This window comes from Syngnathus typhle, linkage group LG16 (genome assembly GCF_033458585.1).
Source record: "Syngnathus typhle isolate RoL2023-S1 ecotype Sweden linkage group LG16, RoL_Styp_1.0, whole genome shotgun sequence".
Taxonomy (NCBI): Eukaryota; Metazoa; Chordata; class Actinopteri; order Syngnathiformes; family Syngnathidae; genus Syngnathus; species Syngnathus typhle.
In genome coordinates, this window is record NC_083753.1 from 6,535,381 (window position 1) to 6,598,103 (window position 62,723).

Genomic DNA, 62,723 nt, shown 5'->3' on the forward strand with positions numbered 1-62,723 from the left:
GGGGGTCATGAGTGATTAACAGGTTTCCCCTGTCAGTTTGCCGATTCACAAATGTCTGATATGAAGGTATAAAACATTTTCAGGAGAGGACATTGGATACCAAAATATATTACAGGTAGCGCTATCTCAGACTAGCTCACATTTGTTGGCGCTGTTGGAGAAGCTTTTGAAGGCCCACTCTGCATGCCGCTGGTAAAAAAATAAAAATATTCATTTTCGAATTCTATTATTTATTCATTTGTTTTGAATGGATTTCGGCCAGATAGTGATTCACACTCCTCTGGCTAAAAGAGACAATGAAAGGGAACATCATGTAATTTATGGATTTAATTGTTCGCTGGGTTTTGTCATTTTCACATGACAACACCCTCCGTCCAAAAAATGTTCTGACTCACAACGGTTTATATACCGTAATTTTCGGACTATAAGTCGCGTTTTTTTTCATAGTTTGGGTGGGGGGGGCGACTTATACTCAGGAGCGACTTATATACATGTTTTTTTTTTTCACTTTTTTGGGCATTTTATGGCTGGTGCGACTTATGCTCCGGTGCGACTTATAGTCGGAAAATTACGGTAATTCCCCCCCAAATGATGCTAAGAATCCAAACAGCTTTTTCCTTCTCCAACAATGTCCTCTGCAGCAGATAGACCCAATAGACCTGCCAAAGTGAATTTACCTAGTTAAGTGAATTACAGGGTGATAAACGATACTTTGGCAGCAAGGCAGTAAACTGCTGAGTGAAGCGAAATACTAATGTGATTTGTCAAGGAGTTTATAAGCTGTAAGTGCTGCGATGAAATGACCGGCTCCATTGGAAGATATAAACACCAGGAGAAAGTCTTTGTTTTGCAGCCTCATTGAACCATCACAGGCCAGTGGTGACGGATGGAGGGAGGAACCCAGTTTGCTTGTACACACAGACGTGCCACACTGTTTTCTTATTCTATGAGCGAGAATATTAACCGTGCTGAGGTATGGACTTCTCATGAATAAATATTTTCTGGGTCAACCTCTTCATTTCCATATGGGAGGTCTCTTATATTGGAGAAAAGTACATCCTAAAAATATCTCCCTGTGCATGAGCTCCAAACCAGACCTACAAGGACGGACACACAATCGTTTCAATGCGCGCACATGCAAACACACACACACACACACGCCCTATCGCTGTGGCTCCGCTGTGGAGGCTGAAGTGGCCTTTGTGGGCTGATCTGAATATCTGTGTCGATTCTGGCAGGGCCTCAGAGCGAGCGCCTGCTCCCGCCCGCCCGCCTTCCGCCTCGGCGTAGGGCGCAAGGCTGCCAGCCGGCCTGCCGACCAACCTCGCTGAACCTCTGCCAAGCTCCTGACGCCATCCTGGGTGGTCCCGCTTCATGCGGCTCTGGCACAGCTCGGCACCGTGCCCCCCCCCTCTACCACCCACCTACCCCAAGAGCTCCCGCAAACAACCTCACTGTGTTTCTTTCCCAATGTGGAGCCTCACTGAGAATCAGTCAATGTTGCAAGTTATATTTTTATCATAAGGGAGGATGTGGATGGACTGTATATTTGAGGCTTTTGGCAAAGTGAAGAAGAATGTCTGCACACAGGGGCATTTATATTTAGTCTCCATTTCAATTTGACTTCATACATTCAAAACTGAGTCAGGGTTTTACCCAAAAGATGTCCTCTGGTCTTGTTTATGTTAACCCCGGGTCAAAACTGCCACTTTTGGTATGGGTCTCTCTTTCACTTTAACAACATGCAGAGAGAGAAAACTTGGAATAATCAAAGGATTCATCTGCAAAGCTCGGGTTGGAATCTGCTTGTCAAATTTCAGATTTTCCTTCTGCAGATATCACATCACGCCAGCAACAAGTCAAGCATGCTTGAACGCAGGGCAGGGTAGGGCAGGGCAGGGCGCCACTCTTATTCTGCGTCTTTCCAGGCTTTGGAATCGGGAGTCATGTTCCCGTGGAGCTCTGGAGGTAATTGTTCCAGGATCATACACACCATATGACAACCCCTCTGTTTCTCCCCGAGATTCATGACTGCTGTGCATGATTGCGGACAATTAAAATCATTAGAGGTTGTTAGCGGGAGCCACTTACCGCTGAGCTCGCTGTGAAGCTTGGGTGGGATTGTGGAGAAAATGGAGTTAAGCGAGGGGGGCTGGGCAGTCCTGTTGCAGGAGTTTGTGGAGATGCTCGGGGCGTCAAAAGGGAGATGAGCACCACTCTCCTGTAATTGAATTGCCAATGCAATGGCAGTAGCCATCTACAACAAACAAACAATCTACCGCTGATGTCATCAGGAGGAAAAAAAAAAAAAAAAACTCTTCAAAGAAAAGTGCCAACATGTGTATTAGCGGTGTGTGTAATCATGGGGCCTTAGGGGACCCTAATGGATTAGTCCACTAACACCCTGTCAACTATGGGGCCCACAAAGTGACTAAGATTTTCAAATGACACAACCACTGCGTTGGAAAAGTCCTAATTGCCCCTTTTAGACATCACCAACAGAGGACTTAATAATTCTCAAATGACTCATTTCAAGGCCGACGTTTGTGGCCGTTGATTAGAGAAGGCAACAATACGAGCGCTGTATATACACAAGCCATCAACGGCGTGTACTTTTCCGTCAAGAGCGACTGGCTTGATGCGATTGTCGCCAAAATGGACTTGGTCATGTACACAACGAAATATTTCAATCGTTGGTTTAATGTGCCGATTATTTTGTCGATGAATCAATTCGTTGAGAAATTTATTTAAAAAAATAGGATACTATTTCAAATCGACAAACTAATATTATGATTCTGATTTTGTCAGTAGCATGGCAGAAAACGGGCAACACTGCTAATTAGGTTCCAAATGAAAAGCAAACATTTTATTTTGATTCAACACAAAGATCTAAACTATTAATCGGCTATCAAAAATAATATTGATAATAAATGACATTTCGATGAATCGTAGCACCCCCAAATGACTTCAAAGAAGAGACTTCCAATCTCACCATTGGACAGAATCTTGCTAGATCATTCAGACCTTCCAAATGAGGTCTGGCGTGAGGTTTTGAACTTGAATTAAGTTGAGATCATGTTCATAAAGTGGACAGCTGCTGTAGTCAATGTGTAATGTGTGTGAATCACCGGCTCGTACGGCAATGAATAATAGATGCTGTTTATGAGTGTATGTTTTCCATCTGACCCCTGGGTCTGCGAGGAAAACTATGGCGGGCCTCTTAAGGGGCTGCTGAAGGTGAATCGGGAGGGGACCAGACTGAGAGACAGATGCAGCTAGGCCTCAGAGGCGAAGCTTCGTTTGGCGCTTGGGGACCCACCGTCGGCCATCAGTGACATGTTCAATCAGGACGTACACTCGCACAAAATAAGTATTGATATAGGATGTGAAAATTGAAGAAATATGGAATTACATTACCAATCAAGACAGTTTCAAGTTGAAGGCTAAAAAAAACTGGGCATGCTCTCTGCCAAAATATTTTTTAGAGAGGCAGAAAAGTCACGTGGTCTTGAGGTGTGACTACTACTAGGAAGGCCTCCTCCCCACATTGAAGACGCGCCATAGCGTGACTGTCTCCACAGTTCCTGAAAAAGGCTGGAGAAGTGTTATGCTTGAAATAAAACAAATTCACCACATTCACAAGCTCCAACCGGTCTCATTTGGGATGCACGGTCTTGACATTTGAATTCACAAAGCACCCGTTGTGCATTGGGCTCCATGCGGGATATTTTTAAGGTTTCTCCTTCTTGACTGAAGCCTGGAGGCCTTAAGTTATTGCTCTAAATTGTGACTTTAGGGGGGGGGGGAACCCCAACCAATTCCGTACGGCTAATTCTGATATTGAGATAAAAATGTCAGTTATTGCAACTCGTGGTCGGTCTAAATAAGTAAAAGACACTTTGCTCAGGCCTCAGGTAAAATTCAAGCAGCCCAGACAAAGTTCCTCTTTTCAATTAGTAAAGGCAGCTCGGCTGCAGACCCCAAAGACTCGCGCAGCGTCGCTAACGATAAAGAAGTCGGTGCGCTTTACAAGAGCGGTTATGGTCTGTGGGTCTCGGTCGTATTTTCACATGTGCAGAGGTTTTGGTTTAAGGATCAAGAGTAGAGGAGGAAACAGAGGGTTAGATCACTCGGGCTGTAAACGTCAACGGAGCCAATCAGCCTACTGTAACGTTTGCTTTCATCTTGAAATTTGCACCGTCGCTTTGTCGCGCAGTTTAGGGAAAAGTAACTATAAGCGTAGTTCAGTCTAAGAAAGACCCGGCCTGGGCTGTGTGTAGTACCACTAGATGGCATGGTGTGACTAAACCAACTTGGAGCTATCAAAAAGTACACTCATTTGTGACTCATCAGTTTCCAACACAGTTTTGCTGAGTACTTTAAAAGAACATTTAGATCGTTCCAAAACTTTTGCACCATCATGTCACAGAATGTTCTGTCTAACCTTCTTCCATACATGCGATTGTGATTTCCACAGTCAGCAAGTGTCAGGAAAAACAATTTCTGCCGTACTCGCACGAAGAATGATGGATGAGAAAAATAGGCCGGCTAATGTCAACTTGTAACACGAGCGTGTTGTTTATCGGCGACACTGTGTGTCATATGTGAGCATATCCGTGTGATCACAGTTGTAGCCTTCTAAATAATTCAGTGTCGCCCCCAGTGTGAAGACAAAACGGAGGGGAGCCATTAAAGGAGCCAAGAGGAGGTCATTACGGACCTTCTCCTTTTGTAGCCGCCACTTTGCTTCCCCCGAGGCGACCTCGTCTATTGCTTTATCCTCTTGACGTTGGGCTCACGCTCCCACCCGTAGCAGCAAATGGGGTTGGTGGTGGGAGGGAGGGGGAGGAATAGGGGGGGGGGGGGTCAGAGGTTAGCCAAGCAAAAGCGTGACCTACAGCACTAATGCACTTGTAACACTTTAAAACACTTAAGTGAGAGTTAAACAGAACACACACTCAAGGAGGACCACACAGAGGAATGACTTTTTTTTTTTTTTCATCACCTCCTATTCACATGTCAGTCATTTTTTTTTGGCATGCTAAATTCATGCAAAAGTGATCATGTTCCCTCTATTTTCTTAATCCCCCCCCCCCCCCTCTTTCTTGAATTTTGCGGAGGCAGCACAATGCCCTGGCGGTTCGCACGTCGCCTTCAAGCGGAGAGCTCCTCGGTTTGAATTTCCACATTTTGTCTAATTCCTTCCATGGCGTTCTACTTTTTGGAGTCGTTTGCAGGAATATTACGATAAGATCTGTTGTGTGTTGTGGCTTATTACTATTCTCAATCCAGTCCACCAAGGTTATACGAACCAGATTGGCAAATCGGGCGTCTATCCTGCTCAACATGAAATCACATCAGAACCTTCTAAAGGGGGTCAGGCGGGGGTCATTCCCCCTGGGTCAGAAGGTCAAGCAGGCAGCAGAATGACAGCTGTCATCTCAGCGATGACCAGCTTCTCTCTTCCAACCAGGAAGTGGAGGTGTGTTTGCGCTGGAGGCTGCTGTGGAGTGTGTGGTTAAGCCGGCTGGTCAGTGGTGGGCCTAGAGTGGTCTGGCTCCAGCCACCAAGGAGCTCTCAGGCAACAGTGGCAGCCCAGAGCACTGACTGATAGCGGGCATTATCATTTGTTAAGTGCCCCCTTTGCCTCTGGTCAGGAACACTTAACACTGGCTGTGGTCAGTAAATGCTACACGACTGCCGGTAGCAAGGTAAAATATTCATTGTCGCGGAGTGGTGGTTTTCCTCTGCAGTAACCCTAAAAGCCTGGATTGGTTTCGGTTCTTTTAAACAGAGCCCTAAAACCAGGCTGGGCAAGAGTGGCCTTTTACTGGACAATATAATGGACCTCAATAGAATCTGCTTTCCTCACCACAAAATTAATAAGACTTTTTTTGTTGTTGTTAATGAGATGTTCAGTGCTCTCCTACATCTGTTTGAAATTCAGTAGCTAAACCGAATATTTTTCTTCGCAACTGTCCTTCAAACAAAACAGACCAAAATTCACCTTTCAGTGGACTAATACAAATCTGCAAGACAGTTAAAGAAAGATCTGATATTTTTAATGAATAAACTTCCATTGATGATGAATGGGATATATTTCGCAGAAGATTCACAAATAAAACTTTTCCCTGTATTTAGTGAATGAGGCAGATTCTTTTTAAATTTCTTTTAGCTGCACATTTACGAGTTTAGGGAAATAAATGACTTGTGAATATGCCATCTGTTAAGCCATTGTGCACGTGGCCTTGTTTGGACACGGACGTTTTAGACGGGAACACTCAAATATTAAGACAAAGATACATTATGGTATATACTTGTGGAATGAAAAACTCAATGGTGATATTTTCTTTTGTCATTCAACAATTTTGGTGGGTCTCCTAAGACAAATAAGAAAAATTTCCGAGACATCAGTGCTCTGAATGCATTTTATAGATTCCGTTGCCGCCATTGACACTTTTGCATCTTTGTCAGCGGGGAACTTCCCAGAAGACCCTGCATGCCCCCCCACGCAAGTTAAACCACAAGGCATTTACAAGTGTACCAACACACAGCAGAGTGTGGAGTTTAAAAATGGCTGCTCTGTGCCGTGGATCTTAAATCACAAAGTAGTTGAGCAGACCCTGGATTTTCTTTGCTTTTAATGGGGTCGACAGAGGAGCCCTCACCTGTGGTGAGTCTGGCATTTAGCAGCCTATAAAGCTCTTTCCCATTTTTCATTCACTTCGTAGCCAGACGTGCACACACGTATGCACGCGCACGCACACCCAGCTGTTAACAGGTGCTTGTTTCCACATGATCTCTTTCCAGTTTTGTCTTTTGTCCCCAGATGGTGCTGCTCTGTCTGACCACAGAATTCAGTTAGAAGTGCAAGTGGTTTCATCCCGAGTCGCCTCAGACCGATTTCCTCGTGTGCAGTCGTTCCCACCCTTCATCGAGCAAAAAAAATGAAATCATGAACATTTTCCGTTGCACACAAAAATAAATGTAATGTCAATAAATGTCACCAGCAAAGAAATTAGTATGCAAAAAATATTGTGGCATTGGATCATTTCTCACAGCACTCTTAATGATCCCCCCCCACCCCGCCGGGTTTGTGAATCATTTCTGGGGTTGTGGTGTTCTTGCTGACAGGACCCATGGGTGCTTGGTGACATGCTTGGTAAACCCAGGCACAGCTCAGAGTACTTTTGAGGCCGCGGCGTTGGCACGTGCGGCTTTGAGATATGGATCCACTCCGCCGCATGTATGGCCACATGCTGTAAGACGTGTTTTTCGACTATGCTCTGTTTCACTATTAAATTGGTATAATAAAACGATTTCTGCTGCAAGGTAAATTTACACTCATATTTAATAATACTAATGGTTTCTTTTTTCCCCCCCAAACGCAAAAACTGTAAAGCGAATCAAGCAGCAAGACTATAAAGGCATCGCCGTATTTTGTCCAAGTTCTGAAAAATGTTTGGATGGATAGTCAACAATGAGGACATTGATTTCATTTAGCGATTGCGACAACGTCACCAACAACTTTTTTCAATATACAGCAAATCTACTTTGGTTTATAAGACTGAAATCGAGTGGAAAAACATGGCCGCCATATCTTTTTGTGAAAAGGAGAACCTAAGAGTCGAGTATGAAATTTCAACTGTGTTGCAAGATTTTCTAACTTAGACCATGAGACAGACATGAGGACACACACACACACAGCAATGAGCCATACGAGTTGGCACTTCCCTCGTGAAAGTTGCGATTACGTCAATAAAAGTGTGAGACCTTCGTACAAGGTGAGAAAAAAAATTAATTGAGGCCAATCAGGGTAATTCAGTGGCAGTCCCAAAATGCTTAAAAGTGGCTGTGTGCAATAACAGAGGAATGTTAGTACAATGCCATCACTTCATTAGGCAGACATCAATTAACAAATGTGTTTGGATTAAAATTTTAGATTGTGTATCGTTGTACTTTCATGTTAAATCTGTAATCTACTTCGGTACAGAGGCCGAGTGCTTTTCACACCTCAGGAGTGACCTTTAGTAACAGCAATGGTGTCACGACTAGCATCATTATGACGATGACATTCCCACGCCGGCCTAGCTGTGTCTGAGGCGAGCTTTTTCTCATGAAACTACGGCGATGGCCATCAAAAAACCAATAACTTCCTCAGACTCGGCTCACTTCCGCCTTCTGTGTGTGGAGACCTGCCGTTGCTATGGTTCCCCGGCTGGCGTTTGCGTGCGAGCAACTTAGACAGCCGTCTGGGGTTTCGCGCACACACAACAGGAAGACGCTTGTCGCACTTTTCAACCGTTTCTCACTTCTGCCTTCTTGATTTAAGAGAGGCGGGCGGGGGGGGGCACATTGTGAAGATGTGTTCCCACATGAAAAGTCGTGACGTAAACACACCAATGTCAGAAAGGTGAAGTTTCACATCTTATTGTAGAATTACAACAAAAGACATTCAAGAAATATTTTGTCAATTTACATTATTGCTTTAAAAAGAAGTTAGATTAAACAGCTGATATTTTAATGCGCTCTCCTATTTGGTCAAAATAAACAAATACATAAATGAATAATAATAAAAAAATCATTCAAAAACCCTGACGATGTTTTTAAATGAAAACTGAGAATTATCATATTTTTACATTTTTTTTTTTTACATTGCTTTCCAAAAGACATGAATCACCTCACTCTCACTGCTGGACAACTATATTTAAAAAAAAAAAAAAAAAACTCATTGAATGAGCCTTTCAGTCCAAGAAATAAAAGTGCCCAGTGGGAAGCCATCTGTAAATGTAAGCCTACTTTAAATATCCTGAGCTTCTCAGTAGCTGTTGGGAAATGCACGTCATGTCCGTGCACGGTTACCTTTTTTCTCTGTGTATAGAGTTGTCAAGCCACAGAGAGGTAAACTACGCTGTCTGCCGGCCGGCCGACTGAGCAGTGCCAAGTCAAGGCTCCTCCACGCCAACGCGTGTCTTATTTCTCTCATCTGTAGCGAACATTTCGGTCTGCATGACGCTGTTAACAAACAAAGGTGAAATACAATCTAGCACACTCACACACACCTTTGCCTTTTAGAAAAAGCCAAGAGAACTTCTGGGGATTCAATTGGAGCCTCCAACAGTGTTCTAGGTTTCAGATTTTGTCACGAGCTGTACTTTGCCAGCAGTTTGGAAAGTACTTTCAGTTTTCTTAGATCAGCAAAAATTTGAATATACTCTACATAGCAGAACAAGCATTGGATAATAATGATAAAGTTAAGTTACATGGGAGTTGTTTGTGTTCTTATCTGCGAACGGAGAGTTCACCCTGTGAGGAAAGGATGCACCAACTGACGGGGAGGGCAGGAAAAGATAGCCGGTAGGGCAGACCGGGGGTAGAGCTCCTGATGTGTGGTCAGATTAGATTGGCTACTTCGGTAGAAAGCTTCAAATTGCGGGGTAACACTTATTTTAATTTTAATTGCAGGCCTGTTTTAGTGCCGCTTTTTGTCTCTGCCCCGCTCTTCTTTCTCCTGAACACTTTGAGTGTGCCTGCTCATCATAAAAAAAAAAATTAAAAAAATCACAACTAGTCGTTCTTTTAAAAAAAATGTAGCATTATTAAATATAGAATTATTGTTCATTATTATATACTTTTATATTTATTATTATTGATTTATTTTATATATATTTTATTTATTTATTTTATTTTTCAATTTATAATGATGAGAAACTGAAGTACTCGGGTCATCCTATATCTGTGTAGGATTGTAGTGAGGTTGGATTTCTTCATCCTTTCTATTCTACATAGTAACAAATATGGGGACAATCACGCTGATAAGTTGAAGGGTTCTGTGGGAAAGTGTGTGCGTTTGTGCAAACCACCTCTTTGACACGCAAATTACCAAGCAACTTTTTGTTGCGGTTACTTCTTTAGAATCTCAGGTTCTCAGTACCGAAGTGAAAAAGGTCAAAATAATGGAAGTGCCGCTTTGCGTAAGTCTTCTTTGTGACATAGGCAATACTTGCTTTGTGAGTGGGTGGGCGGCTTCTCCACATTTAGCAGAAGCTAACCAAAGATTCTGGGTAGTGAGCGGTAGTTAATCAGCCACTGTGGGAAATTATGCGGTAGCATGTTGTCTCTGCATGTATGCAGGTTCAACAATTTGTTTGTGAACGTATCATGACCAATATTAGACAACTGCATTCACAATTACGCCAAAATAGAAGCAAGTGCACAGGAAAAAAAAAAATCATTATTTATTGTTGATTTTTGGGGGTCTTTTTTGAGACACAATCATGTGAGAATAAAAAAATCAATACAAATGCACACACAGTCACAAATAGCAAAGAGAAATAAGGAATCAAAAGAAATGGTTCCTTCTCGGTTGTCTGCACGGCAAGCAAGACCACAACCACAAAGCCCCAGCATGTCTGCATGCACCTGGCTACAGTCGCTCCCCGTCCCAGTCAGCGTGCACACACATGAGCATTAAGTCATTTCTTCACGGAATTGCAAAATTACAAAATGTCATATTTAAAACAGTTTGTTAGTAATAAGTTATTATATGACACACCACAGAATTAATGATCTCAAGCGGCAGGTAAACAAGGTCTTGAGTAGAGGCACCTGTGGCTAAAGACAAAATGTGGCAGTGTTTACTTTCTAGACCTGCTTTTTACACACATTACACATTTCTAATGTATGTAAAAACAAATCAGGAAAAAAAAAAAGACTTAATAGGGTGTTGAAAGCACATTGCGTGTGTGCAAAAACTGCAAACTGCACGAAAAGGAGCAAATCTGCAACATTTGACACGTTGATGTAAGTAAAAAAAAAAAAAATGTTTTTAACAAGAACGTGCAAAAGTTTAAACGTTTGAAAATGATTAGCCACCTTTTCAATATCAATCCAAACGAATTCGTGCAAATGAACACAGGCCGGTTGAAAAATTGCATTTCAGCTACAATTATGAAGCAAATCATAAATGTCTCAGAAGTTCCTCATATCTATCAGAGGGTCATTAAGGAAACAATAAAGTTAGTGGGTTTGTGCAGTGTAATCTGGTTTTCATCCAGTGGATCTGGGATGCATTACAGGCTGGGGGAGAGACCGCCCGCCCGCCCGCCCGACCGCCCGCCCTGAGTCGCCTTCATTAGGAACGGCAAACGCCCCCGACCCTTTAGATGAGGCATGCAGTGGCACACGCACACACACCACCACATGGAATAGAACACAAGATGAACTGTGAGGCCGAGAAGATGCCTGTGTGTGTGTGTTTGAGACAAGGTTGTCAAGAGAGCCCTGCGTCACCAACACCTCATAAAGCATCCTAATAGACATGGCGCATATTTGTCAGACGGACAAACGAAAACAAGGCGGCATGAGGGGAGTGCTAAAAAAGAAAAGTGAGAACATTTTGGAGAAATATGCTGCTTGCGATCACGTTACGAAGAGACTACACGTTTTATACATACGCCCGCTTTTACAGTTTGACAGACGTACGCTTGGTTTTAGATATTTCCTGAGCCCCTTCCCCCTACCCCCCCTTGGTCTAGGCCAGGTACTGAAACATGTGGGTTGCAACATGAAAGCAGGTCACTGCTACATATACAGAAAAAGGCACGCAGGATGGCAGAGTTATGACGAGGTATGCTTTTAATGTATAATATAACATTGGCAGGAGGAGTAATTAGCCTTTTTAATTTTCTGTGTTTACTTATTTCACCAAATCCAGCCCACGTTTGTCCTGTTAACATTAATTGAAGTTCCAATAATTGAAGTATTAAAACTTTGTCAACTTATGAATACAATCACTCAAAATGTCGACCTAATGAATTCAAATAATGTATGTAAATATGTTGTTTGGGCGCTTCCATAAGAACTAGAATGATCACGGTCTCATGCTCACAAAGTGGATGTTAACCGCTGTGCATCTGCAGTAGAGGAACATCCTGCCTGTCTCAGACAAGCAAGCTGGTCTGCCACATCCAAAAGCCACGTCTGAACCACAGGAAGTACCTAGCAGAGCGCCGAGTATCAGCATGCACAGGTACTGAAAGTGCACCTGCAACTTTGCAAACATCTACTGCAATTGCAAGTCCGATTTGATTTCGGCAACGGGATGGGAAAGAGGGAAATAAAGTCTCGCGGCATTTTCGCGGACTTTCCCGACGATACGCTGAGGTCACCGGGATCAGCCTGGTTTGTGGCATAACCATGGTTTGGTTTGTGTGGTGTGCGTGTGCTACATGGGGGCATTTGGGGTGACATAGGTCTCGGCTTTATGGGTGCTTTTATGTGAAGCTGCCGCGCTTTACCCTCCGACTACTTTCTTGCAATGATGTGGTACCTCAAAGCAGTGTGAATTTACTACTTTGGTGAAAACAAGTGGTTCAGAAAACACACGCATACATAAACACACCCTCACACGATATATTATGGAAGTACGGTGAAGTCGTAGTAAATATATTCGGAATATGAAAGACTAAATATAAATAAAAAAATATAGAAAAAAAATACACAATATAAAATGTTAATATAAATATATATCAAATATTTATATATATATATTTATGCTTTGTATGTACCTTGTCAGATGAATGCTTGATAATGGATGGAAGGCAGGCAGGCAGGCAAGTAGAGTTTGCAAGCAAGGGTAGCAGGCCAAGTTAGCAGGCAAGGCTCCAAGGATATCAACAATCCAGTGAAGGTAACTCTGTTTACCCGAGTCCGGTATTGGTCTGATATTTAAACTGTCAAGTGGGTTCCAAAGTAGCTTTCTAATGGTTTCGAAAGGGCTTGTAAAGTGCTGTGTGACCACCAGGTCCTTCAAACAATTCTGCTGCAGGTGTGGCTCAGAAGGTTAAAGGTTACCAGAAGGCCTCAGGTACTTCAAAATAAGAGTCAAAATGAGTTGAAATAATTATGAGTATCAATAGAAAATTGAATTGGATTATTTTGTAAGATTTGTATTTTTTTTTTTAAAGTTGTTGAAATATTTCCTCTCCTCTTCCTTTCAGCCCCTCCCCTTTATTTCAGTCAGTCCTAATAAATTCATACTATCCCTCAATATGCCTGCTGAGAACTGAGCACTGTGACCCAAAAAATGGATTCTCTTTTGCGTTTCTCCAGGAAAACATGATCTATTTCATAGCCATAAATTATTGAATTACTTTAGACTGCAGCTCATTGCCAGTAGCAGGAAAAGTTCTGAACAGGGGGAAAAAAAAAATGGATAACCAGTATTTCCTTTGGCATTGCTATAAAATAACAGGAAAGGCTTGAGTCAAGCAGTTGCTGTAAAAGGTAAAAACCTGCTGCAAATTGTCAGCGTGACCTCTTTGTGCAAGTCGAGTGGAGTTACTTTTCAGTGCAACGCTTGTGTTCTCCTCACCGTAGCGCCAGCCGACAGCGGCCTGCGCCGTGTGCAATGTGACAAAACGCAACGGTGCAGCAACCCCCGTCTTCCCCTCCTCTCCGTGTGGTTAGCACAGTCTCCATGTCTGCTGGAGCCAATAAATAAATAATGGGCCTGGTGATCACTTCCAACCGTGATACTGCATGCTAAAACCGCCGCATCTGGGAGTGCCTGGCTCGCAACAAAAAGCAGCAGGCGTGTACTGTACGTCTTCTGCTGGAACCGTGGTAGAAGTCAGACACTTGTTCAAAATTTGCAATACTCCCCAGACGCCTGATTAGGTCAAATGGTTCCTTCTATGACGGTGTCCACCAAAACTGAATCGCAAATATAATCTCTGGGTGTGTTGCATTTTTAATCCAGTTTTTGCACTGAATCATGTTAAATTGTGCATAATAATGATAATAATAATCATACATATCTGGTCATATCAATTAAAAGTGATTACCGTATTTTCCGGACTATAAGGCGCACGTGCGCCTTATATATGGACTAAATTCCTAAATTTAAACCGGCCCGAAGCATTGTGTCATGAAATCAATCATAAGTGGCCCACTGAAGACTATGAGAAAGACTATGGATTATTATTTTGTGATTATAAAGTAATTTGTTGCGTCTGAAGTTGAAATAAAAAAAATAAAATGGAGAATGATTTGATTTGGATTAAAAATCTGACATGATGTATTAATGGTGCACCTTATAGTCCGGTGCGCCTTATATAAGGACAACGTTTTAAAATATACCATTCATTGAAGGTGTGCCTTATAGTCCGGAAACTACGGTAAATATTTTCAATTGGCAATTCAACTAAAATAATATTTTCTTTTTATGAGGAGCACAGTGGCCCCCAACCTGAAATTCTAAGAACTCAGCAAATGTACTGCTCGCACTAGCGTGAATATAAGGACTCAAATTTTAAAAGCAAAATGGCAACTTTTAAGGAGCAGTCTGGAGTAAGGGTATAATTGCACAATTGCTTTGTAGGCGTTGGAAGACTTTCATGGTGATTTAAGTTATATGGAGGTGCTCTGAGGAGAAACAGCCCTGCTTATGAGAATAGACTCCGGCTATTTCAATCAATGGAGGCAAAGGTCCAGTATGAGGCGCCACTAAGATTTGGGCTATCCAACCTGTTGGTGCTCCCTAAAATGGGCTCCCAAGGCCTAAGCCCGAGGCGGGAAGGGCCACAGTGTTTGATTCAATGACGGCCACTCCATTCTAAAAGCCTGCCCGAGTCCCACGCTGCATTCCACGTTTATGGGGAACATATGGGGAAGCCTGCAATTTTTAGACCACAAAATAAGCCCCTTTGCAGCTGGACGCACGACCGCACTGGGTCCTTTTTGAGTCGCGAGCCACACCCGAGAGGCGTAGGACCACTGACAGTGATTAAACCACCACAGTTTTCTCAGCAAAACAGGAGTTATATTGAGCTTAAATACAGGGGCTTGATAAACAAGGCTTGGGCAGAGGGAAAAAAAAGAATTGAGTGCAAGACAGCCACAATGATCTTCAGACTATTTTCCCCCCTCACAGTCATGGGCAGTGCAAAGCCATGAGATTTCATTTCAAAACATGAAGCAGATGTTTACCTAGACAAAGAAGAAAAACACACCCGACGGAGAGAGAGAGAGAGAAAAAGGCCTTGACTGGAGTGCTTTCTTCAACTTGGGGCCACGTTACAAATGGTGCCAACTCATTCTTGCGCAAAGCTGCGGGATGGTCCTGCCTTCATTCAAGTGGAAAGCCATATTGGATATTTTCTCACCGCAACATTCTTTCAAACGTGATAAACAGCTGAAAGAATAACAAACAGAGTGTATTTTTACCTGCCGCTCGCTCGATGCACAATGCATGTGGCATACATTATTTTAAATGCGGCCTGTAAAACCAACCATCCAACAAGTTCCTGACGTTCAACCTTTTCTAAACAAGCGCAGATGAGGGAGGCCACGTCTCGGACTCGTACCCTGACTGACCCGGATCTTAGGTGTAGAACATAAGGCGTCTCGTTTATCAATTTGCGACATTTTTTGCTGGACTAGAAGGTCAGAAGGTCCGGCAAGCTTTTATCGGAGCAGCTAGCACGGGCGAGCGCGACAGCAGAAAACGCTGAGCTGTAATCTGTCCCTCGGTTGGCAGGCCCGAGCCGAGGCCACGTCGGGAGGCCGGAGAGGTGTCGGAAGAGGAAGTCGCGGGCCGTGCGGACGCACTGATAAAAGCCCTCGGGGCCACAAGCGCGGCCTCAGGATTCGGCCACACTTGCCGACACGCCGTGTCATTTAGCCTGCGTTGCCGCCTAACTCCACGGCAACTGCTCATTTAAGGGGCAGTGCGGGCTACCGGGGAAAGCTCTCTGACACACACACACACACTCGTTCAGAACATGGTACTGTATATACACATACAAACACACGCTGTGGTCCGTGCTGAACTCGTGTCCGGCAATTAGCAAAACACACCGTGGGCTGGCATCTGTACACAAGACAGTGTAAAAAACAAACCATGGGAAGTCAAGTGGGTCACATGAGTGACCAGACGGTGGTTTGGTTATGTTCTCCCATCGCCAGACGTGGTCATTGTGTCGCTGGGAGACACCAGACAGAGGAAGTGAGGATACCACACGTTTGCAAAAGCCCAGTGATTTGTGCTTGCATTCACATGAACGGACACATGCACACGCTGCGCCATGGCTGATGATTTTGATTGGCCCTTGTAAGTCATCATTGTCAATAATATGAATAATAAACTAATTTACCACTAATTTGGGTGTCTTGACTAATATGAATTGATGGTTGGCACACATAATTAAAGTTATTAAGTTTTTAAATGCAATTTTAATGACCGCTTATAATTGTGTCTCAATTTTGTATTTTCCAATTATACCAATGTGCACACAGCAATTTAATGAAATAAGATCAAATTAATCGACTTTGGTATAACACACTGCTTTGCCAGATTCCTTGGACCTGGAAACTCCGCGTTAACACATCTGCCAACCCCGAGTAGATTCAAATGAAAATGGCCATTGAAGGAATTAAATACTTGTATAGTTGATAGATTAAATGCTTCTCAGAAGTGGACAGACCGATGGGAAGTCGGGAAGCAGATCTCCAACAGTTGTTCAATTGCGATCAATTACCTGCAAATAAAAGTTCCTGGTAAATGAGAATATCCACAAGAATATAAATCCAAGCCTGGTTTTTGCTTTTCAAATGATCAGTTCCACTTTAGAGCAGGTCTGCAGGTCCTTGGGATTTCCATACCTAGTTCCTGTCATCACCATGTTTTTATTCTGAGTGTCAGCGCCATTCCTTCTGTGTCTTTTAATTTGACAAGATTAAATTACGATACTATCAAGTGGTAAGTGAGGGTGGAGGTTTTTCAGGTCCCAACCACTTCTTGTTACAAACACACATATGTGACGTCAGTCATAAAATCGTCAAACTTATACAAGAGCTACATTGAGTCTATTTCCTTTCTCATTTGCTTTTACCATGCAGTCGACCTCAAACATTTTAACGTTGGCTCGACTTCTGCCGCACTGATCATGGTGCTCTGTACAAACCACAGCGGCGGAGTCCACCGCTTGGTTTGAAAAGAAAAAAAGAAATAATAGAATGTTTCCAAAAACTTGATGAAAAGTGAGAGTGCAAGAATGATGGAAAGTACGAAGTGAAACCTAAAAACCGTTACCGACCCAAAGATGATAGGAAAGGAAACGAGTGAGGGAAGGAGGGGAGGGAGAGGCCCGGTGACCTCACGTCACATGTGACACGGGCTCCACCACTCACAGAGAGGGAGAGTTTGTGCCTGTGTGTGGAGGATGGCGAGAAGGATGCAGATGCATTGTGGCTTTTAGCTTTTTACTAGCACTGACGCCTTTGTCAAGGTTCCAACGTCGGGCCAGACAAACTAGGAGCACGCTATCAGGCTACCTTGCTAACCTCAGACTCCGCAGCCTGTTGCGTCAGACGCAACCACAAAGCGAAGCCTTCTCACGCCTTGAGGTCACTTTGGAGGCCTCCGTCATCATCTCCAGCTCAGGTGAGGCCACCTGAACACTTTGCATCAAATTGCTTCTGTTGCCATTTCTTTTACTTTGCAACTTCTCGTCTCTGACCTCCATCTTCATCTTCAACTCATACCGCTGCTGTGTGCTGGTTTGTGGCTTTTGAGATTCCTGCGGCGGTCACAAAAATTCTCGCTCGCAAACGGGCCAGTAGCCCAATGACTCCTGTCCTCTCGGGCTCACCGCCGACCGTCTCTTCCCAAAGGTCGGTGGAGGCCGAGCGTTCCTCTGTCATGGCATCCAACAGCATCTTTGACTCCTTCTCCAACTACAGCAGCGGTCTGCTCAGAGGTGAGTGTTGATCCGCCCCTCCCGTCTTTAAACCCCCTCCCCTAAATCCTAAAACCCCCCTCCCCTGCACGGATTGTTCTCTTCATGCTCTGAATGTTCCATTTCTATTTTTTCTTATTTATATGAATATATGCAACCCGGTATTTGAAAGTCTGTGGATGCGTTGGCCATATTTAGTTGCGGCAGATCTTCTCTTCTTCCTTGTGTTTTACTGTCGGCTTGATGGAGTAGCACCATTATGATGTTCTCACCACAGACTCTCAGTGAGAATACAAGCTCCATGTGATTAGGCTTTTTACCGGACAGAGCAATACAATAAAAGAGAGTGGAAAAAAAAAAAATACCAAGCTCCTTTACTTCCAGGAGGTACTTTTGGTCTGTGTGGTGAGGTGAGTGCACTAGCCTTAATGAACAAAGCATTTGTTGTCATGGTAATTCCAATCTCATAGCTTTTGACTGGGAGTAGAAAACTATTTTTTTTTTAATATATATATATGGAGACAAAGTGATTGTAAGCTTTTTGAAAGCATCATCAAGTCGCTAGAAGAAATCAAAATCAGCGTCCCAATGAACGGCCTCGCGACAGTGTTAATTACAGACAGCCATAAGAGCTCCAAAATGTTACCAGGGTGTATTTTAAAATCTGTAGAGCTTCGCAAGGCCAACAATACATCTGTGGCTCACATGAGACCCATCTTGGTGGTCTCAGTGGAACCACAGCGACAATGGATGATGTTCCAATGTTCACTTAAGCTTCTATAAAAGCTTGTATATATTCCTCATGACAAGCTCCCGCCTTTTTTTCATTCTTTGTATTTTAAAAGCACTTCTTTGAGTGACTCTTATTGTTTTTAAGCCAACAATCTATCAGGATGGTCAAACTTCCAAAAACAAATGTGCTCTGGTGGCGCCACTTTTTGATTTACAGACGGCCCAAACGGGATATGAATGCAAAACTCGAATCACCATTTAAAATCATTAGTGAAAATACAATATCCTCTTCCAATTTACAATGTCACTTGTCTGAAAGTGAACTGTGTGAGAACAAAGGCCAAGAGTGATTAAATCATCCAGCTCAATCTGAAACGATTCCAAAGGAGGGAACCCTCATGTAACGGGAATACTCTGGTGGTTTGCAGTGCAATTTGACCAAAACTTTCTTTTTCAGACTTAAATCCAACTGAAATTAAGAGGAAACTTTGACTTTAATAAGATGCAACATGCAGTTTATGGAAATAAAGCCGTCATCATCTGATAAGGCATCAGCCTTATTTAAGCCTATTTCAAATAGAATGGTGGCCAACTATTGCACATCTGACAAAGCAAACATGATGGGCAACATCAGATGCGCTTTGCGTGAGAAGCCAAAGGACACCTCACCTCAGAAACCTCAGGCCTTTGCTAAAACTCGCGCATTAACCGGCACACTTAAAACATATGACACATGCGCATCGAGGCGCTCACAAGCCAGACATTGCAGCTGTGGCATTTAACTCCTGATGTGCCCTAAGACAAAATGACCAATATGTTATGAGAAGATGGAGAGATATGAGCAAATGAGGCGCTAATCTCCTTGGGTCTTCTGATGCTGCTGCTGCTGCTTAACCACAATGAGGCTACACCTGTTATTGTGCAGCTTACACACCATTTGATAACAAAGCTTCATTTTGCACACACACAACTCCATCCATTTGTTAAGAGTAGGGCAGAAATCCAAGTTCGATTCCCAAAAAGGGTTTATAGCTGGGAAAAAAAAAAGATGTCAGGTCATCAGATCATATAAAATAGAGGGCTCCGTTGCTTGGATATATTTGTATACAATATACAGACAGTATGAGTCAGGACTTCCTTCTAATATATATTTAAAAAAATATATATTTTCTATTGCATTCAGTAAAGTAATCAATTGAGCAAGACATCTTTTTTTTTTTTGTAATTTGAAATGCAAATGTGGTTGATTAGAGGTGTTTTCAGTTACTAGAACATGTTATTGTAAATTTTAAAAAAAACCTGATCAAGTTTTTCTGAGGATTTCCCCTTCACCGTCATTTTTGCAAGATTTATTTCACATTTTGTTTATGCGGGAGTTCACTGTTTAGTGTTACACTCCTGCGAGCCAGCTCCCTTTGTAGCAGGAAAAAAAAAAGGCCTAGGTTTACTAAAGTGGGACTGCTTTTATCCGCTGCATGAATGGAAGTGAGTACTTAACAGTGAGAAATGCGATTTTTTTTTTTGTTTAAACCTGAGTAGACACATAGAGTGGAATAAAAGATGAGTTGAAATGCATGTCAATCAATGGCAGTGGATACATTGCAAATAAAATAAAACACTGGCACAAAAAAAGCAGGACATTTTCGACATGATAGAGCTGGCAAATGGCAAAAAACGCAATAACAATTTGATTGAGATTATTTCTTTGACATAAATAAATGGGCTTGATTGGAGCCTCTTAAAAGTCTTGCTGAGTGTGAGGCCCCCGCCCGCCCGGCCGCCCGCCCGCCCGTCCGCGAGATGCCAAGCTGAGCAAGCTGTAACTAGATATTAACAGTTTCAATATTTGAAAGTGAAAGCAAATAATAGAAAACTCATGTCAGCTCCAGAGAAGTCAAATTCTGTCTCCAATTTAGCCGGGTATAATATCTATTTATAAAAACTCTGAAGGCATATTGGATAGAAGAAACATTCTGGACTTGATTATGTCTGTAAACGTTTTGGAGGTACTTATTTACTTTTTGGTCTGTCTCGCCGTTTTCACTGTCTGTCAACACAACTTTATGGGGAAGACTTTTAGGGTTAGCTAGTAAGATGGCCTCACGTAGCGAGTACTGAGGGGCGCTCTGATTATGCGGTTGACTAATGTTAAAGCCGTCTCCGCCCTTCTACACTTTTGGCTCAAACCACCACGTCGAGCCTCCAGTGGGTCAAGGTTCGAGTCGTGCTAAGTGTAGTAGTAAATACAATTTTCTGGTGGTCTGCAAAATGTCTCCATGCCAATCTGATAAGATTTCATTTGTCCCTGTCTGAGAAGAATGTGCTGCTTTTGTAAAGTTGAGTCATATTTTGATGCATTCCTGTTATTATTGTTATTAGTAGGATTTGCAATAAGTTAGCAAGAGTAAACAAATATAGACATTGTTTGTGTTACAAAATATTTTTATTAAATGGCAATTATGGTCATTTAATTGCTTCTTAATATTCATTCTTTATATTAATAATGAGAATAAAAACTGATTTGTACAGTACCTTTCAATTGCTTGATACTGTGGGGTTGTACTAACTGGAATATATTCTGGTTCAAAAATTTATAGTGCCTACATTTGACATTGCAAAATTCCCATGAGTAAATGTTGAAGAGAAATGAGGAGTATTTTAATTTATTATTAGCCATATGAACTCAGCTCACTGATTTTTGCTGCAGTTTAGTTCTTTACATATTCTAATTTATTATTATATTATGATATGATGACATATTATAATATATGCTATTTATTTATTTTATTTCAAACTCATCCCTTGTATAATTTGCCCCAAAGTAACCTGGAGCCAGCTTGTTTGTTGTTTTTCAAAGACACTATGGAAGGGATTCCCTGTCACAAGTGTCCCCTTCCTTGTCTACTCCAAAGTCTGTCTAGCGGTGTGAGGTCATGTATGTGCTCATCTCTCGGTCCCGGCAGTCACAAGCACCTTCATGCTATAGATCCTCATAAACAACAAATATCCTTCCACCCACATGTGAATTCAGCGCCTGGTTTCCTTTCCTCATGCTGAGCCAGGGAAACACATGTCAGCATGATGACTGTGACGTTCTTGCCCTGTCTGACCAAAGCGTAATGGCTAGTCGGGACAAACATATGCTCTGCTCATGTGTCATTGCGTGGGCACAGTGCAAACAAAACATCAGAGGTGTTTGAAGGACTTCCCTCTTGATCTTACAAATGTTTAGCTATGAATCGATTGTATTTACCGTAAATTCCGGACTATAAGCCGCAACTTTTTTCCAAAATTTTGAACCCTGCGGTTTATAGTCAGGTGCGGCTTATATAGGGATTTTTTTTGTGATTTTTGTGATGACTTGATCACGTCTATACACTGCGGTATCTTGAAGAAAAAACCAACAACAAAAATACTATTTTGAAACACTACTATGGCTGCTGCTTATTCTGGCTGTGTTGCTTGTGACTATTATGAGCTTTAGTAGGAATGCACGCTAGGTGACCTGCGTCAAAGGGCTCTAAACCCTTCGTCACAGGCAATGTTGGGAAAGACATGTTAAAGTATGTTATAAAAACTTTAAAAAGGCTTTCTGTGAACGGTCTTTCTTTGTAAAAAAAACGCGTGTGCACGTGCGGCTTATAGTCCGGTGCGGCTTATATAAGAAAAAAACTAAAATATCCCCCAATTTTAGCTGGTGCGGCTTATAGTCCAGTGCGGCTTATAGTCCGGAATTTACGGTAACTCATAGGAACATGACAGCCATCAGTGGACACTGCCAGAAAGACCTTTTGTGTGAGGGAGACTGACGGACTCTTTAATCAGCATGATGACATAAGAGCGGGCCGGTCGTTGCAGAGTTTGATCAAGCTAATCACCAGGCAGCCAGACTCCATGCTACTGATTGGATTTACAAACGCGCCTTGTCATCGTCGTGTCATTAGCTTGTCGTTAGCTGCGGCCGCCTTGACGTGGAACAGCGGAGAGCGGGGCCTAAACACTGCAATCAGAGGATTAAGCCGGCCGGCCGGCCGGCCTCATGTGGATGCCTCAAGCTCTGAGTCAAAGAGGGAAAGTCCTGCCCTCACCATGTCGGAGCTCCATGCGGCCTGGGTGCTAACGGTACACCGGGAACGCCACGGCTGATTAGCACCAGGGATGATGAGAGGAAACATTTAGTCACTTCGGACACGTGGGTGGTTTCCTGGAATCCAATGGAGTCGGGTCTATGGCTATTGCAGTTTTATAAGGAGGTCTTCCATTGGGGTGGGTGCAGGCCTGGGAACGGAGCCCAGACTTGTAAGTTTAACTGGTGCATGCTGGGCTGTCGTTCTTTGTTCTCCTGGCAGAAAAAGAAGAAGAAAAAAAAAAGTCTTCGACATGTGGAGATGGTTCATTTTCCTTATTAGATTTCATATAGAAGTCAATTGGAATAACTGACAATCATTATTTGCTGCCAAATATTCCTTTTGCGAGGCATGACAGTATCGTGTGTTTAAGTCTGCTCTGGAGCTCCTTGACATGCAGGCTGAGAGACGCCACGCCACGCCACGCCTTTGTTTCCTTACAATTAAAAGCCCAGAAGGCCTGCCAAGTACTTTCCAAGAGTTGTCTTGGGTCTGTAGCGAAAAGTGGCACGGACGTTTGTCAGGAAACCAGCGCCGAGTTTGCTGCTGGAAGCTGGACGGATTCTGCGGTGAGTCAGATGGCGCTCGGGAAGCAGCAGTCCTCTGAAGAGGGAAATTAATGCAAATTCAACATTTGGGGCGCCCTTTGAAGTCTTTTTGGACTTCAATGAGTGTGACAGAACCTGGAATGACCTTGTAAGAGTCATGTAAAAAGTTGAAAGGGATAAACACCGATGACGGTAGAATGCTGGAAATACGCTCGTAACAGTACACAATTGTGCCTTTCCAAAATATTAGAACAGCCGCGTATTGTCAACGAGATATTCAACTCATTGCGATTGTGGTTACGAACTGCGCTACGGAAACGTGTTTCTGGTTTTGCTACCATCACGGCTAAACCAGAGTGGCTCAGTACTGGCACACAATAATTTTTTTTTTGTGTGTGTCACTCAGAACTGAGCATTATTATCTTTTTATTTATGCAGCACCCAAATCAATCAATGGAGCATTTGATACAGCTCAGGTGGACCTTCACCTCACTTCATGCCAGTCTCCAAAACATCTCAAAGTAGAGCAGTCATATATCTACAAATGCCAAAAGGAAATGCAATACAAAGCTGCCTCTTCTGACCTTCTCTCCATTGACCAAATATCAAATCCCTTTTCACTCATGCGCCGTCATCCATCTTCCTTTCACTTCTCAATCTCTCTTATCTTTACTTTTAAAGCTTTTCCTCCAGCAAAATGGAGAGCCAAGCACAAAGGGGCATTGTCTGCTGCTCCAAATGTGGTTTGCAGACTCACTTTTAAAGCCTTGGTGGTTGCAGGAAGCCAAGCATGCTTCCTAATATTTGGCTCACATGCGATTTCATTCGAGGAAAGACTGAGCTATGACAGCCTTGTCTTTGTAACCCCCCCCCCCACCCCCACCCCTCCCACCCTTTCTAGTGGCATAACTGCATTTGTGTGGAATCTCCAGCGTTATAGGAGAGAGTGGAGGCAGGCTGCGTTGCCAGTCAAATGTGTTTGGGTTGTCAGACTGAATGGCTTCCAGCACTGCGATCTGTCTCCTCTCCTCGTCACTGAACGCTGTTTGATCTGACAGAAAGACTCCATTAGAGACAGGAAAGTTCAACTGCTTGGAGGTTGGATGCCTACAGCAGCCCAGAGAGGAAAAGCTTTGCACACGCAGTCTGGTTGCAATCTTGGTGTCTATGACGGTGTGTCTATAAATGTCTCGGAGCATTACTGATCAGTAGGCTAGGTGCATGTGCCTTGATAAAGGTTACAGTTTAGTTCCATACTTTATGGACAAATTGCCAAGACACTCTTTGGGGTTGATGAACGATGACATTTTTGGACAATTGCTTATATATGTGATTTGTGGGAACAGTTGTTTAAGGCCCATTTGTCTTTCAGCGTGACTCGCACAAGCTTTGGTAGCTTGAGGGGTTACGACTTTAAATTTACCGTATTTTCCGGACTATAAGGCGCACCTAAAAACCTAAAATTTTCTCAAAAGCCGACGGTGCGCCCTATAGTCCGGTGCGCCTTACTATATACGGACCAAATTCCTAAATTTAAACTGGCCCGAACAATTGTGTCATGAAATCAATCATGAGTGGCCCGCTGAAGACTATGAATCATCAATCAAAAAGACTATGGATCATTATTTTGTGATTATAAAGTAATTTGTTGCGTCTGAAGTTTAAATAAAAAAGACAAAATGGAGAATGATTTGATTAGGATTAAAAATCTGACACGATGCATTAATGGTGCGCCTTATAGTCCGGTGCGCCTTATATAAGGACAACGTTTTAAAATGGGCCAACTATTGAAGGTGCGCCTTATAGTCGGGTGCGCCTTATAGTCCGGAAAATACGGTACTTACATAGTGATGTAATGACCAGTTGTCCCGACACTTTGCGATCATACCTTTGTTATTTTCTGAGGTACCTTCATGTTTTGTGGTCAAGCCGTATTATAGTCCCAGCGCCACCACTGAACCCAACCGTCAATTCGGGTCAGCCGTGCCCTAAATTATAAAAACACGTGTCGATGGCTTGATGAATACATGTAATTGTTTAGCTCGACACTCTCACTGCACGTGTTCCATTTCATGTGGCTTCAACTTCCACTAATCATGAGGAACTTTGACAAATATGACTCACTCCTCCGAGGAAAAAAAAAAAAAAAACGTGAAAAATGAGTGATACTTGCATAAGACGTGGCACGTTAAAATGACCGCTTGTGTCATAGCTCTTGACTTTTTTGACAGCTCAAAAAAAGTTCCAGAAAAGCAACATGCTATTCTTTCATTAATGTAGATATGAAATTGTGTTAAAATGTACAAAATGGTGAATTTTTGCTCCCCTGATTGTAGAATGGCCCCTGGCATATCGTCACTGTTTTAAAGTTTAAAGCGATTAGGCAAGTGTGAAATCCCGTTTAAACATCCGTCCCCTGATCTTTGTGTGGGAGCTGGCACGAGTTAAAGTGCCATTGGCAGGAGCTGTATTTTTTTTTACTGTAGGTAAATGCAACATGGCAGTACCCCAGGTGTGTGTGTGTGTGTGACTGTCTGGTTGAGTACACCCACCAATCCCCCGGTTTGTCACAATAAAACAGTGACTTGTCTCTGTTAGTGTCTCTGGCTTGCGGCCATCCTGAGAAATGGACTCCAAAATTTTCATTGGACACATTCGGCAGAGTCAGAGTGAGTCAGGATCCTGTGTGGCGTGAGTGTGTTTATGTGTAGGGGGGTGGGGGTGCTGTCACTTTGGCAACGCAACTGCACATATTGCAGCGATTACCACAGCGGAAAAATGTTTTTCTGCAACATGCAATTACTACAGATTACAGATCGCCGTCCTTGCATCAGAAGCTCTCGCCAGCAAAGGAGAAACACTTTGTGCGTGTGTGTTTTGTCACACACAAATTCACAGACAGACAAAGAGACAAAGAAAGATGAGAAATGATTATAGCTTTCATGAAAAACCACAGCTGAAAAAAAAAAATGTGGGACTTGATGTATTTATGGTAGTCATTTGAATGTACCGTAATTTCCGGACTATAAGTCGCCTTTTTTTTCATACTTTGGGTGGGGGGGGCGACTTATACTCAGGAGCGACTTATATACATATATATGTTTTTTTTCACTTTTTTGGCCATTTTATGGCTGGTGCGACTTATACTCCGGTGCAATTTATAGTCCGAAAATTACGGTAAAAGTTAGATGGACTCTCAGAGTGTAAATAAAGATCGCGTGAAGAAAAAAAAAAAAGTCCTTCACAAGATAAATGGGCTTATTTTTATTTCAAAACATTTCTTAACTCAAATAAATGTTGGACTTTCTGTCATTTTTAGTTCCAGGTTGCAAAAGCAGTAGTGATAGCAAATAGCTTCCCTCACTTGAAACAATATAATAGATGGAAAGGCAGCGGCCACACTAAGGTGGGGCCTTATTTACAAAAGCCACCAGATCAAAAGTACTCCTATAATAGCATGGGGGTTCTTTTGGTGAGCTGCTACTTTTAGTGGCTTTCCAAAGAATAAACAGGCACAGGAACCACATCACACACTGCTAACTGTCATCATTGGGTGAGTGGAGTACCCGATGGATGATGTGAGGGTGGAGCCGCCGTGACAACGGCCTCTATAGCGTGTGTGTGTGTGTGTGTGTGTGTTGAGAAGGGGCAGGTGGGCTTGGGCTAATGAGGGCTACCCAATATGCAGATCATCACTTTTTTTATTTGGAGGCTTAATTGTACATAAAACAACAGCACGCTACACCTGCAGGTAGTCAGCATTGTTGTAAATATTCCAAATGCTTTTCTTTCAGAAATAGGATTTGGGAAAATTGGAGTCGGTATGCTAACAAAATCACATTTGACAAAAGACAGCAATGATGTCATCGCTAAATGGCCATTTAGAAAGGAGGCCCCATCATGTCAGGGTTCCCTTGATCACTGTCTGCCGCAAGTACAATATATTAGTACTAGTGAGTGGTTTGTTTGTGTTACATATTTAATAATACCAATATGTTGTCATCATATCATTGACTGTACTTGTAATTGTTACCCAGATGCAAAAAAAAAGATTTGGCCTTTGTTTTGAGTGTGTGAGCGTGTGTTCCATTCAGAGAAATGGCATTGATGGCTTTGTAATATTCCTCTCTCCCACAGAGTCAAGCATTCACGCGATAACATGTTTGACACATTTCGGCCCATTTCAAAACGAAGCCCTTAAAAATCAATTTCACGTTGACGACTGAAATATAAACGTAGGTGGAGTCGTCGTCCCCCAACAGCCATTATTTTGCTCAATTGATTCAGGAGGCTTTAATAAGCCCTTGGCTCCACTCTGCACCTTTTATAGAACGTAAGCAGAGTATTAAAGATGCATGAGGCCGATGGGCTCGCTGTCTACTCCGGTGTTTTGCCTCATCCCAAATCTTCCTTGTCCAAAATGTATCAAGTGGAAATGGCTTTGGTGAATTCCATCATCTAATCACAGACACTCTTCTCCACTATATGGAGCAAAAAAAAAAATTCAATCCAACAGCACACAACGAGGTGGAATGGGTAAACAAGTTGAACGTTCCAGAGAGACCGCAGAATTCATCATTCATACAAAAAAAATACCCAGAGCCCAGAAGTGGTCCTAATTTAATCCGGGGGAATAAAACTCCATTTCATAGTTGTCCATTCACAGCGCTCGTATTTCCACCGAGCACAAACCTCGAGAAGAAATTTGAGTAGACACTTTTGGGAAGGAATGTATTCGGTGGGTTGAGGGCCAAAGCCTGCCCTGTAATTTGGGAATGTACAGAAATGTGTGATGGCCGCAGATTCTCTAAAGATAGAATCTTTGTCTTAGGTCATCGCCCAACCTCAAACTAGGTCTAATTGGCTCCACAGCCCCCTTTGCAAATGAATAGCTAGCCATCCAAAAGGCTTATGTCTCGCGGCTCTGAAAATAGCCCGAATGTTGACCGAGGTTAATAGATTCTATCAAGCTAGAAGAAAAAAAAAACAAAAATCAATATGAAACTGGGAGAGGATTCACATAGCTGAGGTTTTCGCCCATCTTCAAAGTGACTTTTAAGTGGTTCTGAAGCAGAGTGGGTGGCAGATAGATGCATGAACCCAAATCATTCCAGTCGCCTAGTCAAACCGTGTTCATCTTTGCATTACAAATTAAAAAAAAAAAAGTTTCACTCATCATTTCCGGACTTAGACAACGACAGTTTTTAGTGCAGCATCAAAAGCTCGACTAATAAATGTTTTAAAAGGAACATTCAATATTTTGGTCCGATATACAAGTGTAAAAAGAAGCTAACCTTACTTAAATAGATGCTCTAAAAATAATCATCCTAACTTTGGTGATGTAGGTGCTTTGTGGCACTGATTTGTTTACCCTTCTTGTCACAGAAAATTATTAACTATTATTTTTTAAGACTATAAAACACTGAAACGGTGCATGATGAAGCTGGACAAATACGCATGAGGTCTCGTATGCAGGGTGGGGGCCTATCTGAGGTGAGTTTGAGGTTTTGCATGTCCTCCAGCAGCTCTGTCTTGATTTCAAGCCTGACCCACCTAAATCATTAAAAAGCGTTCAGGATCGGCGGCGAGCTCCGTTCGTGCGGCTGAAACTGTAGAAAGTGAACGGTGAAATGCAGAGGTCCAAATGTGACAGGGCACATTAGAACTGCTGTGCATGTGTGGTCTCAATTTCAATGATGAACCACCTCAATGACAAAAAATATAGCACAAGTATCATCTATTGATAGAGGCTGTGTGGTCATATCATCTGTAAGAAGTCGGGCTTTGCAAAGACGGTCCTGCTGAGAAGCAAACAATAGCAGCTATTGTTGGTGAGCCGCTACTTTGCAAGATGACCGCTGTCGAGGTGCAAGGCACTGAATCCACTTTCAGCGCGTGTGTGTGCTTTTTGGTGTGGTGGGCAACAAAAATATACAGTCATGAATTTGGGGGGTTAAAATGAATATGATAAATATATTAAATAACAGGGGTGATGTTGTGAGTGGGAAGAGCTGGACGTTTTCACTTTTACCCCCCATGGCCTGGATGAAGTCATAGACCACTTTTCAGTTCACACTCCTCAAAAAAGGTGTTTGTAGAAAAAAAATGGAGTCACATGCCAGGAGATGAATTTAAAGTGATACTCTTGTGAGGACATATTTTGTTTGCTTTTAATTGAAGGGAATCCAAATTGTAAATTTAAGCAAGCATTATCCATTTTATGATTTTGATGCGGAGATGCGTGAGTTCAAACAAGTTCATGTCTAATGCACATATGTGGTGAGTCTTCATTTGCAGGTTTATTTCTATTTTTATGTATTTGTGAAAGTCCGTGCATGGCTCTCAGTGAGATAAAGAATCGACGCCAATCCTTTGAAGACGGCATTAGCACTAACGTTATTTAATCGAGATTAAAAAACAACAACTCAAGGTTCAAAATTCTAAAATAATTAAAACGGTTTCATTTTTATTCTCTTAATTGAAGTGATTGCATATGATTCATCGCAAGCAATGTGTGCTTAATTCCTTTTAGCACCGTTTTTTATTCCAGTCACTTAAATCGCAAAGCATTCTATGACGCGTTCTATTTGTTAACTCCCAGATTCCGTTGCTACATTATCAAATAAACGATTCTGATCAATATCAAAATGCACGCCTGCTTCCATATTGTTAGGCGTGCACAAAATAACCACAAATAATCTCAATGTAAAAATTAACATATTTATGGCTCTATAATATGCTGTGATCGAACGAATAGAAAATTCAAGATGATCTAATTCTGGAAGTGGCGGAGCTTTATTTTCATAGATTACATATACATGTACAATATTTTTATTTTTCTAAATGAATCGACAAACGTTATAGTTCCATTTATTTTGATTAGTGGGTATTAGGGTATGGGCTGATCTATTTTAGAGAAAAGAGGAAAAGTGTCCTCTCCACGCAGACGCCGTTTGAAATTAAAGACAAATGCGCCTACTAGTGTGTGCAAGCAGAACCACACGCTGCTTTGCCGGCTGGGATCTCTAATGAAGCCACTCTGAGCCATTCAACACGTTTGCCCAATTATTAAATTAAATCAGATTAAATTATTTCAGGTTTTTTTTATTATTTAAAAAATATTGACAATAAAAGTGCAGACGAGAAGCATTGCTGTTTTCAATGGGGGAAATGTTTTCTTTCTTTTTTTTATGACTCATTGACAGTTCAGAATCAAATATATCAAAATAGATGTTTTGCTTTTACACGTGTTTAAAATGTAATATTTGTCAGACTGTCAGAAATGTCTTATGTCAAATTTTGTGTGTGTTAAACATAAGTCGCAAATAATTGACGGATGCAGCCTAAGTGAGTTTTTAATGCTTTTTGTTTTTATTTAAAAAAAAAAAAAGGCGCACTGGTCATTTCGCGTGTATCCTGATAAAACGTAGAGACAGAAAAGAAAGAGATGGCTTAATAATTGAGTTTGAGGCGGCTTGAAGAAGTAGCAGCGGCGGGCGGCGGAGACTGATTGGTCTGCTGAAAGCCCAACCCAGAAGATTCATTGGTGGAAACCATCTCCACACTCCCGACCACTCAAAGACTAAAATGATTCGGGTAAAATAATCCGCAGCACTCTTGAGCTCTCCATTCAGCCTCGCGATCGTTTTCGCACGTCCTTAATCTTCTCCCCGGTGGATAACTTGGAGTGAAACATCTTTGCGGGCACGCGGCAGCCCCTTGATTGGGGTGTTTTTTTTTGCTTTTTGGGTGGACGAGGACCCGGATAAAGTTTTACGCACGTTTTACGCGCGGGAGGACACTTATTCTACAGTTTCATTTTGGCTCTAGCTGTTTGATTGGAGCATTGCGAGATCTCAAGTGACTTTTCTCTACTTTTATTTGAGATCTTTTGCTCTCATTTACACGAAAAACTCAGCTGGACTCTTTTTTTTTTTTGGGCAACCAAGTCTGGATCTTCTCGTCCAAAACTGTTCATTAACTGGTATTTACGCATTTCACGAGCGTCATAGGACTTTCTCAATGATTCACCAGCATCTGATCTAGCTCTCAATCATCCTTTTTTTCAAATCTGTGGTTGAGAGCGCTCCTCTGCGTCGGTTGCGCCGTCGCTTCCATCCGCAGCGGTCAAGAAAGAAGACAAGAGCAAGCATCAGACTTTGAAGAGCTGCGCAAAGTTGTGCACCGACCACCCCCCGGCAGCTTGACACTGACCCGAGCTGTTGTTGTGATGCATATTCCCGTAGAGCCGCCCACCACCAGACGGTTCACGCCGCCTTCCGTGTCCTTCACCTGTAGTAAACTCGCAGACGCCAACGGGGCCATGGCCACCCCTGGCCCGCTCAGGGCGAGAACCGACACCAGGAATGTGGTGGACGTCCTGGCGGACCACGCCGGCGAGCTGGTCCGCACCGACAGTCCCAACTTTCTCTGCTCAGTCCTGCCGTCTCACTGGAGGTGCAACAAGACTCTGCCCGTGGCTTTTAAGGCAAGATCATGATTTTGATGCAATTGAACAAATTCCAGTGTGACAAAATATGCACATTTTTTAACATGTATTAGTGAAACAACCCAGCTGCTTCTGTTAATTTTTTTTGTTTGAATATTAAAAGCAGTATTGGGATAATGAATACGAAACGTGATGACTTTTTGTGTTGCCTAAGAAAGAATGAAAATTGCCATACGTTCGCATTTATTATAATAAAACAGCATCATTGAAACATGACACGCACATATTTAAGTGAATTATAACCCATGTTGGGGAAATTATTTGCAAAGGGACTGCGGTTTTTGTGTGCATGATTTGAGGCTGCACGCGGTAACGGCGCATGCACCCGCTTTTTTTCCTCTTTGCGCATCCAGGTTGTGGCCCTTGGCGATGTCCCTGACGGCACTCTGGTCACGGTCATGGCCGGGAACGACGAGAACTACTCGGCCGAGCTGAGGAACGCCTCCGCCGTGATGAAGAACCAAGTGGCCCGCTTTAACGACCTGCGCTTCGTTGGGAGGAGCGGACGAGGTGAGCGCACAAATGCAAAGGATTTAATGACCAAATATATTAAATATAAATAGAAAACTTGGAAATAAAAGTCTACTTTAATAAGTAAGCTTTTTTCCTTGATGATGCGTGTTGCTTTTTTTTTTTAAAGATTAAAAATTCCAACTATGGAATCATTTGTTTGCGCGTTCCCGCAGTCGGTGCATCCTGCATGAGTTTCTGAATGCGTGGGGTGACCAATTCACTGTCCATTTGGTGCTGTGCCGAGAGATGGATGACTTTGGTGCAAGTCATCTTTTAAGTGAATTTTCCCAGGCCTCCTTTGTGTCAATGTTAATACGTGAGCTTGCACTGCGTTGTTCCTGAAATAAACAAATAAACAAATAAACAAATAAATAAATAAACAAATAAATAAATAACACAGTCCAGGGCAGTGACTAAATCTAATTTATATATAGTGAGTTAGACCGGCATTTTTCCATAATAACATATCCAAAAATAAAATAGATTTAATGTTTGCATTGAAAACTCTCCCAGCTATATTATATATATTTTCTAAATCTCTTTCAAAGTATTTCGAGCCTTTATAGGGGCATTTTATTGTGTATTTTATTCTGAAGTTCACAACAATGAAAGCAGCGTATTGTTTTTAAATTATAAGGTAGCCCACACATATGATTTAGGCAGTAAATTAACACCATGGTTTTCCCCCTTCCTCCCACACAGTCTCTTTTTAACACGAGATGTCTCTCTCATGTCTGCATGGGACGAGACCCCCCACTCCACCCCTCCGCAGACTTGGATGCAGATGGGAGTAAGATCCCGCATTGTTGAACAATAAACCATCACTGTGAGCCTTTTCAGACAATCTGGAGCACATTCTCTCAATAATCCAAATCATATAACCACTATCAGGCCCTCAACTGAGGTGGTCCCGAGTTCCCCCCCCATTTATTCTTTTTCAATGCCAAAGGCCTCAGCCACACCAAAGCTGCCGACGCTTAGAGGTTGCATGAAAGAATGAAATGTTTCAAAACAACGGGTTTTAATAAATGACATAAAAGTCAGATGTGTAAATGCTATGCCTTGGTGTTTTGCAGGGAAAAGCTTCACTCTAACCATCACTGTTTTCACCGGACCGCCTCAAGTGGCCACTTATCACCGCGCCATCAAGGTCACTGTGGATGGGCCACGTGAACCACGGAGTGAGTACACACACACACACACATTGCTGTGGTAATGTCACCAATAGGGAGAGCGACATACAATTCAGTCTGTTGATTGGTCATCAGAGAATCAGCCAAGTAAGAAGCAGGCACAGACTAAAACTAGACTATAGCACTTGTTTATAGAAAAAAGAAAATGGAGTTACACATTTTAGATTTGATCTGACTCTATGAACATCAAGAAATGCATTGATTTTATTTTTCTTATTTCATTCAGTCATTGTTTTCCCCACACAATTCTGATATCTTCCTAAGAGACCTCATTCTCGTTCATCAAGTTCTTCTTATATGACTTTTTGTATTGAGGGGAGGGTGAAGTTGCTCCATTCTTACTCAAAAGGGATTGCACAGATTTGCTCAATAATCCAACATGCAAATCACTCGAGTCGTTTTTGCCTAGGCCTTCCTTCATAGTCTAGTCATACTATACTCGACCAGTCACACACCGTAAGTAAATTGCTTATTGCCCCAGCAATCTCGCAGAGCAGCCCTTCCATGAGTCAGGCCCCCCCCTGCCCCCTCCCCCCCCCCACATGCACTGCGTGCCATTTTTCATGAGCTCAAGGTGGGATAGATAGGATGGCTTGGATTTCAGAACCATTCCAACAGAGAGATCCAGTTTTTAATGGTTCTAGCGTGCGGGGTTTCCAAACGGGTAGATAGCTGAGGCTTGTGCTCATGTCTGTGATATTTGGGACAGCGGGGGGATTTAGTTCAGTCAAAACAGAGCACGGCAAGTGAGGTATCAAGTGCCACATGGGGGTAGGGGGGCATTCAACGACATGCCCCCCCCTCCTGCAAGTTTGCACGCTATTTGCAGCGGCGAGAGAACAGATAATAATAAACCGAGTATATGCATTTGGATATTTTCAATCTGATTGTGTGTGCGTGTATCTGCAAGCGTCTCGGCTTGAAATAACCGTGCACACGTCTCCTGTCTGTCTGTCAAAATGTTACAGCTTGAGCTGAGGCGTCAGAGTGGCCGTGCTTCTTTTACACTGGCCCGTTTCGAAAAGGTGACGGTGTTTAATATATGGCAGGACCGATTTAGGTCCCTGCTAAAGTTGATGCATGCTAGCTCGCTCAGTGGAGTATAGAAAAAGATGGTTTCGTAGGATATAAGAATTGTATTCAAATGGAAAGATGATATTTACCAGTGTATACTACAATCGTAAAAAATAGGGTTAAATTAAAGCTGTCTGACGATAAGAAAATGTGGAAAATGACTAAAATGGTTTTGAAATGCCATCTTCTGAACATTTCAGAAGCAGAAAAGAAAAAGGCAAGTTCAATGGAGGGGCCTATTTTTATATTGAAAAAAAAAAATACATTGAAAGAATATATTGTAATATCAGTCATGTCATCTCATGACATAACACAAAGATTCAGAATTTTTTTTTAGGGCCGCAAAAAATAATCTGATGACTTTCTAACCGCAAGGCACCGCTTAACATCGTCCGTGCAACTTTTACACGCAAGGAAGGCAGAGAGGTGCTTTTGCTATTACATAAAAATAATAGCACTCTGACCCCCAGGGATAGTTGTGCTCTTGTTAAGTCAATGCAATGTTACAATGTCATTTCACGATATAATATCTACTCTTAAGGAGAAAGCTAGTGCACAGTAATTTTCACCACACCGTGACTTATGTGCCCCAAGTTAAATGTTCAGCCAAGTATTTTTGTCTCCCTCACTGCCGATTTCCTCATCACACATCCGGCATGCGTCACCCCCCCCCCCCCCCCCCCCTCGCTCAAACTATCTGTCGTATTATTATCAAACTTCTGCTGAGGCCACAGTGGAAGAATAACTGTCGCAACTGAAAGCTCGTCCTCTTTTACTTCTCAGAAGTAGAAAAAAAAAAAATGTTGGTTGTTGTTGCTATCAGTTCCCTCACACCGTAAGCCCCCCCTGCATGGTTCCTCTCACCAATGAATCCTCCAACTATATTTATGGGTGCTCTTCTCAATGCCGTACTTATGCATGAGATCAGCCGTGCCTATGCACTTATGGGTTCGCTGGTGCTGTTTGTATTTCTGTATCTGGAGCGTTGGTGGCTGTCAGATGAATCAGAACCTTCGTGAAGTCATTGAGTTTGATTTTGAAATGGCCCTGCGTATTTTTAGCTACTGATATCACCTTTTAAAATAACTACAAATGTGGACGCTCACTTGATTAAATATGACATGGGAGGTTAAGGTCGTGTTTGGGTTTTGTTATTTTTGAGAGGCAAAACACAAAAAATGATTTCAGTTTATCGTCAAATTAACATGCGACAGTTCAATTTAATATTTCCAAAAAAACTCATTCTGGTTTCTTCCTCTAAACTTCCAAATGAAGCTGTTGTATAGAACATCTGAGGCATAGCATGCAATGACGCTGAAATAATTATGAATACACACTCGTGCAAACACACCCCAAGTCCGTCTTTCTACTCCTGGGGTTGTAGGTAGCTGCACACACCCAGTCAAATAAATACAGGCAACAAAACACCACTGAATGTGTGTCTGTGTGTGGCTATTTGCATTTGGCACACATACGGTACAAAGTATGCAAATAGACACACAATGACATTTGCTTCTTTTTCCTATGATATTCCATAAAGTCAACAAAAGACCCTGCCCCTGTGTGTGTCTAGGTGTGTGTATGTGTGCACCTGCCAGGTGCTTGCATGGCTTTAAGTCGGCGCCCTCCGCCGTGGGCCACGCCCCTGCTCCACAAATCACATGAAAGGTTCGGCATCGGTGCGAATTGCTCTCTCAAAGGCGACTTTGATGTTTGGAAATGGAGATGGGTGTCTTTGAAAGACAGGCCTGCGGGTGTATCAGTGCCAGGGCAAGGCAGGGGAGGGAAGGAGGGAGGGAGGGAGGCAGGGCGTGTGCTGCTGGGTGCTTTCCTGGCTGCTAATGCTATGACTGGATGATGTACTGTATGACCCGGAGACACATTACCGGCTTTGCTATGTCTAGGTAGTGCAAAAATGAGAAATTATTATTATTATTATTATTCAGCCAGCAGTTGTCAACTTCCATGATCCTTGCTAAAATTTGCATGTGTGGTAAATAATGTAGATATTTTTAAATGTTACACTTTTTATTCAAAATTCATCCCTTTGTTTTGTATATCTAATAATTAAGGTTTTTTTTTTTTTTTAATTTATTGGTGTGACAACCATCACGGCCCTCCAAGGGAAACTGTAACTCCAAAGTGGGCCATGCTAAAAAAAAAAAAAAACCACCCCTAACCTAAGAAGTTCCCTCAACAGAGAAGACTTATTTGTCTATTAGCAGCACTTGGAAGTTGCAACACAGAGACAAAAATTTCTACGACCAAAAAGGGGAAAAAAAAGATCGTCAAAGAGTGTCTAAGATGTGCTCTTAAAGCCAGCTGATGTCTGTGAAAGCCACAATAGCCTCAGGCTCAAGTGCCTTCTTTTTTTCCTCTCAGACTAAAATTTCCACCCTGTATTTGCTGACGCCAGATAGAACACCCAGACACACTATGAATTACCAAATTATTTACAGAGGCCTCAAACAACACCATGAATTCATTCAGATCATGCGAGCCATGCCGCCAAGGAAGACGTTTGTTAGAGAATGACCGAGACACGCCGCCAACGCCGCCGCCGCCGCTCGCCTCCCTCCTGCCCTCGAGCCGCTAAATGTACCAGCCAAGCGTCTTTCCTGTTTACTTACCTACGAGGGGGAAGTAAAATGCTCGCTCTGTGCGTCCGCGCTCTTCCATATTTACTCGGACCCACACAGGAGGGACCCATTACAAGCTTTCAGGCATAATTCAATAAAAGTTCCGATCTGCATTTAGAAAAATAAATGGCCCGTGAGTGAGGGAATATTTTCTCCTCGGCTGCATTATGACAATAAACCGTTTGCCGAGCGAGGCATCGGGCGCAGGGGTGAAGTGGAGTGTGTGCATGTGTGTGTGTGCGCGCACCTGCTGCTTACTGGAAAGGACTTTTTGGACCACAACCATGTGGTTTGGGTGTTTATATCTTCAGGCTTTATTGGTTGGAAACAGTGAGCAAATAATAGGTGAAGCAAGCTCTTTTTTGTCCTTCCAGGACTTCAGAAGAGGGGAAGCCTTGCTATGTAGAAGCCTACAGAAGAAGACAGGCCCAACTCTAGTGCCAGTGTGAAAATGACACATTGTCAGAGTGGGGGAAAAAAATGCACCCATTTTATATTTCACACTTGACTTTGACTCAATAGTCATACGTGTTACGGGGCGAGAAGCCGTTTGACACGTCTACTGGCGTCGCGTGGACGTAGGTGACAGCGACGGTAGCTCTTTTCCTTTCCCACAGCGGGGTGAGGCCCCGCCTTTTCACCTAACACTTACATGCACAGACAAACACGTTCATATTTCAAGCCATGCAATATTGCTTTCACGGAATGTGTCACTAGCACCAAAAGCGGCACGGAAAAAGGCGCGAAGACAAAAATCATATCCAGCTAAATGTTTTCAGTGTCACAAACACACAAAGTTGCAGCACAAAAGCAAGCTGATTGCTCCGAAGCATGCTACGGGCCCTATTGTGCCGCGTTTGGCACCCCTTTGCTTCTCTTTGCTTGCCTCGACTTGCCTCCCTGTAGGCCTGCCCTCGTGCGTGGCACTGCCTCCGGCGCGCACACATTTAGCAGACACACGCAACGAGCGTTATCGTCTTATCAGAAAAGGAAGGCTGCGCTCTCTGCTCAAGCAGTCTCATGTAGCAACTTCCGTTGACGGGAGGGGGGTTTTTCACACTGCCGCTCGTCCCCCGAGACCAATGCTGCATCTGCCTGAGGGACCCGAGCGCTGCGATAGCGATGAAAACGGAGCAGCAGAATGTTTGAGAAGATAAAAGTCGGCCTTGTTGCACACATCCCGCCCACACACCTTTAATTATGATAAATATGCGTGCTATTTGCTTTCAAAGCGTTGATGTCAACGAGGCTTCCAGTTGTGTAACGTCTGCGTGCGGCGAGCACGGGACTCATTTAGGCCCAGACGAGACAGCCACAATCGCCAACCGAGGGTAAAAACCACATCCTTCAGGGTCAGCCTCAAAACAAGAAGTTTGATCGGCCCCGGTCGAGATACCTAAACGTGTGATTGGCGGCCTTGGGAGCGCCGAGTTGCGGTGATCCACACTGAGCAAGACCTGAAAAAAATAAAAAGGGAAGTTGAAGAAAAAGAGGCGGAAAGACAGGCCGGGTAGCAACAGGAGGAAGAGAAAGACAGGTGTGCATGACTTTACTCAACAGATGTTGAAACCGGAAGTTTGCTCACACGCTTCAACTGTTGCTCCACTTGAACAAACTATGGATCACGTTCCACGCCGGCCGGGCTTCTCGTGCAAATCCCATTGAACGTCTCCAAAATGGCCGTCACTGACTTTACAGTTGGTCACACATAGTTTTCATTTCAATGTTCAATTGTAGCCTGTTATCCGGAGCCTATCAAGTCCATTTATATAGCAAATACAAATATTTACACTTCAGATATACCGGGTGCAAAGTTGGCTTTGGGCCAAAGCACGTTTTGCCCTTTTGCTGTCTGGATAGGGTTTCACTTTGCCCCTGTAAAAGCAGCAACTAAAACGGAGCTTGTGTTTAACGCGGAGAGGAACACGTTTCTTGATTCGGCAAACACCCAAAGAGGAGAAGGAAGGAAGGAAGGGAGGAAGGAAGGAGGTCGTAGTACTGGCTGTCATGCGACTCGCGGGCGCATTGAGCAAATATTGTCTCCATGTTGGGCTGATACAGGCTTTGTGGAGGGAAAGTTGGCCACAACTCAATCAGGTTCGCTGTTAATACGCCGTGCGGTAAGCCGCTCTCGTGAAAAAAAACAACTTTTCACAGCTCCACCGCAAAATGCAGCGTAGCCCAGAAATGCGAAAGGAAGTCGTTTTGCAGTCGAGATAAAACACACGCCCATTCCTCCTCGGTCCATTATTAATACCAGACATTTTATATTAAGCATTTTATTTGTTCTTCATAGACTTCCATAATGCTTTCAGATGATTGAGAAAGGAGGCTAGTAAATGGACAGCGTCCATTTCTGCTTGGCTACGTATTGCTGTTTAGGCCTCATGTGTGCACTGGCCCCTGTCTCCCAGCTCTATCTTGTGGTTATGATATCATTGCAAGAAAAACAGGGCATTCTCTCCTAAGTGCACACTGACACATCAAATATTCATCCCACCGCAAAAACCCCTCTGAAATGGGGCTGCAGTGAATCTCCGGCACCCAGACGCGCTGCTGCAACTGGGGTCAACAAGCCAAAGACGCAGAATTAACCTGAACGTGGAGGTTAACTGGGAGATACGGCTGGAGAACATACAGCAGGGGCGTCAGAGTCATTCTTGTCGTCGTAGTTTTCTTCGGAGGCCCATTATGACTTAGATTATATACGATTATTAGATACAATGCGATTTTTTTTTTACAAGTGAAGACAATTTGTAATTTTAGTTTTGACGCATAAAGTTGATGCACAATTCCACCGGGCCACATAAAATTATTTGGCGGGCCGTATCTGGGCCCCCGTGCCTTGAGTTTGACACCTTCACACACCTAAGCGCAGACTGATATCTTACAAACATTTATGAACTCTCATAACATGACACGAGGATTGAGAAGAAACTTGGAACTGATCGTCCATGCAAGTCAACTCAAGCGGGAAGTGTGTCATTTTGACAAGCAAACATTTGAGAAGGTGAGGAAGAGCGCTTAATGCTTCCTCCTGCTTGATTAGAGGTGTTAACAGCATCTGTGGCCCCAGTGTTAATGATCTCCTGGCGTCATTCTAATGAAGCTCCTCAAAATAGCCCTCTCGCCCGACTATAACCGACATTCAAGTGTGTGTGCACGCTTGCGGCCAGCTTGAATGATCACTAAAGAGGCGCACTATTCCTCTTGCGGCCTTCGAAAAACGGCCCAATTATTATTTTTTCCCCCCTTTTTTTTTTTTTTCATGCAGTGATCGGCGGGATGTATACTTTCCCTGACCTGATCCTTTTGAGGTGGTGTAAATCTCTTAATAACTACACAAGGACACATATAGGGGGCTATATTTGGAGGCTTTCCTCCCCTGGCAGCCCCCAGACCAGACAGTAGCCTCAGTGTGGCTGACTGACTGAGTGTGTGTGTGCATGTTTGTGCGTGTGTGTCATAATATATGTGTGTGTGTGAGAGGGGGAAAGAGGAGGAGGGGGATCTGACTCTCATTCCTTCTCTCTATTGCGGTTCAAAACAGAAGTGGACCGTACCAAATTGGGTCAAAAAAGGTTTGAGGTTAATTTATTGATTATTAATATATTTATAAATATAGATATTTAATATGAATTTTTCGAATTTAATTAACTTTTATTTTTATTATTTATTACAAAACAAACTTTTTTTATGTGTGTTAATCTTTTTTTTTTTTTTCCGCCCTCTCGACTGTGAGCCAGATGTGCAAAGCATTATCTCGCCATGTCTTCCTCATCTGAATTTCTTTGAATCATAATCCTTATCTCTTCATCGTAGCAAAACCTTTTCGAGCAATATCACGCTTCCGTTTTTGCTGTTTGGGGAAGGCCCTATTTTGTAACGCCGTGCAGAAAGCAAGGCTCATAAACGCATCGCTTTTGGTGCGGAACAACTTGATCGGGCTCACAATGTTCGTTTCGATCAATGATCAAACAATAACGATCAATATTTCCAGGGGATCGGAAGCTGTTCTAGCTGCAAAGACAAGCCCGTCATTTTGTCCATGTGGTGTATCGGAGTGTGTGTTCCCGGGGAATGAATGGCACAGGCTGGCCCGGTGGGTGGAATAACATCCCAAAAAACAAACACAACTGCTGTGTCTGCTCAGACAGATGAGTCATTAGCGGCTCTTTCATTTTCACACACACAAGCACGCAGTCTTTGTTGGAGCTGATGTTGCGAAGATGCTCGGCGTGTACTTCGGAGATCAACACAACAGTGTGTGCGTCTTCTCGGAGCCTTGCCATTTCTATATTGTCGGGATGGAGGGGATGCGGTGGGCACGACCAAATGGACAGAGCGGTAAACGAGAGGAAACTTTACCCATGGGTCAGCCTCCAAGTGAAGATATATTGCCCATGGGTCAGGGGAGAGAAAGGACGGGCAAAATCCATATTGCCCCCTTTATATAGTGATAAAATATTCAAATCCAGCCATTAGGGTAGTCTGCAGAGATGCCAATGAGAAAACCACAGAATGTATACATGCCGCTTCACACACACACAGTTTTGGCGCGTTACATTAAAATCTCTTCCTCCCATTAGAGGGAATAAGCCTCATCCGGACTCGGACATTTAAGGTGTGTCCAGATAAATGTAAAGTGCGTGTGTGTAAGCGGACATGTGAGTGTCCACGTAAAAGCCGCGAGGAGAGTTTTTTTTTTTTTTTTCACATCGTTAACAATAAAAGTGATGATGAAGGTCGCTAAATATGAGCTCATGTTCTCATTAAAGACAAAATAGTGATGATAGCATCTCACTCCATCCGGGACTTTCCCGATGACTAAGTGCTGCGTCGGTCCAAACTGGATTTGTGTTTGTTCAATATTTCTGAGTCTGGCGATTCACGGAAAATAACATTTGTCAGGGAATGATTTTTTTTTTTTTTTTTTTTTACCGGTGTTATCTGTGGATGACACGCTAGCAGGTGCAGTTTGGGTATGTCTGGCCCATAGGGGCATTTCAAGGGCAATAATATTTTGCACTCGGAGGTTGAAAACAGGATTTTGTCGGCCCCTTGTATGATGTGAGCGACTTTGAGAAAAGTGGGAAGCGGTCCAAATGGAGATCCTATTACTTGTTGATATTTTTTTCTTTTGTGAGGTCAAATGACAAGAGCCTTTATGCCATCGGTAGAATAACATTTGATTACCGTTGCTTATTTTCAGGGCACAGAGTGAAGATGGAAGACTCTCAGAAGCAATTTTCAGACAGGCTTTCAGAGATCGAGCGCTACCAGCGAAGCATGCGAATAGGTCCGGTGAACAATAATCCTCGGCCCCTTCCGCAGAGCCACCTCAGCACCACACCAGGTGAGCAATTGTCACACGTTCACTCGGATCTTTTATCAGCAAAGGGAAGTCCGTGTCAGCTCTGTCCCCGCATGCCCCGCCCGCGTTGGCGGGTCCGAGGCCCCCCCCCCCCCCACAGCGTGCAGTTTTTTGCGGCCAGGTGCCGCCAGCCCCAAACTTGGCGTGGGTGTAGAACTTGGCCTCTGCACTCCACACACGACAGCCTCAGGAATGTAGCAGCTGCCCGCTACCTTGGCAATCACGTCACTCTCAGACTGGCTGAATACTGGAAGGGGGGTAGTGGACTTGGACTCAGACTTAGGTGGTGTGCATATACTGTCAACAGCTGCGTGGGTGAAGATGACTCTCTGTCATATGTCAGAAGACTTTTTAACAAGATTCCACGTCTGGACTCACGCAGACTAAACACACACACACACACACCGTTTGCTGCCCTCCTCTTCCCGCCCACTCTTTAGTTCTCATGACTGCTAATGAATCTCATTACCTTGGTATCAGCATGTTGCTGCGTTTGGGGGTGGTTGTTTGTGAGCTCGGGACCATGCGTGGGTGGAGGATTATCAGTGTGTATCACAGCCATTCACCATTGTTTGGCCTTGGGCTCAGCTTACCCAGCACTGAGTCACCAGAATGGACCTACACCGTAGGTTCTGCAGGATCTAGCAGCTGACTAAGGATAACACAGGGACTTTTATCCAGCTCCCCAACTTATTGTTGATTGTAAATCAGGTGCTTTGCACAGCCTGTACTGTACAGTAAGGATGCAAACAGACAGCAACTTATCGTAGAAATACGATTTGCTCCACTTCAGGCACCAGAGTATGACATATAACCTCAGGACATAAATATATATTTTTTTGTTATTATTGACACAGCTCTCATGAAAGTCAGATGTACAACTGGAGGAGTGACATTGAAAAAGAAAATTTAAGCTGATATTTAATTGTAACTTAATCGTGTCTGGAGAAAAAAAATATTGCATAATGTATTATATTTCTCTTAAATTCCATTTATGCATTTAGATTCAATGTCATACTTTGGCACTTAATGTATTGTGAATTGTACAAGTGGAAAATTGATTATTTTACAATTACAAGGTCCTGGCTGTAATAATAATGATTATAATAATTCCCTTTTTTAAAATATGATCTGAAAATTCTCTCATGACAGCTTATCCAAGATAATAACCAGCTCTCTAAATCTACATTTTCAATGACGTGATAGAAAATGCTCAAGGTCTGGTACACAAGAGTGACTGACGCTTTTTTTTGCCCCACACGTAATTAGTTGAGGAATTAAAGCGTAGCTTGCGAGCGTCGTGATGTTGCAACCGACACATGCGCCGTATATACACTTTGAGCAGACAACTCATTATCCTTATTAGAGCATGCTAGGGTGGGTAAAGGATTTAGCCTTGCCAATGCCTGGAGGCCATTTAAGAGAGGCGTGTGTGATTACGACAAAGAAAGGGATCGGCTGGAAAACCCACACACCTTAATATGTGGTATTTATGCCATGAAGGCATACCAGCTGTATAATAATAGTCAAAGACTCCGCGGCCTCCCACCTTGTCCACAAACACTTTCACACTGCCTTTGTGGTAGTCCACAGTAGTTCATTAATACAGAACTCGCCCAAGCGTGCGTTGCTTCAATAAGATAATTAAAATCACAGTCTCGGGTGTGTAACCTCACAATTTGGATCCCGCAATTGGCATTTGGCCACAGTTAGGCTTCTGAAATGGGTTTGGTCCAAATTAACAACCTGTCTTGCGTTGGTTATCTTGCAAAGGGGGGGTTAACGTGACAGAGGTTTTCTACTTTGGAGCACATATGAAGGAATGGTGCACAGGCAGCAGTTTTACAAGTTCAAACATAAAGACGACTGTTTTCATCAAACTCATAAAATAAGGTGTTTACATATAAACAGACCAAACTGTTGTAATTTGCTGATGCAGTACTTTTAATCTCGCTCGCCTAAACGAGTGGCTCACTTTTGTCATGTGTGTATCGCACACACAAATTGCCCCACAGGCCCGTTGAAAAATAAATAAATAAAAAATAGACATCCACACACAGTTTGTCAGTAATGCAAATTCTTCACAAGAGTCCCAGACAGACGGAGTAATTAAGAAATGATTACCCGAGCATGCAGTAACAGGATTCCTGCACTTTGGCAGACGTCGTCGCCCTCACTGCTTGTTTTTGTTCTTTTGCGGTTACAGGTAAGCCTGCTAGACATGTCGCTCATTCCCAGCGAACTACGATGGGAGTGTATTTGCGTGTGCGGTTTGAAATCCAGGCTTTGACTCGTGCAGTCAAGCAGATCTGACGCGCAACAGATCTAAATTGTTATTCTAGATTGTCTGCGGGTGGCAATTTGCTGTCTTCCTCTGATAGATCCTGGAGTAAATATGTAACTGTGACCGCGCCATCTTGCATCACAACAATAATTAAGGTTTAAAAATGTTTTGAAGATTTCCAACAGAGCTCAAATCAGAGGTGTCAAACTCAAGGCCCGGGGGCCAGGTACAGCCCGTCACATCATTTGATGTGGCCCGCAAAGACAAATTGTGCATCGACTTCATGTAGCGATACAAAAATGACACCCCTGTCTTAAATAAACAGAATTAGAAATTAGAAAAGATTCCAGTTTTGCCCTTCATGCTAAAACCAGACCAAACTCAACCCATTTTTGCCACAGCCTCGAACGATCACTGTGTCAGGAATGAGTTGAGCCAGGGTGACCAAAGGTAGCTTGAACTAGGTGGAGTTTTTTGAAGGGAAAGTTGGAAGGGAGGTAGGTGGGGAACCCACCACACAGACGGACAGGATAGAGACTCACGGCCAGCAAACACACAGACAGACATAACGACCAGCCAAAGTCCACTTGGACAAGGATAAAATTCTGACCATGGGCCTCCTAACCAAACCGGGGCAAAAGCCCGATGAAAGGACCACGGGCAGGGTTTAAATACATGAGACAACGAGAGGGAGCAGGTGACAGACATTCCGGTCATTGGAAAGGGGTGTGGCCGAGTGAAGTTGCCGGCCCAGCGTGCTCTGGCACGTCACGTGACACACTTTTTTAAACAAAGAGGAAGCAAAGATGAAGTAGAGTATCAGATACCTTCTGCCATCAAGTCAAAAATCAGCCACGGAATGATCAACCTCAATTTGTTGATGTACTCCACCTTGACGGCCCAAATTCTTTTGCACTCGCCCCATTAATGAGACTTGGGGCACATTCCCCGACTTCCTCCTGTTCTGCTGCGGCTGTGCCTTCTTGTTCTGTAAGCCTGAGCTGGACTGGCTTGGAGAAAATCTTGTTTGATGGAGAAGCAGCCTAGTCCACAGCGACCACAGTGTTTACTCCACATAAACAAGTGGACTGGCCCCCCCAGCTTGGAGGTGGCGCTCTGCTAGCATCACAGCCAAGAGCACGGGAGTAATTCCCACATCCAGAGTGACATGATCAGCCAATTAGGTGCATAAGCGAGACAGGAAATTTTCACCGTCAGCCATCTACGGCGCGGACTTAAAAGTGTGGCCAAAGATTGGTGCCAAACCTCAGCAGGAAGTCGGGCCCTTTGAGGCCAACGCAACCAAAACTAGTCCTTAAAACACGACACTATTTATACAATATGTCAATGGCCGCCATGAGCTTTATTTGTTATGGTGCCTGTAAGCTTCTCTTGTGGTTAGCTTTTCTTTTTGACCCTGAAAGGAATACTTTGAAATGAAAATATTTCAAGAAAAACAGGTTCGATGTGTAGAAGAAAGAAAAAGAAAAAAAAAGGAGAAGTGAAAGCCAGTTGTACTTCACCGGCCACTATTGTTTGTATAAGTTTCAGGCTTAGGCCGAGTTTCTGCAATTATAGGAACTCCACGCGAGCCCATGAACAGTCTCTATTGAGTCTGGAGGAAGTGCGGGGGGTTGACAAGACCTCTAAAAGAACTTGCAAATTTTCAGCCCATGTGTTTGTTTTTGCTCACGTTATAAGTGAGGGCTCAAAAGACATATCAAATGTCCAACGTAGCCCAGCCAAGGCCATGTTCCTCACGTCTCTAGCACGCTCTCTATTCTCTCTCTTCTGCTTGGCGTCTTTGCTTGTCGCTGGCTCACGCTCTGGCATTCTCTCGCTGCTGCTGCGACGCCTAAGGCCTAAGTGAAAGAGGAAACCAGCACAAGGACCCGCTTTGACTGTTTCTCAATGACACGCTTCATTTCGTCAAACATCTGAGAGGCATCGGGCAAGCCGGAGTCATGAGGACGGCAGCCATTTTGCCTCTTCCTGCCCGCTGCACGTAAACTTCAAAAAGTGTTTATTTATGTCCTCGCTACTACATAAGAGAAGCTGGCTATTAGCAATGGAGCCGCCTCGTTCCCATTTACAGCCCCCCAGCCAGCTCCACCCAGGGGTGGGCCTTTTTTTATTAACAGGGGTAATCTGTGCGTCTGCTATTGATGTTGTCTGCTGGCCAATCAAAATATTTGAAGGAAATGTTTATTTTCTTGAGCAAATCACACCAGCTGCTTGCAGGCCAGTCTGAATAAGGCCATTTAGATGTAAGAATTTGCCATTGTGAGCCATAGTGCAGGACCTCTCGGGGACTGAGTGCTGATTTGGTCCTTTGCAGAGGAAGTGAAGGGGAAGCGTGGATCTTGAGCCCAGTGTGGCTATAGGTGAACATCATTATGAACCATTTTCCTTTAGAGCATAGGTGTCTAACCCAAGGCCCGGGGGGGCAGGTACGGCCCACTACATCGTTTACGTGGCCCGCCAAGACAAATTGTGCATGGTCACGTGTCAATATTCAAATTGTCTTCATTGCACAAAGTAGCCATTTTTATTACCATTCCGTTTTTACTGGTGTCTTATTTTCAAAACTTGTTATTCATCAGTCCATGGAACATGAGTCCAAACGGACTCGAGTCAAGTGCATCATTTCAGACCAAACGCAAACAGAGCCTGTTTATGTCGGCCCTTTTGCGGTGTGGCCGCTGAGTGCGAAGTAGGGTCCCACGCGCTGGGCCAGCCCATCCTCCCTCCACCTGCTTCTTGACAGCTTTACTGGCTGCGTTGCTGTTCCTGCTGACTTTCACAAGTCTCATTGTCTGGTCTGCAAGACCCCAAAAATCTGCCAAGCAGCCATCAGGCATGTTTTCTCCAAGGCTGCTTCTCACTCCGGTGAGAAAATCAGCCGTCACTGCCTACTGCTCAGTCAGCAGAGGCCAGCCTGTGACAGGAAGACACATCTCCACATGCCAAGACAGTTTGGCGGGTCTGTCGTGATTTTTTTTCGAGGAGATTTATTTATATTACTCAGGTGCTGACTTCCTCACCCTGCACATAGACCACCTACACATCCTTCTGCATGCCAAAATATACTTACTGTATGGCATGTAATGTTGATGCAATTTGTGTTTTTCAGCAGCCCTGTGGCAAGATCAGATAGACGCCCCTTCTCTGAAGACATGCAAGGTGGAGGAGGACCTCAGACCATGGCCAGGTAAGACCTTGCCAAGCCCTGACACGGCTAAGACTTTTTTCCATTTTGCTCACATGAAGGATGGCTTTTCCAGACTTCATGTGAATTGAAATAACGTCACGTATTTTGTCTGTTCTACATATATCACCGGGGTCGGTACTCATAGTTTCCTTCGGAGGGCCATCATGACTGTCAACGCCTTAGATTATAGTATAAGCTACACTGATGAAGAACTAGCATTGAAATCAGAGACTAGTAAAAACGGTTCAAATACTTGAAGTTGAATGGGAATAGAAATTGCTGGCAGTATCTGTAGTTTTCAATTTTATTATTGACACATGAAGTCGATCCATAATTTGTCTTAACGGGTCACGTAAAATGACGTGATGGGCCGCATCTGGCCCCCGGGCCTCGAGTTTGACACCCATGCTCTATATAAGCCAATGCTCGTGTGGCCATGGGGTGAAAGCCAACTACTGTATTTTCCGGACTATAAGTCGCTACTTTTTGCCCAAGATTTAAACCTTATAGTCCAATGCGGCTTCTCTCTGGATTTTCCATGACGTTTAAAATCAAATTTATAGTCCGGTGCGGGTTATATATGAACAAATGAGGATTTTCCACAAATTTTATAGTAATCTTATAGTCAAGAAATGACAGTAAATAGTAGTACGGTGACTTCAGGCTAGTGGTGGATGGTGAGAAACAGGCCCAGGAGCAGCACCTATCAAAGCAGAGATTTTAAAATCAATTTATATTCTGTCTGACTTTTAAAATAGGCAAAGGAATAATAGTAAATTACAGTGGAGACAGCGGTGGGAAGGCGGGCACGACACAGGGTGTGCCATTCTGACAATTTTGGAGTCTGTTTCATTTTGCCCGTAGGGCTCTCAAACAGCTCGGAACATTCCTAGGACGCCGCCACCCTGTTTCACTTTCTTCATCTTTCCCTCCCACTCCTTTCTTTCATTTGTTTCTTGGCAATTTGGGTTGTGTCAGTTGTCAAACAGCCCTCTTCTTCTCCCATTTGTCCCCCACCTACCACAAAGCAGCATGCCACACAACGTGCGCTGAGTCATCGATACGATTTGACAACGATTTGTACGTTGACCCAGTGACACTGCTTTGCCTTTGGTCACTTTCGAACAAAAACAAACCTTGTCATTTTTTGAACAGCCATTGCCCCAGATTGAAAATTACTCCAAATTAAACCAAACAAATGTTTCCGCCGAGGTGACGCATGTTGACGTGCAAAAGTTGGAAAATCATTTGCATTCTACGTGATTCAGTGGCCACGACTTCAATAAACAATTGGAGATGGCTCTCCTGTGCCATTCACACCCAGTTATCAACATTCATTTTACACCACATGCGTTTCTAGTTACCTAAACCAGTTATTCAAAGTAAACCTGTTAACCACAGACGGAAGCTTGAGCAAACTTTATTATAACCTCAGCGGATTGTCATCGTATGTCATGGAAAGTATGAGGAAAAAGATGATTCCCGCTTCAGTCCATTTTGTTTCCCTTTGCCAATTTGCCTGAGGCAACATTGCTTGTTTGCTGGCCGTCACAGCTTATGTAAACATTTCACAGGTGAGCACTTGGATTTGCATCTCCTCTTTAATAATCACCTCCTGCGTGCACAAAGACAGTTGGGCCGAGACACTGCCCTTGTGTTAACAAGAACCCCCGCATAAGCAAATGAGTCAAAGCTCCAATCCGATCTGGGTTCCACGAGTGGTCTTTTTAAAGCAAAGCAAAAATGAGACGGAGGACTCCACCCCAGAATGAAATAAGTGTGTGGCGCTACGCTTCAGAGGGAGAGGAGCAACGGAACACTGTGTTCTTGTAAAAAAAAAAAAAAAAAAAAGTTCTGGTTCCCCGCTACTCGCTTTGTAGCCTGTGAACATCACAGACTTTGGACTGTGCCAAGTGAGCCCTCTGGGGTCCATCTCCTCTCCTGTCCTTGCAAACACATTTCAGATGAGCCTTAATGGAGATCATGTGTGGTTTGGGGATGCAGAGGTTACAAGCAGCTACTACTAGTCTCGCTTTTTCTCTGCCAACGATACACCGCACTTACCACAGCCGCAACAGCGAAGCCTGTACTTAGGATGGGTGGATGGATGGATGGGTGGACGGGTGGGGGCAGGAAAGTATGCGGCGAGAGAAAACACACAATCTTTTTGCTTCTCATTTACAAAACAGTTTACGTAACCCTTTCCTCTAGAGGGAGCTACTGTACCTCTGAGCGTTTTGGGTGGTAGCGAGCTCCGCTTGGCCTCCGGCCAAGAGCTTTGAGACTGCACAAGCCCATTAAGATGTTGTGATACGTGTCCAGTCGAGTTTCCCCTGAAAGAACACAGGAGTCGGATCCCCACCGCAGTTTAGCCAACACGTTTCCCCCAACTCCAATCAAGCGCGAGGTGGGCCGCCGCCACGGGCCGCCGGGGCCCCTCCCCTCTCTGCGGCGCTGCACCCTGAGACCTAAAAATAGCACAGACTCAAGAAGATGAAGAGAGACAGACAGAGAGAAAGAGACAGACAGAGTTCTTTCGGGAGTCCGGGAGGAATTAGTGCGCCGACTGGGCTTCGCCCGAATCCGCAGCAGCTGAAGGCTCCAATTTTCCTTGCGTGAAATCAGATATCAACTCCAGCGCCTGGTAGACTCTGGAAAAAGAAACAGCCCCCTCCAGCGCCACCCCTCGACACCCCCAAAAAGAAGGCCAAAAAAAAGCACACAGCAGGACCAGTGGAAAGTGCAAAGAAATATTTTTTGGGGGGGAAGTTGGAAATGGACCCCGGTTCCCCAGACATAGGGAAAAGACATTTGAACAAGACTGTGGCACGCAAGTTTGGCATTTTCCCCCCTCAGGGCTGTTGCATGCAACTGCTTGCTGATACAAGATCCTTTTTTTTTTCTGCTGCCATCCAAATCCATATTTTACACTTGCAGTCACGTGGGCACATGAAAGCGGCGAAACTAATGGACTCGCTGGGTCGGGTGTGTGCGTAAGCAGCAGGTGTCAGCAGGTATGAGGAAGTTTCGATGATGAACGTCAGTCAACTGGATTGAGGGCGTTTACGGTTATGGCTTATGGCCATATTGCCTCCGTCCAAAATGTGTCACTTTTGGGCAGCGTGACAAGGGAACACACTCGACAAGTCAGGCAGAGCCATGCGTTTGCTTCAGCTCCAGCTTGAACTTCTATAGGAGCTGAGATGATATCAGAAGGTCAAACTATGCTTCTTTGTCATTGTTTTTGCAAGCAAGTTACATTGCAATTTTTTGAGGTTATGGCAGCACATTCATTTATATGATATTGCCAAGATGCTTTCTTTGTTCTGGGCTTTTTTTTTCTTCTCCTTTTTGCCTTTATTGTCTTCACGTCTGCCTCTTGAGTACGATTTATGATGAGTTACACAACAAAGTTGTCTTGTTTATACAAAAGCTTCTTTTCATTGTGCGGACAAAGATAGAATGCCTTGAGTTTTTAGAAGAGCGTTAGGTGGGCTTGCTTAGGTTCCTTCATCTTTATGAGACTGTGGGAAGATGAAGATGATTGCCAAGAACACATCAATCATTGTGTTCCTGGATCAATTTTGCCCACACAAAACATTTAGATAATAGTTCTTATTGAAAAAACTCATGCAGAAAATGTTATTTGAACTCATTCACCGCCAATACCTTTGGCGTCTATTACCGTCAATGGCACTGAACGAGTCCAAATCCAAAATCCGTTTCCATGTTTGTGCCAACAGGGACAACGGATCTCTTCCAGCAGAGGACCACGTTTCCGTCCCCGCTGACCGACCCCCGCTTCTCAGACCCCCGTATTCATTACCCAGGGGCTTTCCCTTACTCCACCAACACTTCCAGCACCGGCATCAGCGGCCTCAGCATGTCGGCTCCGTCTCGATACCACACCTACCTGCCGCCTCCTTACTCAAACAACCAGAGCCAGAACTTCCAATCCAACTCCTACTTGTATTACGGCACAGGATCTGGGTCTTACCAGTTCTCCATGGTGGCAAACGCCGGGGGCGAACGCTCCCCTACCCGTCTCCTCTCCTGCTCAGGGGCCTCGGGCGCCGGCGGAGCCAACAGCCTGATGAACCCGGGCCTGAACAACCAGAGCGACGGCGTGGAGGCCGACGGCAGCCACAGCAATTCCCCCACGGCCATGAGCGCCTCGGGCCGTCTGGATGAATCCGTCTGGAGGCCCTACTGACTCGACGGGTAGAAAAGATGAACAAAATCCTGAACACTGAAAAGAAAAGCCCAAAAAAAAAAAGATACATGATGCATGTTTGTCTTTTCTTTCCATAGCACTCGCTTATTAAGACTTTCTGCATTGGACCGCTGACGTATTTTGTAAACTTTTTGCACTGTGCTAACATATGTACCCTTTAAGCCTAGCATATGAGCTGAGAGAAGCCATATAGTGGACAGACAGACAGACTCTGAGTCAGCCCTCATGGGTGGAGGAGAGCAACCAGACTGAATGTTTGCCCCGCGAGTGACTCAGACAAGGCTTGGCTGCACTGCTGTAGCGATCAGTCTTTCTAAGCTTCCATTTGGAATGATGCAAAATTGTCAAAGAACACCTCCCGGTTGCATCTTTGTATGCACAATTGCTTCTAATTTATTATTCAAATGGACCTCGCTGATGCTGTACGCAGGTCGGCTCGGGCACAACGGACATCCTCTGCTGTGATGTCGGTCGTCAAGTTGGAGCAAAAATGATGGACAATGTTTGGAGGCATGTACAGAGGAGAGTTTTGTTTGAGTTTGTGCAGGAATAAGCCTTTGCCTATTGTTCAGGCCTTTTTTTTCCATGAAAGAAAAAAAGTCTGGTGTTTTGCAACTGGATGACACGGTTTACTTTTTGATATTTATTTGAGCCAAATTGTCAGGAAATGTGCGCGTATCCCCCTCTTCCTTAAAGCATTTCTCTTCGTCGTTCCTCTTTTTATATCTCTATATTTTTTACAGTATATGCATATCGTGTTTTGTCGTTAAGTATAGACATTTGGAATTCGTGTAATATATTGCAACTAAATTATGAGAGAAAAAGAACCCGAAGCTTTAATGTTATTATTTCGTTTTTCCAATGTAGCTTTGATGCACTAGAAATCTTTATTTTCGCCGAACCACGCCCAACAGACTTTGTTAGTGAGATGGATCGCTAAAGCCTTTTTTATCCTTTCCCAAATTTGAATTTTATCTTTCCTGCGCTTAATAAGCCATCTGCCTAATTTTTGCACTATTCCAATAATACCACCCCCCAAACCTATTCAGTTTTTTTTTTTGTGTGTGTATTTGTGTACATATTTGCTGGTAGCTCCTAATGTAACTTCCATGTACATAGCGGCATCACGGGGGGGGTCACAGCGGTATCTTCTTACCGACACCAGCGGCAATTATGCCAAAGAAGAAGAAAGCTGTTAACTGCTCACAAACCCTTTGTTCTGGGTAATCTGTAAGAACTTTGAAGTTCTTCTCGCCCTCAATGTTGCTTTTGGACTAATTTACCCGATCAGTGGTGCCAGGGGCTCTTGACTCTGGCACTATTTCATACGCCCACACAGGATCATCTTCTGTGTATCAGGTATCGAGCTAAAAGAAGCTCTTCCGTAACGTGACTTAAAAAGTGTTTGCTTCCAATGTGGGAGAAGAAAAAATGAAGACCTTGTTTGCAGAGCGTCATTAGAAAAAGTTGGCCCATCTGACTTTGGGTACTTGTTGGAAGTCATTCACGGCCTTATTCCTTTGACTCATTCCTGTCTCCTTGTGCTGAAGAGAAGAAGCACCTTCCCCGCTCCCCTTTTTAATGTGGTTGAAGACTTTTATTGTAGAAAGCAATCATGCAGCTAGAGGAAACCAAAACAAATGGGGGGGATATGTGTAAAAAATAGTAAATGACGGCTAAAATGTGTGGTAAGTCTGTAAAACTAGGAAGCCAAATTGTACCAGTGAATTGTATTTTAATGTATATCGGATTAAAAGCCACGTTTGTTTCTTTTAAAAAGAATTCCCTTTTTTTTTTCCAATGTACCAAAAAACGTTTTGATGCTCAAAGCATGTACATCTGATGTTAATTTAAAGAATTCCTGTATGTATTAATATCATTCATGTTTCCATATGAGTGCTTGTAAAGTTTGCAGAAAATGTAGTTTTTAATAACTGTAATTAAAACTAATGTGTTACAATTTCTTTTTCGGACCATCTTAATTTATATATAAAATGCATATATATATATATATATATATATATATATATATATATATATATATATATATATATATATATATATATATATATATATATATATATATATATATATTTTTTTTTTTTAAATTCTGTAATATTATGACAAGTGATTACGGTCCACCACCCACTTTGAGGAAAATCCCACCCAAGTTCATTTTTTGGATCGGTCTTAATGGACACATTCTTCAGTATTATTTTCATAGCTCTTAAAACAATACCAAGCAGCAATAGGTAAAATATTGAAACTTAATGCTGCCATGTCTGGATTGTGAGGCCACGTATAATTGAACACAGGAAGGTGTTTGAAGGAAAAATGTTCAACATGATGACAGGGGGTCGAATTCTCGTGCAGAAACCAAAACGTTGGCTGAGCATAAACTAAAACATCATTAAGGTTAATAGAGCGCAATTTCATGCCAGCACATTCGAACTCGAGCTAATTATTATTCACGTACGCATAAGGTGACATTGCATTCGTGGCCACCTCCATATCAAACGGCATTTCCAGCTAACCTTTCATTACCAGCCCGCCTTGTTACGATCAGTGAGACGGGCAATTAAGCACAATATCAAAGGCGTTATAAAACGCCTTTACTGTCAACACAGTGGCACCAAAGGCAAAAAACTAAAGCACAAACATCAAATCCAATTCCACCCTGGCGGCTTCAGACAGATAATAAATCATCGCAGGTAGTTTGAATTCTACCGTGGAGCAATACTCCCTCAAATGCCTCTGTCAGTATTTTATATTTCATGTTTTATTTTGGTTTCAATTTTACAATGAATGTTGTGCTTTTGTGCTTTTACATCGAGATGCTTTGACTTTGCAAATGAAGGCTAGCTATGAGCATCCTGATGCTTTGTTGCTTTGCCAACAATAGGCCTGAGACAAGCAACACACACACACACACACTTGTACTCTCACGCACTGCTGACAGATCTCCCCCAGAGTCCCGACTTCCGACGAGACACCCTGTTGCACGGCCAACCATACCCCCTCCCCAAAACGCTGCTCAGCAAGCACAAAGAGAAGTTGATAAGCTTTCAATTAGACGGGGCTCAGGGGGATTTTCCAGCTGTCGTTGGATGTTCTGTGAGAGCGGGCTGTCTCGTCCACATGTGGGGAGCAGAGGAGAGCGCTCATCTGGAGGTATCAACTTCTTTTTATAGCTTTTCTCTGATCTTGCTTATGCTGTTCTTCCCAATATTGTAACTGCCCAGGAAGTGTGGAGATAAAAAAAAAAAAAAGGACTCCTGTCTGGAAGATAAAGTCATCAAAAAGCTGAATGGAAAAACATCCCAAATTGATTGTGTTTGTACCTGTTTCTGAAATTACCTAGTGATCTCTCTCACCCCAAACAAAGCCATGAGAAGAAGCGAGTTGCAACCGGATCCATTTGGAAGTCTATTTTCTAACCAGACTGGTGGTGGGAACAGAGGCTGCAGTCCAAAACCCAGATTCCCACAGCTTGATGGTGAAACGCAGGGGCAAGGGGCTGAGAAACCACCAGAGCTGTGATGCAAGCGTTCTCACACTGACGCCTGGAAGAGAGAAACAAGTATGGTTCTCCAAGTGGGGATCCCAGCCAAGGTAGTTTCTCATCAATGCTGGGTCTACAGAGACCGAGACCGCTCTGTGTGACAATGCAGCGGGCAAAGCCGAGTTCCCACAGTGGAGCTCCTCTCCATGGATTTTGGAATCATTGGACCCAGAGGATGGCTGAAAAAGGGGCACTTGCTCAAACACACATGTTCAGGTCAATTGTGAGACTTGCTACAATTATTATTTTAGCAATTGTTTTTGTAAAAAAAATAAGAATCTGTGAATATAGAAGTCCACACATTCAATTTCCTTGTGCATAATAATTATGGCAATTAATATACACGTGTGAGGTCAATCTGGTAGCATGCTTATTCTATTAAAAAATAAATAAAAATGATGACTCATCTATCTAGTCATTGATTTCTAGGAAGGCGGTCAGTCAAAACCAGAAGAACTCCACAGACCACACTATGGTGGACCATTAACTGAGACCTCCAAGGACAACAATGACTAAAGCCACAAAAAATCTGAATACATTTAAGCTGGTCTTGGTGCAAAATGACCACAAGTGTATCCACCCAATTAGCCTTTAATTCGATTAATTAGTCTGGGTCGACCACAACTCTATAAAGCGAAAGAACTTGCAGTGTTATTGCATTTGTGCTAACTGGACTTCAACTGAACACTTTGGACTTCAACTGAACCAAAATATGGTTTGACTAAAAGAGTGGGTCAGTTTCCCAGAAACAACGCGAGTTGTTTCCCATGCACGTTCATGAGAAATGACACGATATTTTTTTCTCTCTCTCTTTGCTCTTTTCTCACACAGAAAATCGGAATAACGATCTGTGCATGTGCTTCCTCTATACAACAGGAAATTAGCATCCACACGCACTGAGCACATCGCCACGCGCTGCCAGGCTTTTTATTTTTCCCGTGAAATGATGAGGAGGGAAACATACACTATTAAATCCCAGTGGAGCAGGTCTCGGATCACTTCCTGCTCAGGCCGGGGGAACACGCTAAGTTGCTGTTCACATCAAGCAATCTTCCTATCGATCTATCGCCCCCACTTTTCAAGTCTAAATCATGTGGCAGAGTGAGTGGCCATCGCCTCGTATTGTCTTTTTTTTATTATTCTTACAATTTTTGGAACGGGGCTCCAAATCACCTGAGCAAGTAATTACTGTGATTCTCTCACCAGAATGACATGTGCAAGTGTGCGTGTCAGTGTTCACACCCCCGTGTCTGGCCAGGGCTGGCCACGGGCCCCCAACAAACCAGTTCCCATGGTTCCACAATATTCACTACCTCAGGGGACACCTCCCACTCACTGGTTTGTTTTCAACCTTAATGGGAGCTCATCTTACACGTCTTTATGGTGTGTGTGTGTGAGACATAAAGTTTGTGAGTATATGTATTTTGTGCATTGTGCGTGCACCTGCACAGACAAAAGCAAAGTATTAGTGGTGTGTGTCTGTGTTGTGTGTGTGTGCGCACCTGCAGATTGCTTTAGTGGCTTGAATTTGTGCAGAAATCATTTTGTTTGGAATAAATTGGACTTGAGTTCTTTTGCAAAAAAAAAACTTTTGATCTCATCTTAGACATAAGGAGCCAACTGTGTGTGTTTGCACGTCTCTCAGGATTGTTGGCTTGTAGACACCAGACACCTTCAGTTCTTTATTTCTGCCCAATAGGCATGGAGGACGATGAAGGAGAAACATTTGTTTGGAGATGTCCTACAGGGAGCATTTATATTTTGGAAGAATTGCTTTTAAGTGCTGATATCTTACAGACAGATCAGTCACGGAACAAAGAAGGCTTGTGGGGGGACGGAGAATGAAGAAGCTACATTCAAGGCCTCGTAATGAAGGGGGTTTCCTGAGAGATGACAGCAAGGAGGCAGATCACAGGGGGACATGGGAGAGGTAATGGAGGGAGAATATATCGTGATTAAAGATGACGTCAGCTCGAGACATGACGCAGATTTTTGTATTTTTAATTAGACTTTCTCCTTCATGCAGGTGTTTTCGACATTCCAAATATTCCTTCAACTGTTTTGCTTATCCCCAATTTTGAATTTCTATATATTACAATATAGACTGATTTTTTGTAAATTGCCAAAATATAGATTTTTTTCCCCCCCCAGAGAAGTGCTGCTATTCCACTTTGCTGCAGTCATTGCGTGTGATGCCAAACGGTGGCCCTGCAGTTTTCTTTTTGCGGTCTCTGCAAATGCCCCCACTTTTCCGGCCTTGCTCCAATTTTCTTTAAATACAACAGTAATTGGTTTGATTTCCTACCTCCGGCCTGGTGGCCAGGGGGGTTACGAGGAGTTGTGGGAGCGAGTGAGGGCCAGGCAAAAGGGGGACCGCAGCACGCTTGGGTGGTAATATAGTTTGGAATGGAGTGCCAGCTCCTCCATTGGCGCTTTAGATGCTGTTTATAGCCAGATCCTGGAAGCCCATCAATGGAAACGTTCATAAATCTGCAGTGTGAAGTGTGCCAAGAGACGTAAAAAAAAAAAACAATAGTGGGTCTGGGGTGACAAAAAAAGTCTAGTTAGTGCCTGCCTTGAGTCTTGGGAAAGGAAATGTATTTTTATCTACATTCCGGGATTATTAAAAAAAAAAAATCAGAAGTTTGTGATAATGCCGTCGAAGCTGTTATATTGATTTTAGTCATCATCAAAAGATCTATTTGAAGGGATTTAAGAGAAAGGGGAGGGGGGGTATGCATGAGTAATCAAAAAGTAAATATTAGGTCGTGTCCAAACTCATTGTTCCGAGCTTCTAGTATTTCCTGCTCTGCCGTCGAATGAGAGCAAGGATCCAAAAGAGGCCGCCGCCGCCGCCTGAGATATGTGCACTATTTGTCCCGGAGTGGCGCTGATATATGTCCAGATGGCAGCGGTGAAGCAAGAATACTGGAAAATCTCAGCAAGCACATACACCAGGAGAAAAGAATTGCCACTGGACTGTGGAGTGAACCTTTCCAGTCGAGTCATTGCTCGCAAAAGCCACAATTAAAGGCGGTGGTGATCTTAACGCGACACACCCCTCCTGATTCCTGATTGCACATGGGAGAAATCGGATCTGTATGTTGAGAACTTTCAGTCTGGGGTACGAGAGGTGTTGATTTTTTGCAGTGGCGACCTAGAGAAGACTGGAGGGGGGGGGGGGGGGGGGAGTCCAAGGCCAGTGCAGCTTTTTACTGTCCAGTGGGTAGACAGTGGAGGACTTTGACTCGTTATGATGTCTGGAAAATAAAACAGACATTTTTCCAACTAAAGCATGATTCTGAGGTATGTGGTCCAACCACAGATGAAATGGACCCAGGAGGCTTCCGTAAGGCTCGTGTACTAGTGCAAAGCGCACGTAGGGACTTCTAAAAATGGCATGACACACGCAAACGATGTGCGGCTTTCCCGGCAAGCGACAGTCCTCTCGGTGGAAAAATTTGGTAACCAGAGCATTTAAGACCAGAACGTTGATGGATTGCAGAGACGCTGCAGCATTAAAGGCAGGCAGAGCATTGGGAAACAGTGGAGCGCAAGATCTTGGGAGAAGACGAGTTTGATGGGTGGAATGGGGCGATATACTGACAAGACAGTTTTTTTTTTTTTTAAAGTGAAGACAATTTTAGTCAAGAAAATTTGTCATGTAAAACGATGTGGCGGTCCGTATCCGGCACGGGTATCGGAATGGAGCAGGGCGACCAAAAGCAGCTTGGACCAGGGGAAAAGGTAGTTGGAAGGGAGGAGGATGCCGGGAACAAGACCAAGAGAACCAGAAAACTACCATAACTTAACAGACCTAGTGAAAGAAACCGAACTGACAAAAGACAAGAACCAAGAAACCGTGAGACGTGAACAATCCGAAAAGGGAGCGAGGGGCAGACAGGACTTAAATACAAGACAAGTAACGAGAGGCAGGCGACTGTGATTAGTGCATGATTGGGAGTAGACACAGGAAGGGGCGGGGCGTGTAATCCAACAACCCGGGGGCCAGTCGTGGCCCCCCCGAGCCTCAGGTTTGACACCTAAAAGAGTTGATCAAAATGAAATCTATATTTGTGTTTTTGTGCCACCCCAGTCACATCCAGTAGATCCAAGCGGCCGTTGTGAATATCATATGCGCACGTCGTGAAAGCCAGAGCAACCCAATAATTACAGTGATCTGAAACAGTGAAAACCACAGTGCCTTTCCATGCAAAAAAAAAAAGAAAGAAAGAAAGGCACAACCTTTATAAAAACAAGATGGTTTTGGAAGTAGAAGCAGGCGTCAGCTCAAAAACAAAAAGACTCCCGAGTTTAAAAACAACCAACCATCTTTACGCAGCAACCTTATTGGAAAAACAGGGGCATTTTTTTTTTTTTTATGCCACACAACGACATTGTCAAAACAATCCTGTAATACTTTTTGCATGCTGGGCCAGTTTTGGGTGAAGAAACCAGATACAAGTGGTGTGCTGTAACGTATTTGACATGCATATCTGACAAGTTAGACAAGCTTTCAATTCTCAGTATTTCCCGAACCAATTTTGCATTTTTAATTCGTTTTCAGTTTAAATAAAAAAAGTAATGGCGCCAGCCATTTCGAGTAAACACATCCGGGTACATTTGCAATGTTAATGGGGAAATACCTGCAATTCAAAAGAGTCTCCTAAAAGTCATCTTTGGGAGATGAAAAAAAAAATCTTCCGGCCTTGTTATGATTAAACCAATATAGCCTAAAGGAAGTCTAAGAGCAGAATTTAGCAATTGCAAACTATGAACACAGAACCTGCACCTGCAGAATACAGAACAATAAACACATATGGCCTGAATTGATTGCCTCTTGCTCTGGGCTTATCACATTTATTTTTATGCTACTAAAGGGATGAACCTGAACCAAAATATTGGCATTGAAACAGAGCTGGAGAGTCAGTAGGAGACATTTGAGAGTAATATGTTGTTGGTTCAGTTGAAGATATGGCGGGGAGGAGTCAAGTAGGGAGTTTTTTTGCTTTGCGTGGATGGATGGCCTTGGCAGTCAGTAGCTGGCAGGAAAAGAAAGCTTGAAAATGGAAGGCAGAAGCAAAACGTCAAAGGCTCATCATGGAAATTTAAAAAGGAAACCTGCTCGTTCAGTTGAACGCTAACTGTTGTGAATACAGAACATACTTCTTCACTGTTGAGGCTTGGTGGATTTTCAATCAATGCACACATTTGTCATTCTTAGCATAGCATTCAGCACAAGTTGGACTCAGTGAAGTAACAACCTGCCAGGTAAAGCTAAAGTGGTGGGCGTGGCTGCTGACACAAGCAAGTCTTTTATGCCAAACAGTTTTCCCGTCACAGACAAAATAAAACAGGCAGCTATTGTATGCTCATCAAGAGACTAAACATCCCAACAAAGGCCCCTCGGAGGCCTGAAGAAGCTGACGTCACCAACGCACAGTTGACACAGGACTTAAAGAGATGGCCCATTTTTTTGTGTGCGAGACTTTGAAGCTTTACCACCCACATGTCTTTTTTATCCAAACACAGCCACCCTTTGCACACAAACATCCCTGTGCTTGGTTCCAGTGAAAAAAGTGCTGACAGTGGAAAGGAAATGGAAGCAAAAGCTGCAGGAGGATTCTGTGGCTTATTGCGCCCTCTAGCGGTTGATGTGGTGAACTGCATTGTCACTGGCTTTTTACCAGGCAGGAGTTAACCGCAGCTCTGCCACAGGGTGGACCCACATGGGTCAGGGATGGGGGCAAAGCAGCTTTTGTGTGCAGCCCAAGGGGGTCTACCACAGACCCCTATCTCCCTACCACAGTAGCCACCGAGCCCCAGAGAGGAAAAAGCCACCCCACCACATTTTAATGAGGGCTAAAATAAACAACGTGAGCCCACAAAAGCCACCCTGACTGGTTGACTGGAGGCATCGGCCCAGGGTAGATAAGCTGGCCTTTTACTGGGTGCTTTGGGAGTCGATGGGCTGGCTGATACGCCACCGACAACGGCAATTCACATGATTTGATCAAATCAATTATTCATAATAAACCTAAATAAGTTAGCATATTCAAATTCAAAAATGAATATTCAAAATCATGAACATTATGTACAAAATGGGCACACGCAGCCGCAACTTCCCCTATTCGCGGATGCTTTTATTTCCTCCATTTTAAAAAGGTTTTGGCTTGTTTTTCATTTTGAATGCATTAAAATGAGATTCTTTTTGTATTCTGGAATCTGAAAAGACAAAGTGGTGTTTTTTTTTTTTTTTAAAAACCACTCCGACACAAAAAAGCAAACCTATAAAACACACAAGCCATTTATTCCAGCTTTTCCACCAATTCTGACATTAACAGCATTTGAAGCCATTTGAAAAGCTTAAATATATAAGAATATTCTTGGGTTACATGCTTTCCACCAATGTGCCACTCTGAATTACTTTAAGCACCATGATGTGTCATGAGGAGCTATCAAAGGCTTATTTATGACTTCTATATGCCCAGCAGACAAAACCACTCTGTTGCAGCCCCCCTAAAAAAAAGACATTAAGATTGATGGGTTAATGACAGCTACTATGATTTGAAGGCATTTGGAAAGAAAAATACACCTTTGCTGGAGTTTCAGCATGGCCTTAGCACTCTGCTAACCAGCTGCAGATGAAGACTTTGGAACACAGATGCCAATGTAACCTCGGATTGAAGGCCAACTTTTCCAAAGGGCCACGTAAAGGACACGGTGAGCATTATGTTGCAAAACACACTTGGGCTATGAAGGTAACAACATGGGAGTACGTCAAATTTACTTCAACATTCCTTCTCTCTGACTGGCACATAAATAAGTTAACACGGGATTTGATTTAAAAAAAAACTATGACAATTCATAAATGCTGCGAATGTTTGTTGACCAGTGTAATTAGAGTGATTTGAGTACTTTTGGTTTACCAAATGCAAAAAAAAAGAAAAGAAAATCAATACATTTTTGCTGATGTTAATGT

General features: G+C 43.4%; 1 protein-coding gene and 1 long non-coding RNA gene across 7 annotated transcripts; one reads left to right on the forward strand and one right to left on the reverse strand.

Annotated features, from left to right (window-relative positions):
• The first annotated feature begins 17,226 nt into the window (after positions 1 to 17,226).
• Positions 17,227 to 54,139, forward strand: runx3 (RUNX family transcription factor 3). Of its 5 annotated transcripts, none has more exons than XM_061301005.1 (8): positions 17,228 to 17,446; positions 17,677 to 17,762; positions 31,395 to 31,636; positions 32,011 to 32,167; positions 33,247 to 33,351; positions 42,289 to 42,432; positions 47,871 to 47,945; positions 51,689 to 54,139. In XM_061301005.1, the coding sequence occupies exons 2-8, from the start codon at positions 17,705 to 17,707 to the stop codon at positions 52,156 to 52,158; spliced, it is 1,251 nt and encodes a 416-aa protein (XP_061156989.1). In that variant the 5' UTR covers positions 17,228 to 17,446; positions 17,677 to 17,704; the 3' UTR covers positions 52,159 to 54,139. The 5 variants fall into 5 exon arrangements, with proteins under 5 accessions (XP_061156991.1, XP_061156992.1, XP_061156989.1 ...); XM_061301003.1 differs by having other exon boundaries at positions 17,230 to 17,446; positions 47,868 to 47,945; XM_061301004.1 differs by lacking the exon at positions 17,228 to 17,446 and adding an exon at positions 17,545 to 17,562 and having other exon boundaries at positions 47,868 to 47,945.
• On the reverse strand, positions 37,968 to 50,841 carry LOC133169100 (uncharacterized). 2 transcript variants are annotated; one of them, XR_009718368.1, is made up of 3 exons: positions 50,172 to 50,841; positions 50,010 to 50,029; positions 37,968 to 38,533 (listed from the first exon to the last, which is right to left on the reverse strand). It is a non-coding gene; the product is annotated as an uncharacterized LOC133169100 (long non-coding RNA). The 2 variants fall into 2 exon arrangements; XR_009718369.1 differs by lacking the exon at positions 37,968 to 38,533 and adding an exon at positions 49,392 to 49,886.
• Positions 54,140 to 62,723: the final 8,584 nt, after the last annotated feature.

What these genes read in the sequence shown, in the direction of transcription:
- runx3 (XM_061301003.1), top strand. Translation starts at nt 17,705, where the DNA reads ATGGCATCCAACAGCATCTTTGACTCCTTCTCCAACTACAGCAGCGGT. An exon ending in CAGCAGCGGTCTGCTCAGAG is followed by an intron (nt 17,763 to 31,394) that starts GTGAGTGTTGAT and finishes ATATTCCCGTAG; the next exon opens with AGCCGCCCACCACCAGACGG. An exon ending in CCACCTCAGCACCACACCAG is followed by an intron (nt 42,433 to 47,867) that starts GTGAGCAATTGT and finishes TGTGTTTTTCAG; the next exon opens with CAGCCCTGTGGCAAGATCAG.